This window comes from Acipenser ruthenus, chromosome 1 (genome assembly GCF_902713425.1).
Source record: "Acipenser ruthenus chromosome 1, fAciRut3.2 maternal haplotype, whole genome shotgun sequence".
In the NCBI taxonomy this organism is placed as follows: Eukaryota; Metazoa; Chordata; class Actinopteri; order Acipenseriformes; family Acipenseridae; genus Acipenser; species Acipenser ruthenus.
This window is the reverse complement of record NC_081189.1, coordinates 104,880,720-104,952,808: the sequence shown is the minus strand read 5'-3', so window position 1 is coordinate 104,952,808 and position 72,089 is coordinate 104,880,720. Positions and strand designations below refer to the sequence as shown.

At 39.8% G+C, this 72,089-nt stretch overlaps 2 long non-coding RNA genes and 1 pseudogene across 3 annotated transcripts in view; 1 reads left to right on the top strand and 2 right to left on the bottom strand.

Annotated features, from left to right (window-relative positions):
- The window catches only part of LOC131739392 (uncharacterized), an 8,460-nt gene extending 5,126 nt beyond the window's left edge, over positions 1-3,334 (bottom strand). The window contains exons 1-2 of the long non-coding RNA XR_009330505.1: positions 3,282-3,334; positions 3,096-3,124 (exon numbers count right to left, since the gene is read on the bottom strand). This is a non-coding gene — a long non-coding RNA (uncharacterized LOC131739392). The remainder of the gene's footprint in view (positions 1-3,095; positions 3,125-3,281) is intronic.
- A 17,262-nt stretch (positions 3,335-20,596) lies between these two features.
- On the top strand, positions 20,597-23,507 carry LOC117421226 (uncharacterized protein K02A2.6-like; annotated as a pseudogene).
- Positions 23,508-31,714: 8,207 nt separating this feature from the next.
- Positions 31,715-64,976, bottom strand: LOC117420532 (uncharacterized). Of its 2 annotated transcripts, none has more exons than XR_009330504.1 (5): positions 64,742-64,976; positions 62,588-62,956; positions 34,183-34,290; positions 33,114-33,238; positions 31,715-32,900 (listed from the first exon to the last, which is right to left on the bottom strand). It is a non-coding gene; the product is annotated as an uncharacterized LOC117420532 (long non-coding RNA). The 2 variants fall into 2 exon arrangements; XR_009330503.1 differs by lacking the exons at positions 62,588-62,956; positions 64,742-64,976 and adding exons at positions 37,451-37,819; positions 39,599-39,728.
- Positions 64,977-72,089: the final 7,113 nt, after the last annotated feature.

Sequence of the window (72,089 nt, the reverse complement as noted above, 5' to 3'; positions counted from 1 at the left end):
TATTCAAGCATGGAGCTTGCCTCCTGCCTGGCACGCTCTTCATCACATGCCAGATGGATGTGTCATGTATCCCTCAGCTACTGCATGCTCCTGTTGCTTGTTCTACTTCCAGGGTACACTGCAACTCAACAAGTATGACACACACCTCAAAGTGCTGCATACGCAGTAACCCACCAAAAATGTGAACTGCATGCTGGGAGGTGCGTGTTTATGCATTATGAGTAGTAAATGTATGCCTAATTTACCAGACATAAAATAGCATTTAATAAATTGCAATTAAAATATTTTCAATATAAACTATCGATAAAAGATTGTAAGAACTAGAAGAGACATTTTGCACAAATAAATTATTTTTGTAGCACCTAAAAGCTTAGAAAGATATTTGCAGTAAAATGTGTGTGCTTACATGGGGTGCATGATGAGGGTCACGTAAGTCGAAATCCTTAAATACAATTTGCCTGTAATATACATGTACAAATAATATACTTTTTTAGAATTCAATTGTGAACATTTTAGTGCCTAAAAAGTATTTAGAGGATTGCCGTCTAATTTATTGGGGTGAAAATACACTAGGTCGTTGTTCAAGGATGTCCTGCAAGATACAAGCATATATACTGTGGGTTTTCTCACAACTCTATAAAGGCCTGGGGAAAATGTTTTTTTTTTTTTTTACCTTAACACAGATTAAAAGGTTATGTATTGCAGCAATAATTCACCAACTCAATCGGTTCAAGGGAGCCTTGTTAATTTATTACTTGACATAATAAATGAATTATTGGTACTGCTGCTCTCCCTGGAGTATGGTGGGAGGGTATTATTTTTCTGACAGCTGGCTCGGAGGCATTGCATATGTTACAGTAGACATGCTGTATAAAAAAAATTATGTAGGACCCCCACCCCCCCCCCACCCCTTCCACTAAAAACCATTAAACATTTTCTTACCTCTAGCAACATTCTTATAAGACCCTTTTTGTTTACAAGACTTTATTTTCACTTTCATCTTGGTCATCCTTAAAAATAAATAAAAAATATATATATTTTTTTTCTGATCAGCAAAGTGCAAGTTAAGATAATTATAATGTTTCTGTTTCAGGTTTTCTTGCTATTATAAAAATGATCTAGAATGCATACAAAATATGTGTACAAAATATGAGCAAAAATCATGGGTATGACGGGTTTACAGCAAATCAAGATATTTGTATATATTTTATATTCCAGCTGAGCTCTCAATTACTTAACTATAACCTTAATTGATTGTTCTCAGCTCCTAAAAGTTGCAGAGTTCAAGTTACTTATAAAATGTTAAAGCTAACTTGAAATCTGCAACTGTTTAAGAGCTGAAAACAAATAAAAAAGGTCCAATTAAGCAAATTATTAGTTCACTTAAGGGTTTAGTTAAGTAATTGAGAGCTCGGGTGGAATGAAAGCCAGAAGACACTGCGGCCCTCCAGGAACTGAGTTTGACACCCCTGGTCTAGATGAACTCCTAGGTCTTTTTCATAGATTCCTTCTTCAATTTCAGTATCTCCCATATGATATTTATAATACACTTTTTTATTGCCTGTGTGCAGTACTTTACACTTTTCTCTATTAAATGTAATTTGCCATGTGTCTGCCCAGTTCTAAATGCTGTCTAGATCATGTTGAATGACCTTTGCTGCTGCAACAGTGTTTGCCACTCCTCCCTCTTTTTGTGTCGTCTCCAAATTTAACAAGTTTGCTTACTATACCAGAATCTAAATCATTAATGTAGATTAGGAATAGCAGAGGACCTAATACTGATCCCTGTGGTACTCCACTGGTTACCTCGCTCCATTTTGAGGTTTCTCCTCTAATCAGTACTTTGTTTTCTACATGTTAACCACTCCGTAATCCATGAGCATGCATTTCCTTGAATCCTTACTGCTTTCAGTTTGAGAATTAATCCTTTATGCGGGACTTTGTCAAAAACTTTCTGGAAATCTAAATAAACCATGTCATATGCTTTGCAGTTATCCATTGTTGATGTTGCATCCTCAAAAAAGTCAAGCAGGTTAGTTAGACACGATCTCCCTTTCCTAAAACCACGCTGACTGTCTCCCAGGATACTGTTACCATATAGGTAATTTTCCATTTTGCATCTTATTATAGTTTCCATATAATAGAAGTCAGGCTTATTGGTCTGTAGTTACCTGGTTCGGTTTTGTCTCCATTTTTGTGGATCGGTATTACGTTTGCAATTCTCCAGTCTGTTGGTACAACCCCTGTGTCAGATATCAGAAAGCACACTCAACCTAGATGAGACATTCTGCAATACTGCTAAAAACTAAAGCAGATCAAATCTTTGCATCCTTCTATTAACCAGCCTGATCTGACTGACTTAGTTGATGGGACAAAATCAACTATGTGTGCTTTAGATCCCATTCCCACTGAATTGTGTAAGAAGCATTTTCTAAGATAGATACCGTGGTCTTAAGTATTATAAATGGTTTCCTGTCATCTGGTATTGTAACTCCTTTAAGGTTGCTGTAATACAACCATTACTGAAAAAAAGCAACCCTAGATCCAAATGTTCTTAACAATTTTAGGCCTATGTGACAGTATGTGAGTGGTGCAGTGTACAAATGGAAGGTCCAAACTGTATTCCCAAGAAAACGTCCGTATTTGATAATAATTCAATCGCCCCTATACCAACAGTGGTATAGGGGAAATAATATGGCAGGTTTCAGTTCCAAATATAAAATGACACTCCTAAACTACAGTCCTCCATGCATGAAAATGTGCTCCTTGTTCCCAGGGTCATGTCCATGCTGTGTTGTGCAGTGGGATGGTGATCAGGGGAACATGCTGGCTCTGTGGCGGCAGCTTCCGATCCTCTCAGTCCTCCTCTATGACAAGATGTGATGGAGCAGATTCAATTGTCCATCACTACCGCGGAACATTGACTGTTTAAAACCTGCCCTGTACTTTGTTATGTATACCGTCCTTTTTAAAATGCGTATTGATAACATCAACGGTATTATAAAATGTGTGCTGCTGTTTGTCAATGGGTAAAAATATTATGTACAAAGGTTGTGAGAAACGTGAATAATAATTATACCTGTTTGTTTACTTACTTGAGCCGGGGAGGTCGGGATGCTGGCGGCTTGTAAAATAAATATAACGTTATTGACACAGTTGGCATGGCGTGCTGGAAACTATTTTGCATAATAGGTGCACATATTGTATAAAATAATGCCCAGTACTGCCTGCAGTGAAACTTCGTTGTTTTAAAATAATTAATTTAATTTGAAAATACTTACCATTGTCTTTGGATCCAGAGCGCTGGGGGCGGCCATTAAGGGGGCGCATGCACTGACGGCCACGCTCAAATACACGGGCACGCGCCCAATGTTAGTGAATGGGGGGAGCTGATTATAGCTTAAAATGAGTAACTAATTGAGTAGAGTGGGTTATGCAATTGGGAAAAATGTTAACTATTGTAATGTTAATGATGCTAGAGAACTGTAGGTAGTTTAAGCATTATGAAAGTAATTGGCACATGATGATAATGTTTTGCTTGTATTTTATAATGGACCAGTCCAGGGGTGTGGTTATATAGCCAGCCTCTATATATAGGAGAGGTTGGCCTCATTTACAGGGGAGGCTCTCCTGAAGGTAACAGCAGGGTGCTGTGTGGTAAACAATGCTTTTAAAATGAAAGTATAGGATAGTTGAGTATCCTGGTTTGGTTATAAATGTTTTATTTTTTCAATGCAGTGCTGTATTTATTTATTATACTTGAAAACTGTTGTGGACAAAAAGCAGCATTCGTGTGGCACTCAGCACTTTAATGAACTTCTCACGTTTGCACTTTAACCTTGTCTCCTGAAGCCTTTCTGCTCCCAAACATCAGCCGCCCGATCACACAACCTTACACAAGATAAACACAAAACAATAACAAACATGCAAAAGCTCCGGCTGTGAATTGCGTCTCAGTGTAAGGGGGCCTGGTACTGACGTAGCTGCTTCTCCTTTGTACTATAAAACTCCTCTCTGCAATCAACCCATCACCATCACCAAGTGCTCTCTTTTAGCTGATTGCAAGGGAGTCCCTCCACATCTTTATGTGAAGCTACGCGCTCCCCCTAGTATGGTTACCTTCCGGTTTCCACCTACCATTGAGGCTGTCCATCTAGGAGGAAGCATACCACCAACCTTACACAGCACCCTTTTTATCCAAAGTTCTAGAGAGAGCAGAGGCTAAACAACTGAACACATTCCTTGCAGTACATAATTTATATGAACAATTTCAGTCAGCCATGGTACTGAAACTGCCCTTATCTGAGTGGTAAAGGATGTGCTGATGTCTTCTGGTTCACCCTCTGTTCTTATTCTTTTGGATTTAAGCACCACTTTTGATACCATTGACCACTGTATTCCGATTGGATGGCTTGAGAATCTGAATGAGCAGCTACATCCTCCCAGACCAGCCGTCGGTTCTCCGCCAGCCACTGGAAGACTGGTGCTAGATCCTGGTCTCTCTCCTGCTGCGCTCGCCACTCAGATGCAGGCACAACACGGATCTCCCTGCACTCCCTCGTCCGTCCAACACTCTCTGCTCGGGCTCCCACGTGGTACAGCTCCTTTGACCCCTCTTGCTCCTCTGTCTGCTGTTCCCTCTTCAGGCAGTAGGCGCAGTCGTCTGGCAAGCAGGGGCGCCTGGACATTGCGTCAGCGTTAGAGTGCTTCTCTCCAGCCCTATGCTGGATGGTGAAATCAAACTCTTGCAGCTGTTCTAACCAGCGGGCTAGCTGCCCTTCGGGCTCCTTAAAGTTGACTAGCCACTGGAGTGAAGCATGGCCGGTCCGCAGAAGGAAGTGCCTTCCACACAGGTAGGGCCGGAACTGTTTGACAGCCACTACCACAGCAAGTAGCTCTCTACGAGTTACACAGTATCTCTGCTCCTGTTTGCTGAGAACGTGGCTATAATACGCAACCACGTGTTCTCCATCTGGCCACTTCTGGGAGAGCACTGCGCCGAGACCTCGGTCGTGAGCTCCAGACACCGGCCGAGCTTGTGTTCGGTCGCCCTCCTGACGCCACAGCTCTCCCTCCTGGACCAGAGTATGCCCGACGCCTTCGGGACCGGATCGATTCTGCTCACCAGTTTGCCCGGGACTGTCTACTGGCTGCCGGCATACGACAGAAGAGGAATTATGACGTCCGGGAGAAGGGGCGACACTTTAAAGTGGGGGAGCTTGTTTGGGTCTACGGACCTAAACGGAAGAAGGGCCGTTGCCCCAAACTGGACAGCCCCTGGGTGGGACCCTGTCGGATCTTGCAACAGCTGGGCGAGGTGGTGTACTGGGTCCAAATACACCTCACAGGACACTGCGTGGTCCTCCACCGGGACCGCCTCGCCCCCTACCGGGGAGACCAGGTACCCGACACACCCCAGGGAGCCGGCCACCCAGGACAGGAACCTCAGAGTGGTCCATTGGTAGCCCATAGAGGAAGGCCTCATCATTCCACAATCACCCCTCCTGTGGTGGCATGCCACCACCGGCCTCGAGCCTCTACTTCACAGAGGGGACCTCCATCCCTTCAACCCAGCCATCTTGCCTCTGAACCTAACCAAAGACCCCGCCGCAAGGTTCAGGCACCCCTGCGCTTCCGGGACACAGATTGAACTTTCCGAGGGCGGTAAGCAGCAAAAGGGGGGCAATGTAGCGGCGGGCTATAAAAACGGGGCTAATCACATAGTTAGACACCTTGCATTGTGTAGTATAGTGGGCATAGTGTCAACTGTGTACAGCTGGGATTGGGGGGAAGTATAGTTGTCAGGAATTGGGGGGTTAGCATGCTAATTAGGGAAAACTTTAGTTGGCCAATGATCAAGCCTGGTTGGGCTATATTAGGGGGCTCAGTGCCGATGTTGGGTTCCAAGCAGGAAGTTAATTCAGCAGCGACGGCGGCGAAATAAGCAGGCAGACACTGTTTATTGAGGTTGAAACGCACCCAAAGGTACAGTTTATTGCTCTTTATCAATGTAATCCCCAAGTCAACAAAACAGAACAGAACAACCCAACATCGGCACTGAGCCCCCTAATATAGCCCAACCAGGCTTGATCATTGGCCAACTAAAGTTTTCCCTAATTAGCATGCTAACCCCCCAATTCCTGACAACTATACTTCCCCCCAATCCCAGCTGTACACAGTTGACACTATGCCCACTATACTACACAATGCAAGGTGTCTAACTATGTGATTAGCCCCGTTTTTATAGCCCGCCGCTACAACATATATATATATATATATATATATATATATATATATATATATATATATATATATATATATATATATATATATAGCCTCTCCACTTATTAAAGTCAGGAGCTGCTACTGACAAGCACTCCATGTGATCTTTAAAAACAACATACAGCTCTGGACAGAGGCACAAGCTTCTGTTGCCAGCAATTATAGTACATTACTCATGAAAAGTCATAAAGCTCAATTAAAAAACAGGGTCAAATGACACTGTAGTAAATTGGAGGTTACTGAAATGTTTCTTCTGAGGTATTCATTTGGAATGAGTTCTCTGAGGCACGTGGAAGCTAACATCTGAAACATAGTGAGTCGACCTTCTAAAAGGTACCAAGTTCATTTCATTTCTGCACTTTTTTTTCATCCAGTTATGAGGTAACCAACTAGGGTATATCTAGGTACAGTAGTACAGGCAAACGCTTCAGGTTGGAGTGACTAACATGCTTCATCGGGCCTAGAATATGACAACAAGCACATTACTTACTGCTTATTCTACCTGCGCTGTGTTTATAAATTTAGTGATAATAATCTTTTTTGGATCTATAAAAAAAAAGAAAAAATGGAAAAAATAACAATAACAATGCAGGTGCAATCCAATCGTGTAAAACAAAGACAGACATACGAACGGACAGACAGATGGACAGACAAACAGCAAACATATACCCAGAGATTATGACACCTTTTATAACTTAAATTAAGGCACTTACTAAGTTTTGTCACAGGGATACATGCAAGACTCTAGTAGTGACATTCATATATTTGTACGTATGCCGGCCTCCACCTTATCCACTGCTGGGGATATGCATGATAAATAATAAAGCTGGTAATCTGCAAAAGTGCAACTTGGTAAACAGTACAATGTTTTATGCAAAAAGTCTTACTTTCAGTGTACAAATCAATGTTTCACAGTTTGTATTAATTATTTTTATGGAAGCTACTTTCATCTACACCTTCTTTGTTCATATACTACATCACACTAATTAGGTCTATTATCAGGCTGATGATAAGCAACTGATACCCCAGAAGACATGGTTAAATAACACCCAAATGAGACTAAAGTAAGACAGATATTTAGGATAATCTACTTTGACATTTATTTTTCATATAATTGATTAAAGTTCATTTGTCAAATATTTGTGTTGTTGTTGTGCAGCACATGGGGCAAACATGCTAAAAATAACTTGTTTACTGCAGTGAAAGTATGAAAGACTAAGCCTGCCCCCTGCTGCATCAAAGAGGTTAAAACAAACAGATTCCAGTTAATCAGTGAGTAATCATCACTATCATCTTGACTTGTGATTCTGCCCATCGCCATTTATGCAACCTATGCAAATATTACAACTTATCAGCATCATAAGAGTTTAATATTATCTGTAGGGAATTGGGAGGCATAGCATGTAACAGCACCTGCAGAGGAAGGGACTTACTTTTTGGTGATGGAAAAATCATAAATCACACAGGCAGTATTATATAGTGTTGCTATCGTTGTTGTAAAAGAGGCCCTATTTTGAAGCGCATGCACTTTTAAAGTATTTGTAACAGTGGAAAACTAGTAAGAAAAAAAAAAACTAGTTTACAAGAAGGAGCAGTTCTACAGAACCCCTAAAGGGCCATCGTGAAAACAAATATCTCGTGCACACCAGATACTGAATGCAGCAGACACCTGGTGTTCTTGGTGGATAGGTTAGGAGACAATTACTGTATTTTCCTCATGGCATAACAACTGCAAAACTGGTGTGCTTTTAGACTTATGCTATTTTAATGTAATTGCATCCAATTGTATTCTCTACTGTCTGGTGCATTTCATCTGGTTACAAAAGCAAATGTGAAAGGAGTAATTTGAGTCATGATTCAGGATTTGTGTCACAGGGTGACAATCACTGTAATAATTGCATTTTGATTTATTTACTTGCATTGTAATTTGTTTTATTTTTAGAATATAACCCTGCACTTTTGATTTGATTTCACTTTTACTAACATTAATGCAGTCTTGGTGACGTTAACGCCAATGTAATTTGCATGAACTTACTGGGAAGCAGTTCGTAAAATAGATTCCAGCTGTGCAACAATGTGCTGATGTCCCGAATGCTGTATTCTCTCCTATTTTGTGAACCGAAGGCAAAAACATACTACATTGAGCTGACTTCCTTCTCTGTCTGAATATATATAAGTGATCTGGGTGAAGCAAATGCATAAGTTCACACAACACACAACGGAGAGTACAAATACATTTGTTTATTACTCTTACAACCTGGCTGCCTAGTCTGTTATTTTCAAACCGCTCATGTGGCTTCATGGTGACATTGCATGTTAGAGTTCAGTAAATGAGGGTTACATTTTTTTTTTTTTACTCTGGTGCCGTGACTCAGATAGGCAGCTGTTAAAAGTAGTGTAAACAGAGGTCCCTAAAAAATAAATAAAAAAAACCCAATAATAATAAAATAGAATTTTACCAATAACACAGAAGCATGGCAGGACCAGGAAGAGCAGAAGCAAATACCTCTTTTTCTTCAGGATTGCAAGACTATTGGGCGCAAAAGCTCCTACCTATGTGCCAGCATTGCACCAAGTGCGAGGTATGCCATTGTTTAGCAACAGCAAAGGCTGTAGGGTTGACATAGAGGACTGGATCAAAGACATGCAGTACCTGTTAAGTGCTACACATGTTCCAGAGTCCCTACATTTTGCCACACTTGTACGTTATCTGAGTGGAGGAGTGTGACAGAGATCGAATGATTTGTGGTATTAGATCTCCCTCCCGACCTGTGAGGGCACTGCGTAAAAGGAACAGAGTACTCTTAACTAAATGGCATCTCAACTTATTCCTTCGGGTAGGTGGAAGTCCGTCATTTAGGAAGGGGATGGAGCTACGGTACCCAAACTCAATGACTCAGACGGGAAATGGCGTGGCATCCGAGGATTGGAGGAGCGGATGCGCTCGTTCACCTAGGGGTCATGAGCGAGGGTATAAATAGGGGTCGTAGTGTAAGTGATCTGTTCCTTTGTAAATAGTTAGAACAACCTAGAAGGAGACCGCTGTGATAAGAACCGTGAGTGTTGTGTTTGTTTGTTTAGTCTAGTAAAAACTGTTTGTTTTGTTTCTAATGACTACTAACACTATCCGGAGCTGCAGCCGCAGGCCAGCAACAAACCCGGACACCAGCACTTCCCTGTTTTTACAACGTATGGTCTTTTCACCACAAGCACTAGTTTCACGCACTAAATAAACACTGTGTTTGTGTTCTGTGTTATGTGTTGGTGAGGAAAGAACTTAGACTTTTGTTATTGGTTTTGGGTCAAACCCGAGGATTACAAACAAAGTGATACACACTGTTGTATCACTTCCATCATTTATTATTTACAGGTGTTTGCCATAAGGCTCTGGACATTGTCTAATAAATCAATAAACACCCTTGCACCTGGAAATCATTGTCTGTCTGTGTTTTTGTATCCGCTCTGCACTGCACTAACCTGGTAGCTTGTATTGAACCTTCCGCCAGCAGAGCAGACAGCTTCTCGAGCTTTTGAGGAATTGAGGGCTGAATACAGCCATTGCCACCTGTCTCTAGACATGATGGCTGATTTCTATGAAAGACGCCTAAGTGTCCCGAAGAGTCGGCTTCTATTTATGTCATAGAGTTAGATGCCCTTCTGAGAAGCATTGAGGAAAAGATAAATGGGGGGTCACTGCAGGACAGGGACTATAAACTCATTCAAAAGTTGATGCGGGGCATAAGGGAGAAAGATGTGCGTGACCAGTTTGCTCCACTGCAGCCTCACTACCTCACTTTCAGACAGCTGCAAGGGGAACTGTGCAAGCTGGCAAGGGAGAAGAATGCAGCAGCAGGCCACCCCAAGTGACATTCAAAGTAATGTTTTACCCCAACTGGAAGCAGCAGCCACTGGAGGGATGAGGGAGGCTGTTTAGAGCCTCAGTACACTGGTCCAAGAGCTAGCCACTTCCCAGAAGCAACTGAAAAGGTAGGGTGACTCAAGGCCATGGTTATGCAGCAAGCCTCTACTAGCCACCCAAGTCAATGGGCAAGGGAGTGATAGTAGAGCAGCAGCCCAGAGTGCTCGGCCTTGCAGTGAACCATTTGTGTGCCATTGATGCGGCCAAGTCAGCCACAAATCTCAGGGTGCCGTAACCAGCCAAATGCTTATGTGGTGCAACACTGTGTAGCAGGGAATCATTGAAACGATTAGAGCCTGACTCTGAAGGGCAAGTGCAAAGCAACGAAAAGGAAACCAGCCCTATAATTTCTAGTGTTCATAATATGCCACAGTAAGGGTGTTGTGGGGGAATTCATTTTTCTAGCTTAGTCAACAGTGTATGTAAAAAAAAATAAGACAATCTGCAAGCATTGTTGGGAATGGTCTTGATGTTAGCGTATTTTAAAAATATCGCTTGATACTCTCTGATTTAATATACTGCCCTCTGCTTCTTTGGAAACTGTTCAATTATCTGTTTCTATTGCAACAATACTGTTGGAATGGAACCCTATAAAAACATACCACTGGATTTTGGAACAAGGTATGATGGTATATGTGAAAGTACAATTGTATTGTATAATACATGTATCCTACACCATCAATGTACAATTCCCTTTGTTACAATTGTTATTTGTTTATCCAAGGCGACTTACAGAGACTAGGGTGTGTGAACTATGCATCAGCTGCAGAGTCACTTACAACTACGTCTCACCCGAAAGACGGAGCACAAGGAGGTTAAGTGACTTGCTCAGGGTCACACAATGAGTCAGTGGCTGAGGTGGGATTTGAACCGGGGATCTCCTGGTTACAAGCCCTTTTCTTTAACCACTGGACCACACATAATAATGCAGTACAACCATAATAATAATAGTATAGCTACACTATAGAACCGTGGTACATTTTTATAGGGGTATAGCTTCACACAATCTACATTTACTTAATCGTATTAAAGTAAGAATTATGTGTGTCATTCTCATCTTATTTACAATGTAAAATTGACATGCTTACATGTCTGTATAGGTTAGCCTAGGTATACGCAATAAAATATAGGAAGCTGAAGTTCAGGTAGTCACTCATATTATTTGCATCCCCGTTTTTGTTCTGTCCTTTAAGCTCATATGCCAATTGATTTATCAAAGTTGAATGATTATCCCTTTCTTTAAGTCCCTTTGGTCATATCATGTTGACCTGCTTTTTGTCTGTGAGTACCCCACAAGGATCATCCCTTCTACAAGTGCATCTAACCTGGCCCAACATGGATTTGTGTGGCACATATGCCAATGGAGTTTGAATGTCATAGCTAAATATCCCTGTGCCATGTATTTACATATCCTAAATGAAATGCAAACTGAAATTAGAATTTCAATGTAGATGTAAAATAAAAATACAGGCCTGCGTAAACCATTGTGCAATCAGTTTTCAATATATTTTCAATATATATATATATATATATATATATATATATATATATATATATATATATATATATATATATATATATATATATATATATATATATATATATATATATATATATATATATATATCATCATATATATATATCGGACAGCAGTGTGGAGTAGTGGTTAGGGCTCTGGACTCTTGACCGGAGGGTTGTGGGTTCAATGTTGTACCCTTGAGCAAGGTACTTTACCTAGATTGCTCCAGTAAAAACCCAACTGTATAAATGGGTAATTGTATGTAAAATAATGTGATATCTGTATAATGTAAAATAATGTATAATGTGATATCTTGTAACAATTGTAAGTCGCCCTGGATAAGGGCGTCTGCTAAGAAATAAATAATAATAATATATATATATATACACTACCAGTCAAAAGTTTTAGAACACCCCCATTTTTCCAGTTTTTATTGAAATTTAAGCAGTTCAAGTCCAGTGAATAACCTGAAATGGTACAAAGGTAAGCGGTAAACTGCCAGAGGTTAAAAAAAAAAGTTTAGGTTACCAAAAACTGAAAAATAATGTACATTTCAGAGTTATACAAAAAGGCCTTTTTCAGGGAACAAGTAATGGGTTAACAACTTACTGCTGTTCTGCAGCAATGGAAGTAAATTAAGCCTTGAAAGTTGATGCTAACAATTCCTACAGGTGTCCCAACTTTTGTTGATTACTTACAAACCCTCTGTCTGTATAAAAGCAGTGTTGAAACAGACTGTGTTACTACACCCTCTTAAGCATTACTTGGACAGTATTGTACTGCAGGAAGTAGTATATTGCTCTCATAATGGTGAGAAAAAGTCAATTAACAAAGGAAGACAGACAGACCATTATAACCCTTAAAAGTGTAGGTCTTTCCTTTAGAGAAATTGCAAAGAAAGCCAAGGTGTCAGTGAGTACAGTTTCCTACACCATCAAAAGGCACTTGGAAACTGGAGGAAACTCTGACAGGAAGAGGTCTGGCAGACCCAAAGCCACAACAGAATCAGAAGATAAGTTTCTGAGAGTCAACAGCTTGCGTGATAGGCGGCTCATAGGACAACAGCTTCAAGCACAGCTTAACAATGGTCGAAGTTTCAACTGTGAAGAGAAGACTTCGAGCTGCAGGTTTGACAGGTCGAGTGGCAGTAAGAAAGCCATTGCTAAGATGTCAAAATAAGAAAAAGAGGCTTGCCTGGGCCATGAAGCACCGCCAGTGGACTACTGAAGACTGGAAGAAGGTCTTATGGACCGATGAATCAAAATTTGAAATCTTCGGTTCATCACGCAGGGTTTTTGTACGCCGTCGAGTAGGCAAAAGGATGGTTCCTTGCTTTGTGACACCAACTGTCAAACATGGAGGAGGAAGCGTGATGGTCTGGGGCTCTTTTGCTGGATCCAGAGTTGGCGACTTGCACAGAGTGAGTGGCACCCTGAACCAAAACTGCTACCACAGCATTTTGCAGTGCCATGCAATACCCTCTGGTATACGCCTAGTTGGTCAGGGGTTCATCCTACAGCAATATAATGACCCAAAACATACCTCCAGGCTATGTCAGAACTACCTTAGAAGAAAAGAACAAGACGGTAGGCTTCAAATCATGGAATGGCCAGCACAGTCTCCAGACTTAAACCCCATCGAGCTGGTTTGGGATGAACTGGACAGAAGGGTGAAAGCAAAGCAACCTACAAGTGCAACACATTTGTGGGAACTTCTGCAACAGTATTGGGAAGAACTTTCCGAACAATATTTGATTTCCATTGTAGAAAGAATGCCACGAGTGTGTTCGGCTGTTATATCTGCAAAAGGTGGCTACTTTGATGAGTCAAAAATGTAGATTAAATTTTGTTAAACAAAACGATTCCATGATTTCTTTTTTATCTCCAATTGTTTATTTGTTCTATGCTTTAATTTCAGAGTACATTGAGACATTAAACTGTGTAAATTTCAATAAAAACTGGAAAAATGGAGGTGTTCTAAAACTTTTGACCGGTAGTGTGTATATATATATATATATATATATATATATATATATATATATATATATATATATATATATATGTATATATTCACAAAGTGAATTAGATATGGGGTATATTCACCCCTGGACATGTTCACATAAATATACCAGCATGTGGATTAGTGTTTAGCGCTCTGGACTCTTTACCGGAGAGTTGAGGGTTCAAACCCATGTGGGGCACTGCTGCTGTACCCTTGAGCAAGCAGGTACTTCACAGATTGCTCCAGTAAAATACCCAGCTCTATAAATGGGCACAAATGCAAGTCACGTTGAATAAAAGCATCAGCTAAAAAATGATCTCTAGCAATTTAAGTCCATATGTGAAACACACACACACACACACAAAATACAGCAATTTATCATGTAGTCACATAGAGGTGGTGATTAAATGGGTCTCTTTTAGCAAGCTGCAGTTGTATTGAAGTGAAAGTGGTTGCCTATAGGTACAGTTGATGGCTAAAAGTGGAATTGAAGACAAACCAACCCCAATTGCCCTCTGTGAGCATGCTTGTGTGAGTGTGAGAGTTGGCCAGTGATTGACTGGTGTCCCATCCTGGGTGTAGTCCTGCCTTGCACCGTGTCTGCCGGGTTAAGCTCCAGCTCACCGTGACTCTGTATTGGATGAAGTGGTTATTGATGATGGATGGATGGTTAATATTTGTAATAATGCATTTACTGACATCCACATGTTCTCCGATTAATAAACATTTGGACTGAACATGTTTAATTTTCCCCACACATAAATTGTCAAAATCCCACATCAAGTATAATACATACATTTAGTGGTGCACAATTCTGCTCCTCTAGAGTCGCAGTCAGTCCAGCAGGTTTTTGTAGCTGTCTGTAAATCTCCAACTGCTTAAGAGCACATAAAAGGGTAAACTTGTCCAATTAAGCAAATTAATTCAAATCAGGTAATGAAGGCCTCAGGGGGATCGAAAATGAAAACCTTCTTGCCCAAGAGTTATGCAACCCTGACAAAGGAGATGTTAACACAGTCATTCATTCAGTTGTCTGAAGGTTTTTTTATTATTATTTAAAAGCACTTATTTATCTGTTTTGATTGAAGTCCTGCTTTCCTGTCAAAAGTACTATGAAAACAAACAAGGAGATCAAAATTGCAAACAAAAAACTTTATTACAAATATATAATGCAGTTTGGATATTAAAAATTAAAATGCAGTTATTTTTGACAGATATGTTTTTACGATATAGCAAGAAACAATGAATGTACACTTGCTTTTTGTTGTTATTGCTAAAACCAACTTTGGGGGGGATTAAATCAACATTTAGAGCCATCCACTAAAACCAAATTAGAAATATGTACTTAATAGCAGTTTGATTTATCATAAGTGGGCACTTTCTTCTACTAATAAATACAACCACCATTAAATTCTGACTTTGCGATTAGCTGGTGGGTCAAGTTTTAATTTAATTCCCCCATTTCATTTACACTGAATAAAGGGTATGAATAATTATGGAGCCTACTGTATTTGCAGGTGAGTATTCCTGAGCATTATCTATAAACATTTAAATAAACATATGTAAGCAATAAGTATTAATGACTTTATGCACAATATTTTACTTGAAATGCATATCTTTCACTAAATATATTAAACAACCTTCAACAATGTTACATGTAAAAACCATTAAATAACAAACCGTCACACTGCACTGCACCCTTTAGATGGACATCCAAGTGCTTTATTAAATGGTGGCGTTTATTGGGTTTGTATTTGCTTGGCTGGCAAAATGGACAGTGGTACAAAGTGCAGCATTGGGTACACCGTTTCACCTCAGGCAACACTACTCCTTTCACTGCTGTTATACAGTGGCTCTAAAAAGTATTCGCCCCCTTGGACTTTTCCACATTTTATTGTGTTACAACATGGAATCAAAATTGATATAATTAGGAGTTTTTGCCACTGATCAACACAAAAAAGTCCATAATGTCAAAGTGAAAAATAAAATCTACAAATTGTTCTAAATTAATTACAAATACAAAACAGAAAATAATTGATTGCATAAGTATTCACTCCCTTGAGTCAATATTTGGTAGAGGTACCTTTGGCAGCAATTACAGCCATGAGTCTATTTGGATAAGTCTCTACCAGCTTTGCACATCTGGACACTGCAATTTTTGCCCATTCTTCTTTGCAAAATTGCTCAAGCTCCGTCAAGTTGGATGGGGACCTTTGGTGAACAGCAATTTTCAACTCTTTCCACATATTCTCAATTGGATTGAGGTCCGGGCTTTGACTGGGCCACTCCAGGACATTGACCTTTTTGTTTTTAAGCCACTCCAGTGTGGTTTTGGGTCATTGTCCTGCTGGAAGATGAATCTTCTCCCAAGTCCCAGGTGTCTTGCAGACTTCAGCAGGTTTTCCTCCAGGGTTTCTCTGTACTTTGTTGCATCCATTTTGCCCTCTATCTTCACAAGCTTTCCAGGCCCTGACGCAGAGAAGCATCCCCATAGCATGATGCTGCCACCACCATGCTTCACGGTAGGGCTGGTGTTCTCAGAATGATGTGCGGTGTTAGGCTTGCACCAAACATAGCGCTTAGCGTTGAGGCCAAAAAGCTCTATTTTGGTCTCATCAGACCATAGAATCTTCTTCCACTTGGTCTCAGAGTCTCCCACATGCCTTCTGGCAAACTCTAGCCGAGATTTGATGTGAATTTTTTTCAACAATGGCTTTCTTTTTGCCACTCTCCCATAAAGGCCAGTTTTGTGAAGCACCCGGGCTATTGTTGCCATATGCACAGTGTCTCCCAGCTCAGCCGTGGAAGACTGTAACTCCATTAGAGTTGCCATAGGCCTCTTGGTGGCCTCCCTGACTTGTGCCCTTCTCGCCCGGATACTCAGTTTTTGAGGGCGGCCTGTTCTAGACAGATTCACAGTTGTGCCATATTCTCTCCATTTCTTAATAATGGACTTTACTGTGCTCCAGGGGATATTCAATGCCTTGGAAATGTTCTTATATCCTACCCCTGATTGGTGCTTTTGAAGAACCTTATTCCGGATTTGCTTTGAATGTTCCTCGTCTTCATGATGTAGTTTTTGTTAGGAAACGTACTAACCAACTGGGACCTCCCAGAGACAGGTGTATTTAACCTGAAATCATGTGAAACACCTTAATTGCCCACTGGTGGACTCCATTCAACTAATTATGTGACTTCTAAAAACAATTGGTTGCACCAGAGCTTGTTTAGGTGTGTCATAGCAAAGGGGTTGAATACCTATGCAATCAATTATTTGCTGTTTTATATTTGTAATTAATTTAGAACAATTTGTAGATTGTATTTTTCAGTTTGACATTATGGACTTTTTTGTGTTGATCAGTGGCAAAAACCCCTAATTAAATCAATTTTGATTCCATGTTGTAACACAATAAAATGTGGAAAAGTCCAAGGGGGGTGAATACTTTTGAGAGCCACTGTATGTAATTGAAATATAAAGAGCAAATTACAACATGATTAATAACCTACAATTAATATACATCAGTGTATCTACATTGAGATTGGATGATCTGTAGCTAATGTGAAATTTAGAAAACACTGATGTATATTGGTACAGTGAGGTATATTGAAGAACTAGTGACAATGGCCTCTATTCTCAAAGCATTTTTTGCAAATTTTGTATTAGCATCATTTTTTTTTTAGAGCTGTAAATGTTGACATAAAATTCGAGTTATGAAGTACGATCTCCTCATACACAACATCTATACATATTAAGCATATGTGCTGTGAATTCTTACATTTTATTCCTTTTAGAAAAAGTGTCAATAATAGCAAATTTGTGTAAAATGTTTTGAGTAGAGAGACCAATGTTTCTGTAATTGATGCACTTAGGGTGTTAATATTACATTACAATGCAAAATGTAAGTTTTAAGTTTTGTTTTCTGGGGACACAAGCCTGGTGTAACCTGAGCTGTTGCAGTCAGATCAAGGCAGTACAAACTAGTTTATGCAAGGAATGCTGAGTTCTTGGCTAGATGAAAAACAGGTCCTGCGGCTTTTTGATTCTCCATTTCAGGCTGCAGAGTTGTCACAACTATCTTTTCAAACACATTTCTTAAAGTCTGAGCCTTGTTTACTTCTGATCATTTATAGCAGGGAAGTCAAGAGAAAATATAAATTTTTAGATATAGAAGTTTTATTTCCAAATATGTTTAAATTCGATGAAAACTCTTTGTAAGAGTTATTATTTTTTGTTTCAATTCAATCTATATTTTCTCTTGACTTCTCTACTGTCAACATAGATATATTAACATTGTTATTGTTTATTACTGCTGTTAGCCATCAGGCATTGGATTATACAATTAAACCTTCATTGCACCTGGATTATCGTTGTTTGTCTGATTATTGATCACTTGCACCTGCACACTGTTAACCACTTTGCCACAGTCATTGAGTAATTTATTGTCCAATTTAGACACTATGCTAGTAAAATGTATTTCGGGTGAGTAAAATGCAACATTACCTTGAAGTCATAAGTACAGTTAATAAATACTGTACATACTAATGCTAACTTATGGGGTATGTATTAACTATTGCCTTACATTTTACCTGTAATGTTAATTTGAACTACTGTATAAAAACTTTGTGTTACAGTAAAAACAAAAACAACAATTATTCTCATTTGCTTTATTGACCACAAACAATATAGCTGTGAAACAAATAAACACAGAAACAGAATATATATATATAGTTTTATATAGTATATAGTGTTTTGTTAAATATATATATATATATATATATATATATATATATATATATATATATATATATATATATATATATATATATTTAACAAAACACCTGCATGCACATACTATATATATTTCTAATACCAGTTACAGTTGCTGTTTATTTCTGCTGTATTTATTACATGTTGCATGGAAGAGAGAAGACTCTTGCTACTTGAAAAGATACAGTTCACAAAGAAAAGGGAATTGGTAAATCCTGTCAGAAAACAAACATTAAGCTGCCTTTATACAGAACCTGCCTAGTTTGTCACCTGATCAAAAATAACAAACACATGAAGTATTGTTGTTTACATGTGTTTGAAAGATAAATGTGTGCTTTTAGACTGGTCACCAACAGACAATTAACAGTAGGTATTTGTCCATTGAAATATTCTTTACACAAGTGTGTGTAAAACAGAAATTAACAATTTGTATCTATCTATCTATCTATCTATCTATCTATATATATATAGCTGGATATTGTTAGAATTACCAGGTGGAAAAGCATGAAGCGGGAAAACTGTGGTAAACTGACCCTCGTGATAGGGTTCAAATACAGCCCATTACAGTTGATGCCACCTACTTAACTGAAACATTATGATTCAATTGTCAATTAGACAAATTAATTACTCGTTTGCATAGATTAAATAAAAATTGGATAGGCTGTTTTCGAAATACGATTTTTTAAAACAAAAATCAATGAATAAAATATAAAATACTATATGAAGTACATCCCCCACCATAAATAACTTCAAATTGCATCGATTTTCTGTGCTGCCTTTTGTATGAGTCTTGACAAAGTGAACACGCCCCCACCCTCACACACACACACACACCAATAAGAAATAGAACAGTCCATCTTTTTACTTAATTATAAAACGCTGGAATAAACTAATCCAAGAAAAATGTCAGACACAGTGGGGTCAGTTTCTCCGTTTGATGCTAACTCTCAGACTTGGGAAGAATATTGCGAGATATTAACTCATTTTTTCACTGCAAATGACATTGACGCTGCTGATAAAAAGAGAGCGATTCTACTGAGTGGCGTGGGGGCACAGACCTACAGTTTAATACGGAATCTACTGATCCCTGAGAAACCGGGAGACAAATCGTTTGAAGATTTAGTCAAATTGCTACAAAACCACTATAATCCCAAACCAAGTGAAATTATCGAAAGATTTAAATTTAATTCCAGGAACAGGAAAACTGATGAGACTGTGGGAGATTATGTAGCTGAATTAAGAAAGCTAGCTAAAGACTGTAACTATGGTGATGCACTGAGTCAAATGTTACTAGATATACTTGTCTGTGGCATAAATGAGAATGCAATACAGAGAAGACTACTGTCTGAATCGCAGTTAACATTTATTTCTGCCTTAAACATTGACCAAGCTATGGAGTCTGCAAACAAAAATGTAAAGGACTTACAGTCACTGTTTAAAGATACAGCCGACACGGGTGTCAGCGCGCAACAAGAGCAAGCACAGTCTACTGTAAACAAAGTGTTTACTAGCAGGCGGCAGTATAAAATGCCGGCGCGCACTAATTGTTATCGATGTGGAGGTCTGCGTAACTCAAACGAGTGTAGATTTAAGTTAGAAACGTGCTATAATTATGGCATTAAAGGCCATATTAGCAGAGCTTGCAGAAACAAAGCAAGAGGAAGCCAAGACACGTCTCCAGTCCAAGTGGGAAAGGGAAACGTCAATTTACTTCTAATGACACCCGCAGTGCTCTTCACATAGCAGAAGGGGGCGATACAGGAACAAACAAAGAAACAGAAGAGATGTACACAATCTACAGTATAGTGAACATGGATATTCCAAAAGTAGATCCCTTTACCATTAAGCTTGATGTAAATGGAAAGCATGTAGAATTTGAAGTGGATACTGGCTGTAGTGTTACCATAATGAGCCAAGCAGCTTATTCTAAATTATGGAATAACAAACAAGCACCGGCATTAGGAAAGTGCACAATTAAATTAAAAACATACACAGGCCAGCTAGTGGATACTTTAGGAGCAGCTGTAGTGACAGTGACATACAAAGAAAAAGTCAATTAGTGGTGGTGGCTACTTCAGGACCAAATTTACTAGGCAGAGGGTGGCTTTCAAAGTTAGAAATGGATTGGAGAGTGTTACATCAATTGACACAAACAAGCTGTCAGAGGCTATGTGATGTGTTAGAAGTGCATGGAACTGTGTTTAAAGAGGAACTGGGCACCTTACAGGGAGCAAAAGCAAAAATATACGTTGACGGCAATACCAACCCCCGATTTTTCAAACCCAGATCAGTCCCCTATGCCATGAAGCCTAAAGTGGAAGCGGAGCTGGAACGACTGTTAAAGGAGAAGATTATAGAACCTGTGCAGTTTTCAAACTGGGCAACGCCTATTGTACCTGTCTTGAAACCGGATGGCTCTGTGCGTATCTGTGGGGATTATAAACTCACTGTAAATAGAGTGTCCAAACTGGAGCAGTATCCAATCCCCAAGATTGAGGATTTATTTGCCATCCTGGCAGGGGGAGAGAGATTCACTAAACTGGACATGAATCATGCATACCAACAGGTTGTATTAGATGAGGGGTCCAAGGAGTATGTGACCATAAATACCCATAAAGGACTGTTTAGATATAATCGGCTTCCCTTTGGTGTTTCTTCAGCACCTGCTATATTCCAGAGGACTATGGAGGGGTTGTTGCAGGGGATCCCTAACGTGGCCATATACCTAGATGACATCTTGGTCACAGGAAGCACTGAAAAGGAACACCTCCAGAGTTTGACAACAGTGTTAAGCAGGCTGGAAGCTGCAGGTCTGCGCCTTAAACGGAGTAAGTGTACTTTCCTTGAAAAAGAAGAGGTATTTCTAGGACACAAAATAGATGCCACAGGTTTGCACCCGGTGCAAGACAAAGTCAGGGCAATACAACAGGCCCCAGCTCCTAAGAATGTAACAGAATTAAAAGCATATCTGGGACTATTGAATTATTATTATAAATTCTTTCCCAGGGTATCAACACTGTTGACAGCCCTGTATGTACTGTTACACAAAGATGTGAAATGGATGTGGGGAGCTAAACAACAAGAAGCCTTTGAAGCATCAAAGAAACTGTTACAGTCATAGGATGTGCTAGTCCACTATGATGCGACTAAAGAGCTGATCTTGTCCTGCGATGCTTCACCATATGGAGTAGGGGCTGTTCTGTCGCACCGTATGCCTGAGGGGGTAGAAAAACCAATTGGATTTGTATCCAGAACATTGACAGAGGCAGAAAAGAATTACTCTCAGCTGGACAAAGAAGGTTTAGGAGTGATATTTGGAGTACAAAAGTTCCACAATTACATATATGGTCGACATTTTACAATCTGTACAGACCATAAGCCATTGATCACCCTATTAAATGAGATGAAAGCTGTCCCACAGATGGCATCACCTAGAATCCATAGATGGGCAGTAACCTTAAGAGCATACGAATATACAATTCAGTATAAGCCCGGAAAAGATCATGGTAATGCAGATGCTTTTAGTCGCCTTCCGTTGCCAGAAAGCCCACCAGCAAGAATGACTGAAGACAGAGTATTGTTGATGGACCACTTGGACATGCCCCCGGTAACTGCATCACAAGTTAGGGCATGGATAGGGAAGGACCCAGTGTTAGCGAGAGTACGAGAGTATGTGCTCAGAGGTTGGCCGGCACGAGTACATGAAACAGAGATGAGGCCCTTCTTTTCCAGAAAAGACGAATTGAGCGTACTAGATGATTGCATACTCTGGGCAGCCAGGATTGTTATACCAAAACCAGGCCGAGTGCAAATCTTGAATCAGTTACACCAGGCTCACCCTGGGTCTACTCGCATGAAAGGTCTATCTCGAAGCTACGTTTGGTGGCCAAAAATAGAAGAAGACATTGAAATGCAAATCAAAACTTGTGAAACATGCCAAATACACCAGAAAGCTCCAGCTCAAGCACCACTGCATCCTTGGGAGTGGCCCGATAAACCATGGAGAAGACTACATATCGATTATGCAGGCCCATTCCTAGGAAAAATGTTCCTGGTGATAATAGACGCACATTCAAAATGGATAGATGTTTACCCTTCCAATACATCGACAGCTTCAGCAACAATAGAGAAACTTTGTCACAGCTTCAGTACACATGGATTACCAGAAACCATAGTGTCGGACAATGGCACTGCTTTCCTCAGTTCAGAGTTTCAAGGCTTTATGAAAGCAAATGGCATTAGCCATGTAATAACAGCGCCTTACCATCCCGCATCTAATGGTTTAGCAGAGAGGGCTGTGCAAACTGTGAAAGAATATTTGAAGAAAACACCAGGAAACACTGTGGAAGTAAAATTGGCCAGAGTGTTGTTTAGTTACAGGATTACACCACAATCAACAACAGGCTTGCCTCCGGCCGAAATGCTCATGGGAAGAAAATTACGATCTACACTGGATCTTCTACAGCCTGACCTAAAAAGGAAAATTCAGAAGAGACAACTGCGAGTCAAAGAAAGACATGACAAACATGCCAAGCTCAGAACATTTGAGCGAGGAGATCTGGTTTATGTCAGGAACTTTGGACCAGGGGAAAGGTGGATTTCAGCGATCGTGCAAGATTCAATGGGTCCTGTTTCATATACTGCTAAATTAGGAAATGGACAAATAGTGAGACGCGATGTGGATCAAGTCCGAGAGAGAGAGAAAAAACACACCCCTGAGGAAAGTCCAGCAGTTATTCCAATAGACCAAGAGATAACTACAGAGTCAGGAAGCACAACATTGCAGGGAGAACGGTTAGGTACTTCAGAGATGGGGTCACCAGAAAGGGCTGAGCAACAAACAGCACCAGAGGATCCTCACAGAGATGGTCAAAGCAGGAATCCTGGAGAGACATCTGTAAATAGTTCTATGCAACAGGAAGTACCAAGACATTCAGTGAGGACAAGAATACCTCCAAATTATCTCAAGGACTATGTTAATTAGATATTCACGGATGAGATAGTAGTAGCAGCTTTAGAAGGGAGGAAGTGTAGTGACGTCGGCTGGCTAGGACGTCACTTCCGAAAAAAGAACTGAAGCACGACGGCAGACCCCCAGAAGTATTCGTAGCGACATGGTTAATAGCATGAGGACTAACAGTATTGTGCAATTAAGAGGAATAATCACCAGCATGGCTATGTTATAGACCATATAATATATAGTTGTTCTGTTTGGGTTACCCTGGGTAGAGTGTCTTTATTGTGGGGAATTACACTACGAGGAACCCAAGATACAACAGTTACTGTCGGTAAGACGATAGTGACACAATCATATGCTTTTTGTATATTTTGTAAGGCACAGTTAAAGTTATCAATTTTATTCAATAGGCCTCTGTGTTTTTTGTTTTTTTTTGTTATCCGCTATTACTAAGATTTTTTTTAGTAATTTGTGATTTGCATTTTTTTTATGTAGCAAGAAATATTGATGTGTCCTCGTCCCTGTCTGTGTTCTTTTGAGAACTGAATATTGTATTTGGGAGGATTTTTTTTTGGTATATTGTGTTCTGTATTCTGTCAAAGAATAACAGTATTATTTGTTTTACTCTTGTGTCCACACTGCTTTTAACATTATGTGGCAGTAGAATTACCTCTGCTCACACTTTACAGTTAACTTGTATGACATACTTAACAAACCAAACAGTATTTAAAATGATAGATTTTTTTTTTTTTTTTAAACGTTTAAACAGTTGCATAGTAATCATTATTGTTCAAATTCTTCCATGTTGGTGTATTGGATCAGATATAGCTTGCATTTTTAAAATTGATTAATTTTGTTGTCTTTGTTAATCCGGCCCTGTTTACATGGGATCAACTGGGTAGAGAAAATAGTTAATCCGCCCTGAGTAGAGCTGTAAATTTGATTAACAAAATAGGACTTTGTCACCTGGATCAGTGGGTCCTTGGGATGTGTATCCTGCATCGTACTTTACAGTCTGCTCACTATTTTCTGTAGGAGTCTAACCCTGTGTGTGTGTGTGTGTGTGTGTGTGTGTATATATATATATATATATATATATATATATATATATATAGGTGGAGTGAGACAGCAGGGAGGGGGTTAAAACCTCCCTGAAGAGTAAAATGGGAAAAAATGCACCTTTTGGTAATTGTTTTATTGTTTAATTATCCCCTGCACCTGGGTAGTAATTGTAAATTAGGACCAGGTGCAGGGTATAAAAGTAAAGCAGTTAGTTTGCTCAGGGCTGCTGAGGAGAAGGAGGCAGACGAGTTGCTCTGTCTCCGAGTAGCCAAAGAGAACGGGAGAGTAAAAAAAGTAAGTGCGGTGTCAAACCAGTGGGTTTTTTGAAAGACGGGAAAACAGCTTAGCTGTCCCGTGTTAGGAAGGGTGTTCCTGTGTGTTAGTTAGTGCTTGTACAGAGCTAGGTATTTGTTTTGTTTTTATATTTCTGTTTGTATTATTAAAAGTGCGCGGAAGCGCTGAACGCCATTTCTGTGTCTGGGTCAATTCTTAAAGGGGCAACGAACCGAGTGAGTGCGATACGTTTACAATATATATATATATATATATATATATATATATATATATATATATACAGTGCACTCCGTTTATAAGAACATAAGAACATAAGAAAGTTTACAAACGAGAGGAGGCCATTCAGCCCATCTTGCTCGTTTGGTTGTTAGTAGCTTATTGATCCCAGAATCTCATCAAGCAGCTTCTTGAAGGATCCCAGGGTGTCAGCTTCAACAACATTACTGGGGAGTTGGTTCCAGACCCTCACAATTCTCTGTGTAAAAAAGTGCCTCCTATTTTCTGTTCTGAATGCCCCTTTATCTAATCTCCATTTGTGAAACCTGGTCCTTGTTTCTTTTTTCAGGTCAAAGAAGTCCCCTGAGTCGACATTGTCTATACCTTTTAGGATTTTGAATGCTTGAATTAGATCACTGTGTAGTCTTCTTTGTTCAAGACTGAATAGATTCAATTCTTTTAGCTTGTCTGCATACAACATGCCTTTTAAGACTGGGATAATTCTGGTTGCTCTTCTTTGCACTCTTTCTAGAGCAGCAATATCCTTTTTGTAACGAGGTGACCAGAACTGAACACAATAGTCTAGGTGAGGTCTTACTAATTATTATTATTATTATTTATTATTTATTTCTTAGCAGATGCCCTTATCCAGGGTGACTTACAATTGTTACAACATATCACATTATGCATTATTTCACATTATTTTTTACATACATACATACTAATGCATTGTAAAGTTTTAACGTTACTTCCCTTGATTTAAATTCAACACTTCTCACAATATATCCGAGCATCTTGTTGACCTTTTTATAGCTTCCCCACATTGTCTAGATGAAGACATTTCTGATTCAACATAAACTCCTTGGTCTTTTTCAGAGATTCCTTCTTCAGTTCTTCCAGTTCTGAATGCTGTCTAGATCATTTTGAATGACCTTTGCTGCTTTAACAGTGTTTGCCACTCCTCCTATTTTTGTGTTGTCTGCAAATTTAACGGGTTTGCTTACTATACCAGAATCTAAATCATTAATGTAGATTAGGAATAGCAGAGGACCTAATACTGATCCCTGTGGTACACCACTGGTAACCTCACTCCATTTTGAGGTTTCTCTCACCGTGTAACAATTTTTTTTTTTTTTTTGGTTCCTGGGTAGTTAGTGTTATTTCCTAATTGCTTATGCCTCAAAAGTCTAGAAAATGGCTATTATTCCCCACAAACTTTGCTTTTGTGACCAGGACAGTGATATTTTGAAATTTACCTATTTTCCAGAACATTCCAGATAGATTCAGTGCTGAGTAAACTTGGAGTAACTTCTAGAACTTTCCAGTAATATTAATAGTAGTATAAATACAGGGGCCTTAAGCCCACCAGTTCAGTTTAGTTCCAGCTGCCTAAGTGGATACATATCTGCATTTTTCTGAGATGACATCAAGGTCATAGGAGACTTCAAAATGGTGGCATTCCTGATGGGTCTCCAAGGCGGTTTTACCAAGTTTTCCTGCTATCTTTGCCTTTGGGACAGCAGGGACACCAAGGCGCACTACCACAGGCGGGACTGGCCACAGCGGACCGAGTTCTCTGTGGGGAGGAACAACGTCAAGTGGGAGCCACTGGTGGACCCCCGGAAGGTGCTGATGCCACCACTGCACATTAAATTGGGCCTTATGAAACAATTTGTCAGAGCTCTAGATAAGGAGTCGGCAGCCTTCAAGTACCTTCAAGACTTCTTCCCTAAGCTGTCTGAGGCAAAGGTCAAAGCCGATGTCTTCGTCGGACCACAGATAAAGAAGATCCTGGAGTGCAATGAATTCCCCAAGAAGCTCACTAGTAAGGAGAAAGCGGCTTGGAACAGCTTTGTCGCAGTGGTTCTGGGCTTCCTGGGCAATCACAAGGCCGAAAACTATGTGGAGCTGGTTGAGACTCTGGTGAAGAACTACGGCACAATGGGCTGTAGGATGTCCCTCAAAGTCCATATCCTTGATGCTCATCTTGATAAATTCAAGGAGAACATGGGAGCGTACTCGGAGGAGCAAGGCGAGCGCTTCCACCAGGATATACTGGACTTTGAACGCTGCTACCAAGGACAGTATAACGAGAACATGATGGGAGACTACATTTGGGGGCTGATTCGTGAAAGTGATTTACAGTATAATCGTAAATCTCGAAAAACTACTCACTTCTAAATCTTTTGTAGTCATTTTTGTATTACTTTAGTATAAATACATGTTAATTTGGATTCATATGTTGTTTTTTTCTGACTTTATGTGAAGGAAAAGACACAAATTCGCCCGTTTTCTCATTGGAAATAGGTAAATTTCAAAATATCACTGTCCTGGTCACAAAAGCAAAGTTTGTGGGGAATAATAGCCATTTTCTATACTTTTGAGGCATAAGCAATTAGGAAATAACACTTACTACCCAGGAACAAAAATTGTGTTACATAATCAGTACTTTCTGTTTTCTACATGTTAACCACTCCCTAATCCATCTGCATGCATTTCCTTGAATCCCTACTGCGTTCAGTTTGAGAATGAATCTTTTATGCAGGACTTTGTTAAAAGCTTTCTGGAAATCTAAATAAACCATGTCGTATGCTTTGCAATTATCCATAAGAATCAATGATCAAAACCCCTGGGACAAAATCATTCCTATACTAACCAATGTAAATTAATCTGCTTGTAAGAATCAAGCAATCCGCTTATAAGAATAATCTTGGGGCAAAATCACTACATGTTATACGGTACAAGGGCAATGACGTGTGTCAAGGGCAATGACGTGTACAGCCAACAAAGCTGTTTTTGAATTTGATCACATCTTGCGCAATTAGGCACATACGCAGCGTGGATTGTGCAGTGATGCAGAAAACACTGGTCAAATTTGTAATCAAACAGTGACTGAGCCTCTGCATTGTGCAGGTATGTTTTTTGTGTTCTCTGTTACTGAAAATGTGTTTTAATAAAGTGAATAAACATTCATTGAATACATACTGAGTACAGCAGTGTTACTGTTTGGTGGCACGGTGAGGATGAGGAGGAGGAGGAAGAGTGATTGCAGGGCTTTGCATGTCCACTTAGTGAAACACTGAGATTTGCATCGCAACTGAAAATAAGCAAGCCATAGATGCTTAAATTCAGTGGTAGTCCTGACAGTAAAATAATGTACTGTAATGTCATTCAAATTCAAAGGCCATTACACGTAACACCGCATGGCAGTTAAACTAGGCAGCCTCACAAGATGATCGCTTCTCAAGTATACTGTAGTAAAATAGGATTCTGCAGACTTGAGTAAACATAATCATGATCATATAACAAGCTGCTTACCCATGAGGACTTGGTTTGATGTATTGTCCTCAGTAATTGAGCATTATTGACATCTGTATACTGTATTTAAACTGCTGATGGGATGCTTTTGCTAATAGTAATGTGAGAGTGGCAGGGTGCAGTGTAAATTATCAGGCTGGAGTCTTGATTTACAAAACAACCACTATAAAAAAAATATATATATATAAACCTAGCTCTCAGTTGGAGCACTAACTAAACAGTACTTCCTGTGGAACAAACACTAGATCTCTTACTGGAGTTTTGGTTTCTTTTTGTTACTTCTGTTTCCTTACGCCTCTACACCTTCATCACAAAGCTATAGGCTAAGCCATTTCTATCGAGGTGTCATTAACTTTAACAAGCAGTTAACCAATTGACTATTATCCATAATTCGTTAAGGAAAAGCAGCTGTGAATTTTTCGTTGGCGTGCACATGCGGGAACTCATGACATCTAGTGGTCAGCCCATTACACTGCAGGGAACAAGCTCTTATCATTCTCATACTAACATACTGATTCTGCACCACAGTAATCATATCAGTCCGCTTTTAAGAATCATCCGCTTATAAGAATCAAATCATCCGGGACGGATGTGAGTCTTATAAATGCAGTGCACTGTGTATATATATAGGTTTCAGAGAAGGTTGAACTGCAGTGTACAGAAATGAAGGTTGATAAGAAGAAAAATTATTTTAAAAATTAAAAAAATTAATGTACACAAAAAGTTTAAATGATTAAAAAAAGCATTTATTTCAGGATGTTTCAGCCCTTCAGCTGTCATATATATATATATATATATATATATATATATATATATATATATATATATATATATATATAAAAAAAAAATGATATTGTAATAAAATAATGGAAGCACTTTAGATTACAGTGCAAAATAACCATGTCATTACTGTGTAATTCTATGGTAATAATCCAGTTTTACTGGGTAAATACAAATTGTTTTGCGTTCGTTCATTGTAACTAAATGGAAACAGTCTTGTTTCCTCCTATAATTACAATTTTAACAATTTGCTGTTGCCTGTCATCTTAAATTGGTATTCTCATTAATGCGGTTACTGATTGCAATGAGAAACAGACAGAAAATAAATGAACAGTTATTCAGTTACAGTATTCCAGTCTATTCCAACAGTAGTTACAATGAAAGAATAGAAAACAATTGGTATTTACCCAATAAAACTGGATTATTACTGGATTATTACCATAAAATTGCACAGTAATTACCTGTTTATTTGTGCAATGTAATCTAAACTGCTACCACAATAATATACACAGTATACACAGTACTCAGTATATAAATGATACTGTGTAATTATCAAATATAAAATTATATTGTATCTAGTGATAATTTCATTATATGTACTGTATATCTATCTATCTATCTATCTATCTATCTCTCTCTCTCTCTCTCTCTCTCTCTCTCTCTCTCTCTATATATATATATATATATATATATATATATATATATATATATATATATATATAACAATGAAAGCCACATTCTACAAACAGTTTAATAATTTCACAGTTATGTTCTCTAAAATGTCACACGTTTCCATTTCCTACTGCTGACCTATAAGTGTTTAACATTTAGACAAGACCAAAGTTTCCACAGCTTGCACTATGGTCTTTGTTATTTGTGTATTTAATTGCCATGACTACTGCCTCTGTATTAGCTATGAACACCAATATAACTGAAAACAAGCTGCATCAATGAAAGGGGGCACTGATGAGAAAGGTGCATGGTAATATATCACTTGAAAACTATGTAAATACCAGTTCTCCCCCACCCCCAAAAATATAAACTGTACGTATTTTTTTTTTAATTATTTTTTTATTTTATTTATTTATTTTTTTATTTAAATTTAGTCGTCGCCAATTATTTTACCCCGATTTTCACCCCAAATTAGCATGCCCAATTATTATCTGTATCCTCGGCTCACCGCTCACAACCCCCGCGCCGACTCGGGAAACGGAGGCTGGAACACAAGTCCTCCGAAACGTGCTCCTGCCAAGCCGTCATTTTTCGCACTGCAGATCCACAGCAATGCCACCAGACCTATAGTGCCGGAGGACAACACAGATCTGGCGGCTCCGCTGCAGAGCCACAGGCGCCCTATCGGCCACAGGGGTCGCTGATGCGCGGTGAGCCGTGGATTCCCCTGCCGACCTAAGCCCTCCCTACCCGGGCAGCGCTCAGCCAATTGTGCGCCGCCCCCTAGGAACTCCCGGTCACGGTCAGCTGTGACATAGCCTGGATTCGAACCTGCGATCTTATTTGTTTGGTTTGAACAGTTCTGAAAGTGAAATAAAATGTAGGGGTATTTTATTGTGAATTTCAGATTTTTGGAAATGTCCCTGAAAATCAATTTTTCCAACTCAAAATCTGACTGAATGGGCATCAAAATAGCTTTTAAATGATATGCCACGTTCTTATTCTACATACTTTGTCAGTATGTGGCAAGCTTAGGTAGAATGGATTCCAATTAAAACTTCTGTTAAATGTTGTGAATACTGCTGATCATCTGATAAAGGAACATGAACAGAATTCCAAAATAAAAGCCAAGGTTTATTTTACTATTACTAAACGGTTAAACATGTAACAGTTTTAATCACTCTAAACAGAGGCAGATCTTAATTCAGTCTTAAAGTTTATAAACGTGATTTGTCATGAAAAAGTGTATCATTTATTTGCATACTTTAATATTGAACCATTAAGACTATCTGAAAAAAGACAAAATATGGAAATAAAACAAAAGTGTAATGAAGAAACCATCTCATGATCATGCACTCCACATTCGGTTTGGTCATGTAAAAAGGGTAAGCAGTGGAGAGCTCTACATGGGTGAATTCAGGCTGTGCATGAAGAAGGAAGGAAAGTACCCTGTGCGGTTTAGCTCCTGCGAATCCACAGCATGTTGAGGGCAGATTGAGGTTTTTCAGTACAGGAAGGTGCTATGGTACACGTGAGGCTGTGGGGAAGTAAAACCATTTCTTTCAAAATGTACAAATTATTCCTATAGAAGCTTACGACATTGAGGTAAATTGTTCTGCTAATGTTTTTTTGGTCAACTTAAATGGCTTAAAGTTTCTTTTTTAGGAAAACAGTGCATCAGTTGATTGTACATGTTTTAAACCAAGAGAAGGCCCTGTTCTGAAGTTGCTTTTCACAGCTTGTATAAGAGCATGCCAGCCTCAATATATCAGTTCTATCCATTCCAATCATTCAATCCTACTACAGACTGCTCACATTCAAGAAAGGCACACCGTTGAAGGCCATCTGTTAATAATATATATATATATATATATATATATATATATATATATATATATACAGTATATACCAAGTGCATTAAAACTTAATAATTGTGTAGATTTGTGGCCTTTAAATGCCACAAACCAGCAGAAGAAAAGTACTACCATGCAGTTTAGCTCCGCAGCATGCACAGCATGATGTGGTCAGATTGTGGTTGTTCTTGTCACAATGAGGTGTTATAATGCTGTTTTTTTTCTATCATGGTTATCAAGGATTTCACAATTTCTGAGAAATGTGCCCATTGTAATGTGCAGTTGTGAAAATTCCCATTTCTGAAAGAACAGTGTAAATATTAATATTTTCTTAGCATTTAAAAATAAATACAGCAAACGCACTACCTGTTACACTGCATTTAGGAACCTGGCAGCCACAAAAAAAAATAAAAAAGAATGTACACATAATTTCATGTCAGATCTGTCCATTTCAATAATTAACAGATAATTAAGAACTGTTCAAATTCAAAGTAGGCACATAGTGGAAGCCCATCTGTTCATACAATTTACAAGAAATTTGGCTTCTATGTTCATCACACATCACATTTATTATTTATTTCTTATCTTGTAACAATTGTTACAAGATATCACATTATACAGCTATATCATTATTTTTACATACAATTACCCATTTATACAGTTGGGTTTTTACTGGAGCAATCTAGGTAAAGTACCTTGCTCAAGAGTACAGCAGCAGTGTCTCCCACTTGGGATTGAACCCACGACCCTCCGGTCAAGAGTCCAGAGCCCTAACCACTACTCCACACTGCTGCCCTTACAGTTACATGAGAGGAGATAAAGACAGCATCATTTTTGTATGGCTTTATTTTCAAATGCATTTACAAGTTTAACTTTTTTTTTTTTTTTACCAACTGTAGTATTGGTCCCATGTGTCACTCCAACACCAAGTGCACTGAATAATGTACTGGTACTTTGTGTTGGTTTGTGGCTTGTTTCTTACTGCTTAATGTAATATTCATTTAATGCATTTCATTTATTAAGGATTCTTGAAATCCCAATATTTGGTTTTCAGTGTCCATACATATCATTCACAGGCTATTGAAATGCTATAGAAAGAACCATTAATATGTTTTAATTAGATACAAGTTCTCCTTTGGCTGTTTTGTCTATGCAAGTGAGAAGTGTTGACAGTCCGACCATGGCCCTCATCTGACATCCACCTATTCATTTCTCTTCACAGCAAAATAGTCACATGATTCATAGACCTCAATCTCAGCCTAAAAAAATATATGGGCAGTAATCAATCAGCTGTTAAGCATAACACAAGCATAATACAGTTAAATCTGATCCCAATTCTCTGTTTATGTTTTAGCCAAAATGTAATGAAGCTGTTTGCATTCAGCAACAGGAAGCCTACTTCATTTGTAAAGTCAGGTCTAGTTCTGTAGGATAGATGTTCAGAATTGAACTTACAGGGGTGTGTGACTCACCCATTGTGTGGACCCCCGGGAGGAGGAGGAATTCGACTCTATGTCCTGTGGCTCCTGTGGCTCCTTTATTGCCTTCATCTCTAAAATGCTTTCATAAACTGCAGCAGTATCCCCTTCATCTCGGGCTTAAATTAAAAGACATTACACTATTGAAATCTCGTTTTTATTATGAGTAAGTATATTGAAATGCATTCTGTGCTCTGGTGCTCTCATATTTAATTCTAAACAGGCTGTTCAGTATCTGCACTTGGGATTAGATAGACAAGTCTAGACAAGTAAAGGTAGATGTATAGAAAGAATAGAACATTTCAACATTGGACCAACAGAGCCCAGAACCAATCTGAATAATTGCAAACACAATAAAATAGTATACAGCAGGTCAAACATTATTACAATTACATCTGAAGCTACTTACACTTAAAAAAACAAACTGCGATTTCTGATAATATTTTAGCTATGTACTGTAAATGTACTGAAGCTTGAACTATACAAGTACACATATTTTAGCAATATTTTAAAAACGTTTGATATGGAATAGCCAACTTATTAAAATAAGTGATTTGGTTATTTTTTATATTTCACAATAGAAAGGATTTGTGTCTGGTTAAAATGATTTCACAAATTTGCGAGCCCACAATATATAACAAGTGCATACAGATGAAGTCAACATTTGCATCAAAATAAAGCCTGCACATGTATTTAGATTTATTTGGTAGCACACAGTAAAAAAAAGCAATGACTTGCATGCACCTAGTTTGCATGTAGCTGTGGTTTAAAAGTACAGCAGAGGTAGTGCCAAGGTACCCAGATCTGTTTCAGTTTTAAGCAGTCCCACTCTGTAATGAACTTGAGCATTCATTTCAGAAGAGTATGTCATTTCTCGCAAATCTTGTTTTTACCAACTATGTGTACCACTGACATTGGTAAACCAAATGTTACATTTGAGTGCAAATAGTTTTTCCATACATGCATATTCATTGTTGTAACTATTATGTTTGTGTTACTAAAACGGTGACATTTTAGATCCCCTCCACTGTACATTGCAGCTGTTAACAGTGTGAATTATTACCTTCTCCTTTTGACATCAGTATTTTCCAGTTCCACAGAAGGGCAATCATAATCAGCACAAACAACACTGCGAGAACAACACCTACAACAGTGCCTGAACCCAAGGAGCCTGTGATAAAGATGTAAAAGTGACACTTTAAGTATATACAACTGACAGCATGGATATAGACTGGAGAGACATACAATTTAATCATTTGTTCAATTGTTTCAGTCAAATTGTTTCAGGTTATGAGTTTGCGCTTTTTTAGTTACAAAACTATATATATATATATATATATATATATATATATATATATATATATATATATATACGCTGATGCCTGTGTTTCCTTTTTTTTGGTCGGTTCCGTGTCTCCCCCCTCCCCCGAGTGCATTAATTGCCCAGCAAGAGCGACTTTTGTCTCCAGCCCTATTTGTCATGGTGAACCAAAGCCAAGTGATGTCATTGGCTGGTTTACAACCTGCTCCTCCAATGGTCTGCCCTTCCTAATTTCGCCACTGTGTTTAAATGTCCTGTGGTTGCTGTGAAGTGGAGTGGAAGGGGGCCCCCTTGACCTGAGGGAAACTATCGAACCAGGGTAGGCAGGACAGGGCAGGGCAGGAAAAGGCAAAGCAAGGCAAGGCAGGGCAGAGCAAGGCAGGGCAGAGCAAGGCAGGGCAGGACAGGGCAGGACAGGACAGGACAGGGCAGGGCAGGGCAGGGCAGGGCAGGGCAGGACAAGGCAGGGCAGGACAAGGCAGGGCAAGGCAGGGCAATAATAACTTTTAGCTATGTAAAGAAAAGCTCTGCTTGCACTGGGTCGAGAGTTCACCTCCGTTTTTGTTTTAGTGCATTGTAATTTGTGATCGGTGTGTACACGGCTGCTTATTGTTTTATTATAATGTATGTATTTGTATTAACGTATCATACATGTCAACAGTTTCCATATGTGGTTGGGACAGTCCCGATTTCCTACCAAATGTCCCACGTCCCGATGCATAGGAGGAATGTCCCGATATTTATCCATGTGTATGATGCGTATGACAATACTAATTACCCACAACCCCCCACCCCACAACCCCACCCCCCCGGAGACGAGCGTCCCTCTGAACAGTTTTCAAATGTTGGCAAGTATGAGATATTTGGGTTTTTCTCTGAATCTTTTCAGGGGGAAAGTGGGTTGCTTAACTTGCTGTATTGTTAAATTAATTGGTTATCCTTCCCGGATGTGCAGGTGCTGTTGTTGGGGGTAATTATTATTGATTTCACATGTGTGTGGTGTTTATATATGTATTTGACTATTTGCACAGACGGTATTTGAGTTTTCATTGCTGTTTGAAATTGTTTGTATATTTTATGTTACTTATTGTATGTTTTTCTTTTGATTAATTTAAGACTGCTCTTTTGGGATTTGATCTAACTATAAATTTACTGCAAATTAAGATTCAAGCAAGATCTAACAATAGCCTGGTAATAACCATTTGTATTAATGTGCCCTCATATCTATTTTATCTGTGTGTGTGTGTGTGTGTGTGTGTGTGTGTGTGTGTGTGTGTGTGTGTGTGTGTGTGTGTAATAAACTTGCTGAATGTGATACCTACATTGTTTCTCTTCATCTCTCACTGCCTCTCTCCTGAATTAAAGAACCATGTTTTTAATTTAAATTAGTTTTTATTGGTGGTGTTGTGCGCCCCTCCTTGATTTAACGAGCAGGGTGTTACAGCTCAGCCCGCTTACCACCATTTGGCGGGTGAATCACATTTTTGTTTTAAATAACTATTTCTGGCGGCGCAATTCCCTCAGTGGCGCAGTCAGCTATAACAATATCTGTGCTCTTTCTGTAGTACTAGCCTTATAATTAAGTGGTGCTACAACAGCACACATGTATTTTGTTTTAAAACATCTCCGTTTCTATGCCTTATTCTCAGGTTATTTTTTGTGCTTGCACTCCACGGGTCATTTCACCTCAGCAGTGTCTTGTGGTCAAAACATGTTACTGGCTGAACCTAGTGTAGTAACAGATTGTCTTTTGCTATAGCATTTGTGCTGTCCTTACAAAGGTAACACAAAATTCTCCTATCAGGACATTGCACTCTGATTGGCTATCATATAATTGTTAATAAAACAATGAATAATCCTCTCCCTACATCAAAACCCTGACCTTAAGGTCAGTATCCTATACTGCAGTCATTACATATCTAAAGTAGTTCATGTTTGGCAGTGAATAAGCGTTTTTGTTATTTTAAAAATTGACCGGAGGTGCTGACTTCCTCAGTTGTCCTGACAGGAACATTTCGTGGTACCTTTGTAAGCATTGCAGCATGCGTTTATCTCAAAACTGCACATTTGAGACCTATAAAATGAATAGATGTGCATGATGAATTTTATGTAACTATTTGATAGGTACAATTACTATAAAAGCAGGTCTCAACCCCCCCTCCCTTTTTAGCTTCAACCTACCAGCAGTGGCTCAATATGAAACAGTTTTTGTTTAGTGTTAGGTGTTAGTTAAGACTGCTGCTAAAATGTTAAGAAGGGAAATATGTCAATCAGACTTATGTTTTCATACGACTCATTAAACAAATACATTGCTGAAGTGCTTAGAACCTTGGAGTTGGGTTTAATACGAACCAATTTAATGTTCCGACTCTGGTTAAACCTTCAGTTTAGCGTCAAAGGAAAAAGTACCAATTCTAAAAGTATGTCGGTGAAATATATCCCTTGCCACGTCTGTAAATTCTAAATTCGAGCTATCATGAAAAAGTTGACGACATTTATCAACAGTATGTCCAGAATAGAATAAGAATGGCCGTTTCATGCCGTTTCATGCCGTTTCAAAAAAATATGTATGTGTGACATGCAGATGGACAGACACCCCCATATATCTCCAGAATCTGGTATAATCAAAATGTATGCCAAATAATGTTAATACTGCCTTTGTTTAAACCAGTGGTGCACAACTCGGTCCTGGAGGGCCGGTGTCTCTGTGGGTTTTTATTCCAACTGCACCCTCAAGTACTTCATTGGACCTTATGAGAAGCTTAATTGATCCAATTAACTAATTTAGGGTGTGGTTAGAACAAAAACCAGGAGGGACACCGGCCCTCCATGATAAGAGTTGTGCACTACTGGTTTAACTGCATTATTTACAGGCATTTACTGAAAACTGTAAACATAAATACAGTGACATGTTTCATTTTTGTAACAGTGTACATTATTAATGAATTAAAATGTAAGCAGGTATGCATGATGCTGATTATTCTTTAAACCTTCAGGTCGTTCCACTTACTGTTACTCTTCACTTCGTGTACAAACAGCACTGCTCCACTGCCGTTTCCTCTTATTAGTCTGGGTATTTCAACTTTTGCTCTGCAATAGTATGTTCCTGTATGATTTGAGGTGAGGTTGGCAATTCTCAACCCAGCACATGTATTGTTTGCTTTTATTACAAGTGTATAAGAAGCATTCTTTCCTCTGGTGTCTGATGAATTTTGTTGATAAAGCAAAGATATAATTAATGATTGATTCTTCCACCATTCCACTCGCATTTGCTCAATTTTCTCATGTGTTTTCCAGGAGCAATTCATCTGAACGGATTCTCCCTCTGTAGCATTTATATAAGGAGGAGACTGGATGATATTTATTTCTCCAATAGCCCCTATAAAAAAAAAATATATATATATGAGAGAGAGAGGATATTAATGCCAAAACAGTACCGGTGTGTTATTACAACAGCATACCCTTGCGGCACTATGACATTATTTACTGCACAAATGTTTTTGTGTATGAAGACATGTTTTAAATGTGTTTACGTTATATTTTGGTCTGGAGGAACACTTAAACTGCTTAAAATTTTATGAGCAGTATTTCTTTATTCTGTCTTGTATTGTTTCACAGATGTAGCTCAAATTAATAATCTTTTACATATCTTATTTGTAATAGATGTCAGATTCAAATGAGAAGATAATGAGATTCTCCAGTATTTCTCAGAGAAGCTGTGCAAATGACCAGTACATTATCCCTATGGGTATCGTTCAGGATTTTTTTTATTTTTTTTTGGTGTGTTACTACAATGTGAACCATAACCAACCAGGGATTGTAATTGACTGTGTACTAGAGCAGGGTTTCTCAGCATTGGTTCTGGGGACTCACTGTGTCTGCTGGTTTTCATTCCAATGAACTCTCAAAAACTTAACTAGACCCTTAATTTAAATGATCATTTGCTTAAGTAGACCGTTTTAATTTTTTTCAGCTCTTAACAGTTGCAGATTTCAAGTTAGCTATAACATTTTATCAGTAACTTGAACTCTGCAACGGTTTAAGAGCTGAAAACAATTAAAGGTTTAATTAAGCAAATTATCAGTTCAAGTAAGGGTTTATTTAAGTAATTGAGAGCTCAGTTGGAATGAAAACCAGCAGACAGCCCCCAAGACCAGGGTTGAGAAACAATTATTAGTTTTCTAGTTTGATAACTTTATTGGATGTGCTCTTTCTGAAACAAAATCATGCTAATGGCAATAAAGAGCTTTGAGAATCAGTCCCTCACAGTAGTTCTAATATGGTACAGAATTCAATCAGTACTGTGAACAAATTATTATTTATTTCTTAGCAGACAACCTTATCTAGGGTGACTTACAATTGTTACAAGATATCACATTATTTTTACATACAATTACCTATTTATACAGTTGGGTTTTTACTGGAGCAATCTAGGTAAAGTACTTTGCTCAAGGGTACAGCAGCAGTGTCCCCCATCTGAGATTGAACCCACAACCCTCTGGTCAAGAGTCCAGAGCCCTAACCACTACTCCACATTGCTGGCTTAAGTCACCCATTGGATCAGGGTGTGGGTATACTATAATCCATATTCATAAAATAATAACACACAGCTCTTGTAAACCACCTCTATGATTGGACAAGTGACTTTACCAGTATACATTTAAGATTAGACCATTTGCAACTGGATACTCATTCTGAAGACTACCTGGGCCCCTTCAGTAAATAACAAGCTCAGATCTGGTAGCCCAGCAGCATATTCGTTCAATTATGAAGACATGATATCCATTAGAAGTGTTCTTGTTTTTTTTTTTTGTAGCCTCTGTGAAACTAATATTATTAACCAGCCCTGCATCAGAATTTCAAGGTTGGAATCCTAAATGGTTTTATCTTAAGAAGTGAAGTAAGTTCATTGATGCAATCAATTTCTGTGTATTGTCAATGTTTCTCTGCAAATGTTAATTGGAACGTTTTGCAACAGATAGACCCCACCTACTAGATAAAAACTCTTCGTATTTATGTAAATGCAAAAATCATCCATTTGCTCTTGTAGAAAGTTGTATTGCGGGTTTGATCACATCTAAAGTTCCTGGTAAACTGGTAAAAGTTCTTGACAACCCTTTAAATATTTGAACATGCTATTGCATAAAAATGTACTTACCTATGGAAAACCAGTGGGCAAGAAAAAGATAGCCTTGAAGCATTGCAAGTTTGTTCATTTTTAAACTGTGGTGTGCAGCACTGCATGCTGTATTGAAAGAGGTTCATCAGGGGTGATTGTGAAACTATCATGTGACGTGCATTAAACCACTGATCACTATCTCTCCCTGCATTTAAAAGAAGCACTAAAATCACTCTGCATCTGCCTGTTCCATGCTGGTCGCAAAGAGGGATGAAGAGGTAAAGGAAATGGAATCGTGTAATCCAGATCTACAGATTGCAGGTGCATATATTCAATGGCTGAACGTCTCTACATGCCCATAGGGAGAATGTACTGCTCATTTCTGTCACTTTTTCACTTCTCTGAGAAATGCTTGAGAATCTTGTTTTCTTGTCATTCGACATGTTTCAAACAAGACCATTCAGAAACTTAATCAGTGAAAGATAAATACATTTCAGCTTGTGGCAGGAGAGAAGTTGATCACAATCGAATTCAAATTTGGTAGAGGCAGGGTCACCCTGGAGGTGAATAGGGTCTCTGGTTGTTCTTAGTTCCTGCTGTGTGTGTGTGTGTGTGTGTGTGTGTGTGTGTGTGTGTGCGTGTGTGTGTGTGTGTGTGTGTGTGTGTGCTGTTTTTGCTGTTGTTGAATTTTGTTGTTAGTCAATACAAGTGTGAAGCATGTTGTTTCTGTGTTGCCTGCCTGACCATGACCACTTAGTTGACCCTGCCACACAGCTATGTACGTGAAACAAATTTAATACTGCACAATATATATTTAACTGAAGATGTTCACATCTACATATTAAATGGTGTCTTAAACCCATTTGTTGATGTTCCCTATTGAATTCAAGTATTTTGAGATGGAAGGTTGCAGGCACAGTTATTTATTTTAAGATATGTGTCAATATATTGTAGAATATACATTGAAATCAAACAAAGAAGGTAAAAGTTTACAATTGTAAGTATTTCTCTTTTTGTTTGTTTCACATCCAAGCTAAAAATGATTTATTTTACTGCTGAAGTGTCTGAAATATATATTGTTTGAAATATCTGGGACATACATCCTGATTCAAATAATAGGGAAACAATATTAGCATCCTCTGAGTAGTGAACGATACATATATCAGAAGAACAGTTTATCTAAACTGCTTACACTGCAAATAACCTGAGGTATATTTGTTATTTTTAGCTAGTACCTTCACAACAGCTAATACCAATGTATTATTCCTGGTATTTAGATTTGCTTTCTGTACCATTTTCTGGTTCAGTCATCACATTCTAGTTGAAATGTAAAATTAATGAAATTTATAATTAAAGTTCGGGAGGAGGGTCAGACACCAATCTCCGCATCACCAAATTGAATCATTCAATTTACACATTAGCTAATTTAAATTGTTAGCACTATAAATACCCTCTTCACTTATCTCTCAGTTGCGTTTTGATTTCATCGTAACCCACCACCTCCCCATCTCCACCTTTCTTAATAACAGTTTTTATGTTTTATCAAATGGGGGTCTCAGCCTCGTCCAGTTGGCCAGGCAGCGAACCCTCAAACCAAGTTAGGTTTGATGCCAAATGAATGTGTATATACGGCATACTTTTCTGTTAAATCGCATACTCCGCATTCTCTACAATAAATATTTGTACTAAAACATTTTGTGATTGGTGTTTGTCCCGAACTACTGAAATATAAATTAACTGAATAATGCTCTGTATGAGCTATCTAAAATGAGCGTTGCTGCATACATAGATTACATCCTGTTATTGATGTTCTGTAGATAATACCATTGTGGTTATAGTGTGAAAATCATCCTTACCAGAATACAAAACATTCTAGGTCCTGCTTTGTAGGTGGTGCAGTATAATGGTACAGGTGTAAAACTATCAAGAAACAAGTTAGTTGCATGAATATGTTTCTTGTCAAAATAATGGAAGTGTTCGTAACAAGCAGCTTCCAGGGCTTTGATCCATGGTAGTTGAATCCGTGTGTACTGATTTGTGTACTTACGTCTGTCACCCAGGTCAACCCTACTTTATCAAAAGCAGTGTGAAATGGCAGAGCCGACCCGCATGACACCGGGTCCTGACCCGGGTAGAGCATGCCAGTGTGAAAGGGACTTTAGACACCTCCTAAAAAAATGATAACCCCCCCCAATCCAACAGATTTTTCCTGAAAATATAATTAATGCCATCTACAGTACTTTTACCTCTTTACTAAATTGAATATTCCACACTGTAGCAATGGTAAAAAAAAAAAAAAGTGTCTGTATGTACATATTTTTTGTTTCCGTTCCACCTCACAAATAGGTGTGAGATTTATTTTCTCACATAGCAAGCCCAGTGCATTTGCATTGTGGTAGTGAGCATCAACATTTCCAGTACCTGTTGCTAAATTGTTTCTCACATGTGGTTTCCCCCTAATAAAAGATGAATCCGACCAATGTGAAAACATTATCTCTACAGAGGTTATCAAATATAAAAAAAAGCTTACAAATGAGAGACAAATAAAAACATTGATTCAGCAACTGAAACGTACCGACAATTCTCAACACACCCTATTACAGCTAAAATCTAAAACAATATTCTGGAAAACATGCAGTGTATTCTAAACTATGTATCAAATCACCTATAAAGATTTATTCAGTTATTTTACTGTACTAATTGCTACACTCGTTTTATATCTTGCTAATTGAATTGGAAAGCAGAGGCAATCATTGTTGTTAATCTCCTTCATTTTCTTCATTGTCGTATGAGCGTGCTGTAAAAAATAATAAAAATAGATAGCAATTTGTATTATAAATGAAACTTAAGATGTATTACCAATACAAAGCATATGAATGTGTTACCAGTGACATTATTAAAGAGACATTTTAGTAACATTTTCCTAAGACTTCTTAATGCTTTCCATTGTGACAAGGAATTCATTTTTTTTCATGTTGTTGAGGTCCAGCCAATAGAGTACTTTGGTTATCAGCAGGACAACTTGCTCCTGTGTGTAACTGTGGAAAGGATGGGATGTGTAGTCTGCTGTCTTAGTGACTGTTGCTACCTGCTTATAAACAATTATCTATTATCCCCAATTAGAAATACATTAATTCTACATGAAAGAAAAAGCTGCATTTGATACAGCTTATGTAATGCCAATTCCAATAAAAAATCAAACTCTGTGTGTAAGCACACAACATTTTTTGTCACCATGTGATCTAACTCAATACAATTAAACTTGTTCTCTGATGATGCAGTTATAAAATGTTGGGTGACAAGAGTGTGTGGGCACTACTACAGGAATATAAAAATATACTGTAAAATTGACAAAATGGGTCCAGATTTCCTGAAACACGTTTGCACAACTGTTTTGTGTTGTGATATTTAAACCGTGCCGTTATTACAGTACTGCAAAGTTATGTCAATGTAACTCCCTACACATGACCTGCTTTTCGCTTTCTCCTGATGTGAACATATAAACAAGGACCAAGCAGCAACACAAATGGAAGAGGCCTTGGCACATATTCAGCAGCACGGGTTCCTGCATTGAAAACCAAAAGAGAATCATGCAATCAGTGTCCTCTGCAGATATCACTTCAATCTGATTTTAGAGACATGGTTTTAAAACCTCGACGCCAGACCTAATATAAAAAATGTTTGTCGGGATGTTGTTGGCTCCTGACATTGATCAGATCTGCCATAAATGAACTAATTAAAAAAAGTCTATTTGTGATGGTTTCTAGTTACAAGATTACAGACTAACTTGTTATGTTGAAAATGCTTTTTTACCCACCAGTTACACCAAACACCAAGAAATGAAACCATTATAGTAAGTTACTATGTATATGTACAGGTATGAAATACAGGGTTCATATGCTTGATTTTCGGGCAATGACAGACTTCAACAAAAAGCTAAAGAATCTAATATTTTATATTTAAAATTGTGCACATAAATTATATTGTATATCCTCTTAAATAATGAACATTTCAACAGTCTCATGATACATATTGTTCACATAATACCAACATTGTAGAATAAAACATCCATCTCTCCAGTGTATATTTTTAATTTTGAGCAATTATGGCATGATATTGTTTATTTCTAAAACCTTCAGGTCGTTCCACTTACTGTTACTCTTCACTTCGTGTACACACAGTACTGCTCCACTGCCGTTTCCTCTTATTAGTCTGGGTATTTCAACTTTTGCTCTGCAATAGTATGTTCCTGTATGATTTGAGGTGAGGTTGGCAATTCTCAACTCAGCACATGTATTGTTTGCTTTTATTACAAGTGTATAAGAAGCATTCTTTCCTCTGGTGTCTGATGAATTTTGTTGATAAAGCAAAGATATAATTAATGATTGATTCTTCCACCATTCCACTCACGTTTGCTCAACTTTCTCATGTGTTTTCCAGGAGCAATTCATCTGAACGGATTCTCCCTCTGTAGCACTTATATAAGGAGAAGACTGGATGATATTTATTTATCCCTTGGCCCCAGTAATAATAATAATAATAATAATAATAATAATAATAATAATAATATGTTTTAAATGTACTCAACTACCTGGCTGCAGATATGGGAGGGGCCCTGCAATCTCCAGGCCAATCAGGAGGAGCCACACCTACTCCAGCACTACAGGCAGTAGGCACGTCCATGCCAGCGACAGAGGGAGAGCCGCACCAGTCCCCAGAGACAGAGGGAGAGCCGCACCATTCCCCAGAGACAGAGAGCCGCACCAGTCCCCAGTGATAAAGGGAGACTACCTGCTGCTCTCACCTCCACCACCAGAGGGAGACCACTTGTTGCTCTCGCCTCCTCCGCCAGAGGGAGACTGCCTGCAGCTCCCACCTCCACCACAGGAGGGAGACTACCTGTTGCTCATGCCATCGCCTCCCAAGGATCAACTTCTGCCTAGGACTGCCGAGTCTGCAACGCCCAGGGAGGCCAGCTCACCATCACCCGAGGAAGCCAGCTTGCCATCGCCCAGGGATGCCTGCAAGACACCACCTGGCGCTGTCAGGACATCTGCTGACAGCATTGCCGTTGTCAGCACTGCCGCTGCCAACTTTGCCCATTGCAGCATTTCCGCTGCTGGAGTGTGCCACCCCGCTGTCAGCATGTCCGCTGACAGCATTGCCACTGGCAGCCTTTCCGCTGCCAGTGGTGCCACGGGAAGGGAACTTCGCCCAGCTGTCACCATTCCCACTGACAGCACTGCCAATGGAGGAGGACCTCACTCCACTGTCAGCATTGCCACTGCCAGTGATGCCACGGGCAGCATTCCTACGGTCATGATTGATACTGACAACACTGCCGCCCGTGGGCCCAATGATGCCTCCGTTCCAGGCCCAGGACCTTGACCAAGACCAAGGGATTTTAAGGGGGGAGGTGGCCTTTAAGGCCATGTGTGCTACGTACAAGGGGGAGATATGTGACAGGGTATTCCCCGCCCCTGTGCATATTATGTTTTGTGTTATTTTGTATTTGTTGTATTATTATTTAAATGTACTGTTTTGTGTATTTAAAACACTCAATTTTATTGTTATTGTTTTACAGCAAGGATGCTTTTAGAATTCCCCATCCAGATAAAATCGTGAGAATGCGTGGTCAACAGTGAGTGCTTATTGATAAACTGGCTGATGACCACACATATGATAAAACCTGTGTTGAATGTGGTTTAGGAGTTGTAGCAGGGCGGTAGTAAGCCCTGCTGATTAAATGTGTGTATTTATTTTAGAACAGGGTTTCCCCCTCCGCCCGTGTTATTTTGTATTTATTTGTTTGTTTGTTTATTTATGTATTTATATGACGGCAAAGTGCTGTATGTTTTGTTAGTGTTTTGTATTTATTATTGTATTTATGTATTGACGGCGTAGCCGACTGTTTGTTTGTTTAGTATTAAGTAGCGTGGATGGGAAGCACCATCCACACAGTAATTAGAAAACCTGTGCAGAATGTGACTGGGAGATTAAATAATTAGGTAGTTAATCCCTCGGTCACTAATATAAAAGCCTGTAGCTCTCGGCACTCGGGGTGGTGGGTGTACAGAGGAGAGAGCGAGAGAAATTTATTCAAAAACGAAATTAAACCAAGGATAGGGTCAGTGAAGGCGATTGCCCAGCCTGACCGGTTGTAGTGTTTGTGATTTGTTTTGTTTAGTGTTTTGTTTTGCTCTGTGAGCACAGCCTTTTTGTTAAAACCTTTTATTTATTTTTGTTGTATCAAAATAAAATGGCGCCTTCCTGTTCTGCCGTGACGTCACCGCCCAGCCATTCCTGTCACACGTGGTGTCCAGAGTGGGATCACCAGCGCCTCCTAGACTCAGGCAGGAGAGAGTACTGCAGTTTTTTTTTCGTTTTCGATTATCACTTGTGGAGAAAAGGAGAGTGAGGAAAGAGAATGGGAGGAAAGAGGATGGGAGGAATGAGGAAGAGCTGCCAGAAGCAGCAGCAGAAGAGAGGTGGGAGAAGATGGTGGTCACGGGACCCCACCCAACTGGGACCCCCATACTGGGACATGGAACAGGAGCAGTGGAGTGCTGAAGGGGCTCCCCTGTGTGTCATCTGCAGGGAGTTTGGGCATGACCAGGGGGACTGCCCCTATAAAGACCCCTGCTTCTGGGAAGCATACTCAAAGGGGAGGGTGTCCTGTGCGTCAGGGTGGTTTTGGCTGCTGGAGCAGCAGACCCCATCACCTCCACAGGCCAAGGGAGAAAAAAAGGTGAGGAGAAGGAGGCAGAGAGGGGACACGGACCTGGAGTGGGAGCCCGAACGTCCTGCGCCTGAGTGGGAGGAGCCCGAACGTCCACAGCCCAAGAGGGGGAAGTCGGTGCGTCCACAGCCCAAGAGAGGGGAGTCGGTGCGTCCACAGCCCAAGAGGGGGAAGGCCGAATGTCCACAACCCAGGTACCCACCAGCAGAGGGAGAATACCTGCTGGTTCCACCTCTGTGGGAGGACTGCGTGTCGCTCCCGCCTCCGCCAGCAGAGGGAGAATACCTGCTGGTTCCACCTCCACCTCCGTGGGAGGACTGTATGTTGCTCCCACCTCCGCCAGCAGAGAGAGAGTACCTGCTGGTCCCCCCTCTGCCAGCAGAGGGTGAGTTCCTGCTGGTTCCGCCTCCACCTCCGTGGGAGGACAACTTGCCACTCCCACCTCCGCCAGCAGAGGAAGAGTATCTGCTGGTTCCACCTCCATCGCCGCCACCAGCAGAGGGAGCATGCCTGCTGGTTCCGCCTTCATTGCCGCATTTTCGCGGCAGGAAACACTGTGGCCAGAGCCCCACGGAGGGGAGCTGCCGGCCACGAAGAAGGGGGGGGAGGTCAGGAGACCAGCTCCCCCCACAGCAGTTTCGCTGCCGGAAATTGGGTGGCCGGAGCTCCACGGAGGGGAACTGTCGGCCATGAAGAAGGGGGGGGAGGTCAGGAGACCAGCTCCCCCAGCCACACTTTCGCGGCAGGATAGTGTGTGGCGGGAGCCCCGGAAGAAGGAGCTGCCAGCCACGAAGTATTGGGGGGTGGAGGACATTCCACCATGGCCACCCCCAGAAACAACTTGCTTCCCCCTCTTGCGGGACTTTGAGACTGAGGGGGGAGGTGGCCGTTGGGGCCAAGTGTGCGTTGCACAAGGGGGGGGGATATGTAGCAGGGCGGTAGTAAGCCCTGCTGATTAAATGTGTGTATTTATTTTAGAACAGGGTTTCCCCCTCCGCCCGTGTTATTTTGTATTTATTTGTTTGTTTGTTTATTTATGTATTTATATGACGGCAAAGCGCCGTATGTTTTGTTAGTGTTTTGTATTTATTATTGTATTTATGTATTGATGGCGTAGCCGACTGTTTGTTTGTTTAGTATTAAGTAGCGTGGATGGGAAGCACCATCCACACAGTAATTAGAAAACCTGTGCAGAATGTGACCGGGGGATTATTAAATAATTAGGTAGTTAATCCCTTGGTCACTAATATAAAAGCCTGCAGCTCTCGGCACTCGGGGTGGTGGGTTTACAGAGGAGAGAGCGAGAGAAATTTATTTAAAAACGAAACTAAACCAAGGATAGGGTCAGTGAAGGCGATTGCCCAGCCTGACTGGTTGTAGTGTTCGTGATTTGTTTTGTTTACTGTTTTGTTTTGCTCTGTGAGCACAGTCTTTTTGTTAAAACCTTTTATTTATTTTTGTTGTATCAAAATAAAACGGCGCAAGCGCCTTTAACTGCAGTACTCCCTGGTGTCAGTTTCCCTTCCTGCTTCTGCTGTGACGTCACCGCCCAGCCATTCTTGTCACAGGGGTAAATTAGGTAATTGATAGCCAGTTGACCCCTCGGCCACAAGGACCTGCAGCTTTGACTGACCGGGGTTGGGGGGTTCAGAGTGGAGAACGGGAGAGCATTCTGTGATATTTTAGAATTGAAGGCATGTGTCCTGTTTTTGTACGGTCCCGTATCGGGGAGGTGTTACAAATTGCACCCCTCAAAAATGAACTTACTACTACAGGTAGTCTTCTGAACGAGTATCCAGGTCCAAATGGTCTAATCATGATAACCTCTTAAACTTATACTGGTAAAGTCACTTGTCCAATCATAGAGAAGGTTTACAAGCATTTTAAGTATAAGTATTATTATTTTATTTATATGGATTACAGTAGATTTACAGTAGGGACCACACCTGATCTGTGCCACACTAGAAATACTGGGAGGGACTTATTCTCAAAGCTCTTTACTCATGATTTTTTTCAGAAAGGATGAACGCATCCATACAGTTATCAAACTAGAAAACTAGTACTGGTTACTTCAGTACGCATAGTCAACTGCAATGCCTGGTTGGTTATGGTTCACACTGGTCACAAATTGTAAAAAAGTAATATAATATATTCCAGATCTATAGATTTCCGACCCAGTTTTTCAATGTAGATTCTGTGAAACAATACAAGACAGTAAAAAGAAATATTGCATTGAATTCCAAGCAGCGCAAGTGTTCCAGGCCAAAAAGAACCTTATGACCAGGTTGGCTGGTGGTTACGTCAGGCCAGGAAAGGAATGGATAGCAACAGCAGACTGGGTTATGAAAAGCGCTGCTTGCGTGTTTTATTGATAATAAATAAAAGGTTTAAACAGAAACAAAAAAGCTCACCAAGCAAAATAAAGGTTTACACAAAAATAACTCATGAACACAAAACACTCAACAAGTACCGTGCTGGTTCTTCCAGCACGAGTAGCAATTGTTATTAGTTTTGTTTTTCTCTGTACCTCCTTCGAATGTAGAGGGACTACGCCAGTTCAGTGCGAGAAGGCACAGAACAAATTATAGGATACCTTCAGGTTCTTGTTATTCAGGCAACAGATCTAAAATCTCAGGAACAAGGTCGCCAAGAAAATCACACAAATTCAGTAGAAGTTTGTTTTTTATAAAAATCCAATAGCAACACAATATTTAAAGTTACTGGTGTAATAAGACAATCATTCTATTCACCTATAGGTAGCAAGGTTCGTAGTGAGGTCATGTATTAAACAAAGGGCAAGTGCAATAAAGCTGCTACCCAGGGAATAGAGGGGATATACATTTTCAAAACACAGTAAAACAGTAATAATAAAAACAAAATACCACAGTCTAAAAACACACACACACAAAATTTCCATACAGGGGAGGGAATGCAGAGAGAGAGAGGAGAGAAAGAAACTAGCATCACCATAAAGCCTATTCTGTTTCACTTCCTAAATTCCGGTCGGCTACCGACTAAAAACACTCAAGCCTTTCATTATTCAACACCAGCATACAATCAGCCCAATACATAGTCAGGATGCTCCATTTACTGGTTCATTTCACTCTCTATTACTCATCGTTCCAAGCTCCAAATGCTGCGTTCCAGCTCCTGCACGGACAAACACAAGCCCCAGGATGGCCATCCCGTTTGTAAAAACATTTATATTCAGGTGCGTAAATTGATCAATAATTCAATTAGTCAGTGCCCAATAAGGCAAGTAAAGGGAAACGAGTGGAGAAGCCAACATAACGTGATACAAATCAAATATAAAGTGGCAAACAACATAAAGCGTGCACTAATTAAATCAATAATACAATTATAAAAATAATAACATACAAGTGTAAAATAAATGTGAACAGGGCATTCTGCTAAATCCTATAATACTCTCGGAATGTGTCTCCTCTGACTGGTAATCTTCCGTCTTTGGTCGATGAAGTGGTGACCCTCTATAACGCCACCCTTACTCAGATCATCAACACAGCTGCCCCGCTTACAACCAGAACAGTGCAGAAACATTGCAACTGTCCATGGTATACCCTCGAATTTCGACTGCTTAAGTCTGCCTGCCGCGAGTCTGAGCACAAATGGAGGTCGTCTGGACTAATGGTTCACAGAGAGATCTGGACTGATCACCTCAGTAGCTACAGGTGTGCGCTCTCTGCTGCCAGGGTGAAGTACTTCTCAGAAATCATATCTATGGGACACGGTAAACCAAATATTCTCTTCAAAACCATTGATCAAATCCTGCATCCAGCCATTGATAAATCCATCTCCCATTCATCCTCCTCTCTTACCTGCCATGATTTCTCCTCTTTCTTTTGGAACAAAATCAATACAATTTATTCTACGCTCTCCTGCCACAAACCCAGTATAGTACTTGACCACCTTGACCCCCCCCCCCCCCTCCGATTGCCCTTCCTGCTCTCTCTTCCTTCTCTCCTCTCTCCATTACTGATGTCTCCAGCCTATTGTTGAAATCAACTACTGCCCCGTGCCCCTTGGACCCTTGGGCAACAAATCTCGTCCGTCTCTGTGCTTCTGACCTTTCTCCTTCTATTATGCATAATCTCAACCTGTCCCTGATTTCCGGCCTGGTTCCTGCTGCCCTCAAGACTGCCAGAGTAACGCCAGTGCTCAAAAAACCCTCCCTTGACCCGGCTGTCTTATCTAACTCTAATGATCTGCTTAATGCTGATGCTGCTGCTCCCTCTGTCCTTGTCCTCCTGGACCTAACTGCTGCTTTTGATACCATAGATCATAGCATTCTTCTTGACCACCTTCAGAAGTATGCTGGGACCTCTGGAACCTGTCTCTCCTGGCTGTCCTCTTACCTATCTGGATGCATGCAGTCTGTTTTCTATGCTAGATGCAGTGGTGTTGCAAACCCAGTCACTTGTGGTGTCCCTCAAGGATCTGTTCTTGGGCCTCTTCTCTTCAACATCTACATGCTTCCCTTGGGTCACCTCATCCGCCAACATAGCCTCATGTTTCACTCCTATGCAGATGACACCCAGCTCTACCTAAAACTAGACCCTGGATGCCCCTCTGCCATGGTCTGGCTTTCAGCTTGCATCCAATACATCGAGGCCTGGATGTCTGCCAATTTTCTTCAGCTCAACACAAACAAATCTGAACTTCTAGTAGGATCAAAAACTAAACACAGGAATATTGCTGCCTTGAACCTCGGAAACTGTCTCCTGCTGCCTTCCCCCATTGTATAAAGCCTTAGTGTACTTCTGGATAGTAACCTCTCCTTAGATGCTCAAATCTCCTCTGTAGTCAAATCCTCCAGTCTACACCACCTTTCTCTCCTGGATGCAGTGATATATATATATTTGATTTGTATTTATATTTGATTTGTATCACGTTATGTTGGCTTCTCCACTCATTTCCCTTTATTTGCCTTAATGGGCACCGACTAATTGAATTATTGATTCATCTCCTCTCGACTACTGCAACTCTCTCTGCGGTGGTCTTCCGTTACGCGCCATAAACCGATCGCAGCTGGTTCAAAATGCCACTGCTAGGATCCTTACCAGATGTAAAAATACATGATCACATTACCCCCTGTCTTGCCCAGCTGCATTGGCTACCTGTAAAGTTCAGGATTAGTTTGAAAATTCTCCTGCTTGCCTACAAGGCCTTTCAACACAGGTTTAGAGTATCTCTCCAACCTGCTGACCCGCTATGTCCCTGCACGCAAGCTGAGGTCCTCTGACTCAGGCTTGCTTGTTATACCCAAGCAAAAGTGCACCACACTCGGAGAGCGATCTTTTAACTTCATGGCTCTGACTCTCTGGAACTATCTCCCAGCCTTGTTCTCTCTTGCTTTCAATGCTCTTTAAGCCTGATATCTGTTATTAGCTGTTGTCTAAATTGCTATTTCAGGTTTTTCACTCCATCTTATTTGTATGATTCTGTATGACACACGCATCCACAATGTTTAGAATTCACATCCTAGCCTTGTATTTAATGTGTTTGCATTGTTTCTTTTTGTTTTTTTTTACTGTTTGTATTTAATGTAGTATGCCCTGTGTGGAAGGGTGGTGGGCAATTCACTGACACACAGGAGACAAAACTTTATGTGTAACGCCGCTCAGGCGCACTGATTTATTTTTACCCACAGAGGGGCTGTTGTCCGTGGCCTGAATACTGACAACAGAAACCAGGACCACAGGGTTATCAATACCGGTATAGAGTCCAGTGCACATATAAGTGCTCAAAATAATAATGAAAAAAAGGCACAAAGAAAAAGGGAAAACAAAACACTACCCACACGGTCCAGGTCTCCGTCCTACACTCCACAATTCCCTCAGACTATGGTCTATACTTTTGGGGCCTGCCAACGGTTTCTCCGCTACCCCTATATTTATTTTATTTTATTTTGTTTTGTTTTCATTCTCCGGCCGTTCTCAGTCTGGCAATAGAGCTTCCGCTCGCTTGTTTGTCGTCCTATAGGGGCCGCCCTGAGGGAACAACAGAGCGTTATTTTATAGGCCCAATAATCCCCCAAGGCCCGCCTCCCAACCATTCAGAGAGAGGGAGAGACCACACACCCTCGTCCCAGCTCTCCGTGTCATTGTCATGACTGACAGGCAGATTTTACAGGTTGCTGCCCTCTTCCTGCAGAACCATGCATGAGCCAGACAGTCAGCACAGATCTCCCCTGTTACACTCTGTATTTCACTGTATTTAATGTATTATGCATTGTTCCTCACTATCTTGTAAAGCACTTTGTGATGGTGGTCCACTATGAAAGGAGCTATATAAAAAAAGATTGATTGAATGATTGATTCTTGACCCTGTATCAGAATTTCAAGTTTGGAATCCTAAATGGTTTTATCTTAAGAAGTGAAGTAAGTTCATTTTTGAGGGATGCAATCAATTTCTGTGTATTGTCAATGTTTCTCTGCAAATGTTAATTGTAACGTTTTGCGAACAGATAGACCCCACCTACTAGATTAAAAAGTCTTCATATTTGTGTAAATGCAAAAATCATACATTTGCTCTTGTTGAAAGTTGTTTTACGGAGCTTGATCACATCCAAAGTCCCTGGTAAACTGAGTGTGTTCAGGTGTAACTTCTCCCATCTTTAGTCTCCTTGTAGAAGTTCTTGACAATCCTTTAAATATTTGAACATGCTATTACATAAACATGTACTTACCTATGGAAAACCAATAGGCAAGAAAAATATATCCTTAGAGCATTGCAAGTTTGTTCATTTTGAAACTGTGATCTGCAGCACTGCATGCTGTACTGAAAGAGGTTCATCAGGGATGATTGTGAAAGTATCCTGTGGCATGCATTAAACCACTGATCACAAAATCAACATTTGAAACGCCTGCTATAACACTATCAACAGGGAGTAAGGCCACTGTCAGTCTGCAAATTTTCAAATTGTTCTCAAGTGATGACCATTTCCCCCTTCAGTAACATGAAATAGTAATAGTTTATTACTATAAACTATATATGACATGTACAAATGTAACTGTGATATACAGTACACACAAACAGGAAACCTCCATATACCTCAACATTTACAGAAAGTCTACACCCCCTTGAACTTTTTTTCACATTTTGTTGTGTCAGTCCTTCAGAGTTTCATCCATTTAAATGAGGATTTTTTCCCACTTATCTACACACCATACTCCACAATGTTAAGGGGAAAAAAGTTTTTATTGAGAAAAAAATTATATATTAAAAATACAAAACTGAAAGATCATAATTGGATAAGTCTCCTTCCACCTGGGTTAATATTTGGTGGAAGCACCTTTGGCAGCAATTACAGCTGTGAGTCTGTTGGGATAGGTCTCTACCAACTTTGCACACCTAGATTTGGCAATATTTGACCATTCTTCTTTACAAAACTGTTCAAGCTTTGTCAAGTTCCTTGGTGAGCGTTGACGGACAGCAATCTTCAAGTCATGCCATGTCATTTAGGTCGGGGATCTGACTGGGCCACTCAAGGACATTACCTTTTTGTTCCTTAGCCACTCCAGTGTAGCTTTGGCTGTGTGCTTTGGGTCGTTGTCATGCTGAAAGGTGAACTTCCGTCCCAGTTTCAGCTTTCTTGCAGAAGGCAGCAGGTTTTCCTCAAGGACTTCTCTGTACTTTGCTCCATTCATTTTCCCTTCTATCCTGACAAGTGCCCCAATCCCTGCCGATGAGAATCATCCCCATAACATGATGCTGCCACTACCATGCTTCACAGTAGGGATGGTGTTCTTTGGGTGAGTGCTGTGTTGGGTTTGCGGCAAACATAACGCTTTGCATTTAGGCCAAAAAGTTCCATTTTAGTTTTGTCAGACCACAACATTTTTGCCACATGGCTATAGCTTCCTTCTTGCCACTCTACCATACAGACCAGATTTGTGGATGGCTTGGGATATTGTTGTCACATGCACACTTTGACCAGTCTTGGCCATAAAAGTCTGTAGCTCTTGCAAAGTTGCCATTGGCCTCTTGGTAGCCTCTCTGATCAGTCTCCTGATCTAGGCAGGGCCTTGGTGGTGCCATACACCTTCCACTTCTTAATAATCGTCTTGACCATGCTCCAAGGGATATTCAAGGCCTTTGATATTTTTTTATACCCATCCCCTGATCTGTGCCTTTCAACAACTTTGTCCCGGAGTTCTTTTGAAAGCGCCTTGGTGCTCATGGTTGACTCTTTGCTTTGAAATGCACTACCCAGCAGAGGGAACCCAGCAACTGCTGAATCTATCCTGAAATCATGTGAGTCACTACAATTTAACACAGGTGGAGGCCAACTTAACTTGGTGTGTGGTTTTGTTACAATTGGTTTTGGATTGCTTTTACAAGGGGGGTGGACACTTATCCAACCAAACTATTTCAGTTTTTATTTTTAATTAATTCTCTACAAATTTCTATAATATTTTTTTCATTTGGAAGTTGTGGGGTAGGATGTGTAGATAAATGAAAAAAAAAACTATTTCAATGCATTTTAATTCCAGGCTATAAGGTAACAAAAGGTGAACATTTTGAAAGATGGTGTAGACTTTCTATAGGCACTGTATATGTTCTAAAAACAATGTCATTTTTTAAAGTTTTATCAAGTATGTCAAGTGTGGCATACTGTCATTCAGACATATAGACTGACTTCTCATATCCACAGATCATGATCTCCCCAATATATCCCATGGTGGGGCATAATAAGATAATTTCTGAGAAGCACATTTATAGTTCTCCAGATTAATTCTCTGCCATTTTAAATGGAGGATAAACAATGAAGCCCCGTCCAATATAGAAAACAGTGTTGATGGACTGATATGCTAAAGAAAGTGAAGCTTCAGTGTGTTCTGTGATTCTTCCGCATTTTCTTGATCTAAGGTTTGTTCTATTCTCAACTGCCATCTACTGTGCTATACATTTGCAGTGTGTCTTTATTTTTTTCAAGGAATGACTATGCTTGTTTGTTTTTATTGGACCCTTGTTGATTATAGGTGTGTGTGTATATATATATGTTTTAAAGAAGAAGAATATTGCAATGCTGGTTCACATTTATTTGCCTGTTGGTATTATTATTATTATCACTGACAACTGTTTCCACCTTTAATACCTAAAGTTCAAATGAAGATTAAGCAAATACCAAAAATAAAATGTGGCAGTCTTACTTGGAGTAATTACTTGGAGTAACTTCTAGAACTTTCTAGAACTTTCCAGTAATATAAATAGTAGTATAAATACAGGGGCCTTAAGCCCACCAGTTCAGTTTAGTTCCAGCTGCCTAAGTGGATACATATCTGCATTTTTCTGAGATGACATCAAGGTCATAGGAGACTTCAAAATGGTGGCATTCCTGATGGGTCTCCAAGGCGGTTTTACCAAGTTTTCCTGCTATCTTTGCCTTTGGGACAGCAGGGACACCAAGGCGCACTACCACAGGCGGGACTGGCCACAGCGGACCGAGTTCTCTGTGGGGAGGAACAACGTCAAGTGGGAGCCACTGGTGGACCCCCGGAAGGTGCTGATGCCACCACTGCACATTAAATTGGGCCTTATGAAACAATTTGTCAGAGCTCTAAATAAGGAGTCGGCAGCCTTCAAGTACCTTCAAAACTTCTTAGTTACTGATTGCAATGAGAAACAGACAGCAAATAAATGGACAGTTATTCAGTTACAGTATTCCAGTCTATTCCAACAGTAGTTACAATGAAAGAATGGAAAACAATTGGTATTTACCCAATAAAACTGGATTATTACTGGATTATTACCATAAAATTGCACAGTAATTACCTGTTTATTTGTTCAATGTAATCTAAACTGCTACCACAATAATATACACAGTATACACAGTACTCAGTATATAAATGATACTGTGTAATTATAAAATATAAAATTATATTGTATCTAGTGATAATTTCATTATATGTACTGTATATATCTCTATCTATCTATCTATCTATCTATCTAATATATATAACAATGAAAGCCACATTCTACAAACAGTTTAATAATTTCACAGTTATTTTCTCTAAAATGTCACACGTGTTTCCATTTCCTACTGCTGACCTATAAGTGTTTAACATTTAGACAAGACCAAAGTTTCCACAGCTTGCACTATGCTCTTTGTTATTTGTGTATTTAATTGCAATGACTACTGCCTCTGTATTAGCTATGAACACCAATATAACTTGAAAACAAGCTGCATCAATGAAAGGGGCCTGATGAGAAAGCATAACATATCACTTGAAAACTATGTAAATACCAGTTCTCCCCCGCCCCCAAAAATATAAACTGTACGTATTTGTTTGGTTTGAACAGTTCTGAAAGTGAAATAAAATGTAGTGGTCATTTTATTGTGAATTTCAGATTTTTGGAAATGTCCCTGAAAATCAATTTTTCCAATTCAAAATCTGACTGAATGGGCATCGAAATAGCTTTTAAATGATATGCCACGTTCTTATTCTACATACTGACAGAGCTTAGGTAGAATGGATTCCAATTAAAACTTCTGTTAAATGTTGTGAATACTGCTGATCATCTGATAAAGGAACATGAACAGAATTCCAAAATAAAAGCCAAGGTTTATTCTACTATTACTAAACGGTTAAACATGTAACAGTTTTAATCAGTAAGACCATAGTTATCCCTGTTATAATGAGAAAGAAAAAGGCATAGATGTGGGAAGGAAACTTAAAACAATTAAATATAATAACAATGGGTTCTATTTTAATTGTCTAAACAGTGGCCGATCTTAATTCAGTCTTAAAGTTTATAAACGTGATTTGTCATGAAAAAGTGTATCATTTATTTGCAGACTTTAATATTGAACCATTAAGACTATCTGAAAAAAGACAAAATATGGAAATAAAACAAAAGTGTAATGAAGAAACCATCTCATGATCATGCACTCCACATTCGGTTTGGTCATGTAAAAAGGGTAAGCAGTGGAGAGCTCTACATGGGTGAATTCAGGCTGTGCATGAAGAAGGAAGGAAAGTACCCTGTGCGGTTTAGCTCCTGCGAATGCACAGCATGTTGAGGGCAGAGGTTTTTCAGTACAGGAAGGTGCTATGGTACACGTGAGGCTGTGGGGAAGTAAAACCATTTCTTTCAAAATGTACAAAGTATTCCTATAGAAGCTTACGACATTGAGGTAAATTGTTCTGCTAATGTTTTTTTGGTCAACTTAAATGGCTTAAAGTTTCTTTTTTAGGAAAACAGTGCATCAGTTGATTGTACATGTTTTAAACCAAGAGAAGGCCCTGTTCTGAAGTTGCTTTTCACAGCTTGTATAAGAGCATGCCAGCCTCAATATATCAGTTCTATCCATTCCAATCATTCAATCCTACTACAGACTGCTCACATTCAAGAAAGGCACACCATTGACGGCCATCTGTTAATAATATATATATATATATATACAGTATATACCAAGTGCATTAAAACTTAATAATTGTGTAGGTTTGTGGCCTTTAAATGCCACAAACCAGCAGAAGAAAAGTACTACCATGCAGTTTAGCTCCGCAGCATGCACAGCATGATGTGGTCAGATTGTGGTTGTTCATGTCACAATGAGGTGCTATGGTTAATGCTGTTTTTTTTTCTATCATGGTTATCAAGGATTTCACAATTTCTGAGAAATGTGCCCATTGTAATGTGCAGTTGTGAAAATTCCCATTTCTGAAAGAACAGTGTAAATATTAATATTTTCTTAGCATTTAAAAATAAATACAGCAAACGTTTGCCTTATTGACGCACTACCTGTTACACTGCATTTAGGAACCTGGCAGCCACAAAAAAATAAAAAAAGAATGTACACATAATTTCATGTCAGATCTGTCCATTTCAATAATTAACAGATAATTAAGAACTGTTCAAATTCAAAGTAGGCACATAGTGGAAGCCCATCTGTTCATACAATTTACAAGAAATTTGGCTTCTATGTTCATCACACATCACATTTATTATTTATTTCTTATCTTGTAACAATTGTTACAAGATATCACATTATACAGCTATATCATTATTTTTTTTACATACAATTACCCATTTATACAGTTGGGTTTTTACTGGAGCAATCTAGGTAAAGTACCTTGCTCAAGGGTACAACAGCAGTGTCTCCCACTTGGGACTGAACCTACGACCCTCTGGTTAAGAATCCAGAGCCCTAACCGCTACTCCACACTGCTGCCCTTACAGTTACATGAGAGGAGATAAGGACAGCATCATTTTTGTATGGCTTTATTTTCAAATGCATTTTATTACAAGTTTAACTTTTTTTTTTTTTTACCAACTGTAGTATTGGTCCCATGTGTCACTCCAACACCAAGTGCACTGAATAATGTACTGGTACTTTGTGTTGGTTTGTGGCTTGTTTCTTACTGCTTAATGTAATATTCATTTAATGCATTTCATTTATTAAGGATTCTTGAAATCCCAATATTTGGTTTTCAGTGTCCATACATATCATTCACAGGCTGTTGAAATCCTATAAAAAGAACCATTAATATGTTTTAATTAGATACAAGTTCTCCTTTGGCTGTTTTGTCTATGCAAGTGGGAAGTGTTGACAGTCCGACCATGGCCCTCATCTGTCATCCACCTATTCATTTCTCTTCACAGCAACATAGTCACATGATTCATAGACCTCAATCTCAGCCTAAAAAAATATATGGGCAGTAATCAATCAGCTGTTAAGCATAACACAAGCATAATACAGTTAAATCTGATCCCAATTCTCTGTTTATGTTTTAGCCAAAATGTAATGAAGCTGTTTGCATTCTAGCAACAGGAAGCCTACTTCATTTGTAAAGTCAGGTCTAGTTCTGTAGGATAGATGTTCAGAATTGAATTTACAGAGGTGTGTGACTCACCAATTGTGTGGACCCCCGGGAGGAGGAGGAATTCGACTCTATGTCCTGTGGCTCCTGTGGCTCCTTCATTGCCTTCATCTCTAAAATGCTTTCATAAACTACAGCAGTATCCCCTTCATCTCGGGCTTAAATTAAAAGACATTACACTATTGAAATCTCGTTTTTATTATGAGTAAATATATTGAAATGCATTCTGTGCTCTGGTGCTCTCATATTTAATTCTAAACAGGCTGTTCAGTATCTGCACTTGGGATTAGATAGATAAGTCTAGACAAGTAAAGGTAGATGTATAGAAAGAATAGAACATTTCAACATTGGACCAACAGAGCCCAGAACCAATCTGAATAAATGCAAACACAATAAAATAGTATAGAGCAGGTCAAACATTATTACAATTACATCTGAAGCTACTTACACTGAAAAAAAAATTCTGATCATATTTTATCTATGTACTGTAAATGTACTGAAGCTTGAACTATACAAGTACACATATTTTAGCAATACTTTAAAAACGTTTGATATGGAATAGTCAACTTATTAAAATAAGTGATTTGGTTATTTTTTATATTTCACAATAGAAAGGATTTGTGTCTGGTTAAAATGATTTCACAAATTTGCGAGCCCACAATATATAACAAGTGCATACAGATGAAGTCAACATTTGCATCAAAATAAAGCCTGCACATGTATTTAGATTTATTTGGTAGCACACAGTAAAAAAAAGCAATGACTTGCATGCACCTAGTTTGCATGTAGCTGTGGTTTAAAGGTACAGCAGAGGTAGTGCCAAGGTACCCAGATCTGGCAGAACCTTTCTGTTTCAGTTTTAAGCAGTCCCACTCTGAAATGAACTTGAGCATTCATTTCAGAAGAGTATGTCATTTCTCGCAAATCTTGTTTTTACCAACTATGTGTACCACTGACATTGGCAAACCAAATTTTACATTTGAGTGCAAATAGTTTCTCCATACATGCATACTCACTGTTGTAACTATTATGTTTGTGTTACTAAAACGGTGACATTTTAGATCCCCTCCACTGTACATTGCAGCTGTTAACAGTGTGAATTATTACCTTCTCCTTTTGACATCAGTATTTTCCAATTCCACAGAAGGCCAATTATAATCAGCACAAACAACACTGCGAGAACAACACCTACAGTGCCTGAACCCAAGGAGCCTGTGATAAAGATGTAAAAGTGACACTTTAAGTATATACAACTGACAGCATGGACATAGACTGGAGAGACATACAATTTAATCATTTGTTCAATTATTTCAGTCAAATTGTTTCAGATTATGAGTTTGCGCTTTTTTAGTTACAAAACTATATATATATATATATATATATATATATATATATATATATATATGTATGCTGATGCCTGTGTTTCCTTTTTTTTGGTCGGTTCCGTGTCTCCCCCCTCCCCCGAGCGCATTAATTGCCCAGCAAGAGCGACTTTTGTCTCCAGCCCTATTTGTCATGGTGAACCAAAGCCAAGTGATGTCATTGGCTGGTTTACAACCTGCTCCTCCAATGGTCTGCCCTTCCTAATTTCGCCACTGTGTTTAAATGTCCTGTGGTTGCTGTGAAGTGGAGTGGAAGGGGGCCCCCTTGACCTGAGGGAAACTATCGAACCAGGGTAGGCAGGACAGGGCAGGGCAGGAAAAGGCAAAGCAAGGCAAGGCAGGGCAGAGCAAGGCAGGGCAGGACAGGGCAGGGCAGGACAAGGCAGGGCAGGACAGGGCAGGGCAGGACAAGGCAGGGCAGGACAGGACAGGGCAGGACAGGACAGGACAGGGCAGGGCAGGACAGGGCAGGGCAGGGCAGGACAAGGCAGGGCAGGACAGGGCAGGGCAGGGCAATACAGGGCAGGGCAGGACAAGGCAGGACAGGGCAGGGCAGGACAAGGCAGGGCAAGACAGGGCAGGGCAGGACAAGGCAGGGCAGGACAGGGTAGGACAGGGCAGGGCAGGGCAGGACAGGGCAGGGCAGGGCAGGGCAGGGCAGAGCAAGGCAGGGCAGGACAGGACAAGGCAGGGCAGGGCAGGACAAGGCAGGGCAGGACAAGGCAGGGCAAGGCAGGGCAATAATAACTTTTAGCTATGTAAGGAAAAGCTCTGCTTGTACTGGGTCGAGAGTTCACCTCCGTTTTTGTTTTAGTGCATTGTAATTTGTGATCGGTGTGTACGCGGCTGCTTATTGTTTTATTTTAATGTATGTATTTGTATTAACGTATCATACATGTCAACAGTTTCCATATGTGGTTGGGACAGTCCCGATTTCCTACCAAATGTCCCACGTCCCGATGCATAGGAAGAATGTCCCGATATTTATCCATGTGTGTGATGCGTATGACAATACTAATTACCCACAACCCCCCACACCACAACACCACCCCCCCGGAGACGAGCGTCCCGCTGAACAGTTTCCAAATGTTGGCAAGTATATCTCAAAACTGCACATTTGAGACCTATAAAATGAATAGATGTGCATGATGAAGAGATTTTATGTAACTATTTGATAGGTACAATTACTATAAAAGCAGGTCTCAACCCCCCCTCCCTTTTTAGCTTCAACCTACCAGCAGTGGCTCAATATGAAACAGTTTTTGTTTAGTGTTAGGTGTTAGTCAAGACTGCTGCTAAAATGTTAAGAAGGGAAATATGTCAATCAGACTTATGTTTTCATAGGACTCATTAAACAAATACATTGCTGAAGTGCTTAGAACCTTGGAGTTGGGTTTAATACGAACCAATTTAATGTTCCGACTCTGGTTAAACCTTCAGTTTAGCGTCAAAGGAAAAAGTACCAATTCTAAAAGTATGTCGGTGAAATATATCCCTTGCCACGTCTGTAAATTCTAAATTCGAGCTATCATGAAAAAGTTGACGACCTTTATCAACAGTATGTCCAGAATAGAATAGAATAAGAATGGCCGTTTCATGACAATGACAAAAAAAAATATGTATGTGTGACATGCAGATGGACAGACACCCCCATATATCTCCAGAATCTGGTATAATCAAAATGTATGCCAAACAATGTTAATACTGCCTTTGTTTAAACCAGTGGTGCACAACTCGGTCCTGGAGGGCCGGTGTCTCTGTGGGTTTTTATTCCAACTGCACCCTCAAGTACTTCATTGGACCTTATGAGAAGCTCAATTGATCCAATTAACTAATTTAGGGTGTGGTTAGAACAAAAACCAGGAGGGACACCGGCCCTCCATGATAAGAGTTGTGCACTACTGGTTTAACTGCATTATTTACAGGCATTTACTGAAAACTGTAAACATAAATACAGTGACATGTTTCATTTTTGTAACAGTGTACATTATTAATGAATTCAAATGTAAGCAGGTATGCATGATGCTGATTATTCTTTAAACCTTCAGGTCGTTCCACTTACTGTTACTCTTCACTTCGTGTACACACAGCACTGTTCCATTGCCGTCTCCTCTTATTAGTCTGGGTATTTCAACTTGTGCTCTGCAATAGTATGTTCCTGTATGATTTGAGGTGAGGTTGGCAATTCTCAACTCAGCACATGTATTGTTTGCTTTTATTACAAGTGTATAAGAAGCATTCTTTCCTCTGGTGTCTGATGAGATTTCTTGATAATGCAAAGATATAATTAATGATTGATTCTTCCACCATTCCACTCGCATTTGCTCAATTTTCTCATGTGTTTTCCAGGAGCAATTCATCTGAACGGATTCTCCCTCTGTAGCACTTATATAAGGAGGAGACTGGATGATATTTATTTCTCCAATAGCCCCTATAAAAAAAAAAAAAAATATATATATATATATATGAGAGAGAGAGGATATTAATGCCAAAACAGTACCGGTGTGTTATTACAACAGCATACCCTTGCGGCACTATGACATTATTTACTGCACAAATGTTTTTGTGTATGAAGACATGTTTTAAATGTGTTTACGTTATATTTTGGTCTGGAGGAACACTTAAACTGCTTAAAATTTTATGAGCAGTATTTCTTTATTCTGTCTTGTATTGTTTCACAGATGTAGCTCAAATTAATAATCTTTTACATGTCTTATTTGTAATAGATGTCAGATTCAAATGAGAAGATAATGAGATTCTCCAGTATTTCTCAGAGAAGCTGTGCAAATGACCAGTACATTATCCCTATGGGTATCGTTCATATTTTTTTTTTTTTTGGTGTGTTACTACAATGTGAACCATAACCAACCAGGGATTGTAATTGACTGTGTACTAGAGCAGGGTTTCTCAGCATTGGTTCTGGGGACTCACTGTGTCTGCTGGTTTTCATTCCAACTGAACTCTCAAAAAACTTAACTAGACCCTTAATTTAAATGATCATTTGCTTAAGTAGACCGTTTTAATTTTTTTCAGCTCTTAACAGTTGCAGATTTCAAGTTAGCTATAACATTTTATCAGTAACTTGAACTCTGCAACTGTTTAAGAGCTGAAAACAATTAAAGGTTTAATTAAGCAAATTATCAGTTCAAGTAAGGGTTTATTTAAGTAATTGAGAGCTCAGTTGGAATGAAAACCAGCAGACAGCCCCCAAGACCAGGGTTGAGAAACAATTATTAGTTTTCTAGTTTGATAACTTTATTGGATGTGCTCTTTCTGAAACAAAATCATGCTAATGGCAATAAAGAGCTTTGAGAATCAGTCCCTCACAGTAGTTCTAATATGGTACAGAATTCAATCAGTACTGTGAACAAATTATTATTTATTTCTTAGCAGACAACCTTATCTAGGGTGACTTACAATTGTTACAAGATATCACATTATTTTTACATACAATTACCTATTTATACAGTTGGGTTTTTACTGGAGCAATCTAGGTAAAGTACTTTGCTCAAGGGTACAGCAGCAGTGTCCCCCATCTGAGATTGAACCCACAACCCTCTGGTCAAGAGTCCAGAGCCCTAACCACTACTCCACATTGCTGGCTTAAGTCACCCATTGGATCAGGGTGTGGGTATACTATAATCCATATTCATAAAATAATAACACACAGCTCTTGTAAACCACCTCTATGATTGGACAAGTGACTTTACCAGTATACATTTAAGATTAGACCATTTGCAACTGGATACCCATTCTGAAGACTACCTGGGCCCCTTCAGTAAATAACAAGCTCAGATCTGGTAGCCCAGCAGCACATTCGTTCAATTATGAAGACATGATATCCATTAGAAGTGTTCTTGTTTTTTTTTTGTAGCCTCTGTGAAACTAATATTATTAACCAGCCCTGCATCAGAATTTCAAGGTTGGAATCCTAAACGGTTTTACCTTAAGAAGTGAAGTAAGTTCATTGATGCAATCAATTTCTGTGTATTGTCAATGTTTCTCTGCAAATGTTAATTGGAACGTTTTGCAACAGATAGACCCCACCTACTAGATAAAAACTCTTCGTATTTATGTAAATGCAAAAATCATCCATTTGCTCTTGTAGAAAGTTGTATTGCGGGTTTGATCACATCTAAAGTTCCTGGTAAACTGGTAAAAGTTCTTGACAACCCTTTAAATATTTGAACATGCTATTGCATAAAAATGTACTTACCTATGGAAAACCAGTGGGCAAGAAAAAGATAGCCTTGAAGCATTGCAAGTTTGTTCATTTTTAAACTGTGGTGTGCAGCACTGCATGCTGTATTGAAAGAGGTTCATCAGGGGTGATTGTGAAACTATCATGTGACGTGCATTAAACCACTGATCACTATCTCTCCCTGCATTTAAAAGAAGCACTAAAATCACTCTGCATCTGCCTGTTCCATGCTGGTCGCAAAGAGGGATGAAGAGGTAAAGGAAATAGAAACGTGTGATCCAGATCTACAGATTGCAGGTGCATATATTCAATGGCTGAACGTCTCTACATGCCCATAGGGAGAATGTACTGCTCATTTCTGTCACTTTTTCACTTCTCTGAGAAATGCTTGAGAATCTTGTTTTCTTGCCATTCGACATGTTTCAAACAAGACCATTCAGAAACTTAATCAGTGAAAGATAAATACATTTCAGCTTGTGGCAGGAGAGAAGTTGATCACAATCGAATTCAAATTTGGTAGAGGCAGGGTCACCCTGGAGGTGAATAGGGTCTCTGGTTGTTCTTAGTTCCTGCTGTGTGTGTGTGTGTGTGTGTGTGTGTGTGTGTGTGTGTGTGTGTGTGTGCGTGTGTGTGTGTGTGTGTGTGTGTGTGTGCTGTTTTTGCTGTTGTTGAATTTTGTTGTTAGTCAATACAAGTGTGTAGCATGTTGTTTCTGTGTTGCCTGCCTGACCATGACCACTTAGTTGACCCTGCCACACAGCTATGTACGTGAAACAAATGAAATACTGCACAATATATATTTAACTGAAGATGTTCACATCTACATAATAAATGGTGTCTTAAACCCATTTGTTGATGTTCTCTATTGAATTCAAGCATTTTGAGATGGAAGGTTGCAGGCACAATTATTTATTTTAAGATATGTGTCAATATATTGTAGAATATACATTGAAATCAAACAAAGAAGGTAAAAGTTTACAATTGTAAGTATTTCTCTTTTTGTTTGTTTCACATCCAAGCTAAAAATGATTTATTTTACTGCTGAAGTGTCTGAAATATATATTGTTTGAAATATCTGGGACATACATCCTGATTCAAATAATAGGGAAACAATATTAGCATCCTCTGAGTAGTGAACGATACATATATCAGAAGAACAGTTTATCTAAACTGCTTACACTGCAAATAACCTGAGGTATATTTGTTATTTTTAGCTAGTACCTTCACAACAGCTAATACCAATGTATTATTCCTGGTATTTAGATTTGCTTTCTGTACCATTTTCTGGTTCAGTCATCACATTCTAGTTGAAATGTAAAATTAATATAAATTAACTGAATAATGCTCTATATGAGCTATCTAAAATGAGCATTGCTGCACATCCTGTTATTGATGTTCTGTAGATAATACCATTGTGGTTACAGTGTGAAACTCATCCTTACCAGAATATAAAACATTCTAGGTCCTGCTTTGTAGGTGGTGCAGTATAATGGTACAGGTGTAAAACTATCAAGAAACAAGTTAGTTGCATGAATATGTTTCTTGTCAAAATAATTACATTCCTGCCTGTAAATGTATCTTTGCCTTCAGAATTGCTGCAGCAGAAATGATTCATTTTTGAGTGTACTACAGGGCTATATTTTTGTATTGTGATCATTAATGTGGTAGTTGAATCAGCTAGTTTGAAATTAGGAACGGGTGACCACAGGCAAAGTTGATTAAGATGATTGTAATTAAAATCAATCCATAAAAACTGCATCATAAAAAACTAAAGTTGTGCACATACTTGAAAGTAAAGATGAAGTCTGCCCTGCTTGTGATATAACTATGTGTAGTGCTCCTTTCACACTGGCACATGTGAAATCACATACCTGGGTTGACCTGGGTCCCAGTGACCCACCTCAGGATGTGGGTTGACACACTTTGACCCAGGATGAGCGAGACAAAATGCATGACAGCCGTTCGGAAGGCGATGACATAACAAACAACCAGGCCTGCAGGAAGGCTTCACTTCCACAAGGAATATTTCTGTTTGTTCTGTTTATCCATATTTTTGTTGATTTGAGACACACCATGAGTCAGGTTGCAGCAGGGATGAAGAAACATTTGCTCTAATCAACATTTGGGCCTACGGTTCAGAGAGGTTTGGATGGAAGCGTTCGTAACAAGCAGCTTCCGGGGCTTTGATCCATGGTAGTTGAATCAGTGTGTACTGATTTGTGTACTTACGTCTGTCACCCAGGTCAACCCTACTTTATCAAAAGCAGTGTGAAATGGCAGAGCCGACCCGCATGACACCGGGTCCTGACCTGGGTAGAGCATGTCAGTGTGAAAGGGACTTAAGACACCTCCTAAAAAAATGATAACCCCCCCAATCCAACAGATTTTTCCTGAAAATATAATTAATGCCATCTACAGTATTTTACCTCTTTACTAAATTCAATATTCCACACTGTAGCCATGGTAAAAAAAAAAGTGTCTGTATGTACATATTCTTTGTTTCCGTTCCACCTCACAAATAGGTGTGAGATTTATTTTCTCACATAGCAAGCCCAGTGCATTTGCATTGTGGTAGTGAGCATCAACATTTCCAGTACCTGTTGCTAAATTGTTTATCACATGTGGTTTCCCCCTAATAAAAGATGATTCCGACCAATGTGAAAACATTATCTCTACAGAGGTTATAAAATATAAAAAAAGCTTACAAATGAGAGACAAATAAAAACATTGATTCAGCAACTGAAACGTACCGACAATTCTCAACACACCCTATTACAGCTAAAATCTAAAACAATATTCTGGAAAACATGCAGTGTATTCTAAACTATGTATCAAATCACCTATAAGGATTTATTCAGTTATTTTACTGTACTAATTGCTACACTCGTTTTATATCTTGCTAATTGAATTGGAAAGCAGAGGCAATCATTGTTGTTAATCTCCTTCATTTTCTTCATTGTCGTATGAGCGTGCTGTAAAAAATAATAAAAATAGATAGCAATTTGTATTATAAATGAAACTTAAGATGTATTACCAATACAAAGCATATGAATGTGTTACCAGTGACATTATTAAAGAGACATTTTAGTAACATTTTCCTAAGACTTCTTAATGCTTTCCATTGTGACAAGGAATTCATTTTTTTTCATGTTGTTGAGGTCCAGCCAATAGAGTACTTTGGTTATCAGCAGGACAACTTGCTCCTGTGTGTAACTGTGGAAAGGATGGGATGTGTAGTCTGCTGTCTTAGTGACTGTTGCTACCTGCTTATAAACAATTCTCTATTATCCCCAATTAGAAATACATGAATTCTACATGAAAGAAAAAGCTGCATTTGATACAGCTTATGTAATGCCAATTCCAATAAAAAATCAAACTCTGTGTGTAAGCACACAACATTTTTTGTCACCATGTGATCTAACTCAATACAATTAAACTTGTTCTCTGATGATGCAGTTATAAAATGTTGGGTGACAAGAGTGTGTGGGCACTACTACAGGAATATAAAAATATACTGTAAAATTGACAAAATGGGTCCAGATTTCCTGAAACACGTTTGCACAACTGTTTTGTGTTGTGATATTTAAACCGTGCCGTTATTACAGTACTGCAAAGTTATGTCAGTGTAACTCCCTACACATTACCTGCTTTTCGCTTTCTCCTGATGTGAACATATAAACAAGGACCAAGCAGCAACACAAATGGAAGAGGCCTTGGCACATATTCAGCAGCACCTTGCAGGGTTCCTGCATTGAAAACCAAAAGAGAATCATGCAATCAGTGTCCTCTGCAGATATCACTTCAATCTGATTTTAGAGACATGGTTTTAAAACCTCGACGCCAGACCTAATATAAAAAATGTTTGTCGGGATGATGTTGGCTCCTGACATTGATCAGATCTGCCATAAATGAACTAATTAAAAAAAGTCTATTTGTGATGGTTTCTAGTTACAAGATTACAGACTAACTTGTTATGTTGAAAATGCTTTTTTACCCACAAGTTACACCAAACACGAAGAAATGAAACCATTATTTGTGCACATAAATTATATTGTATATCCTCTTAAATAATGAACATTTCAACAGTCTCATGATACATATTGTTCACATAATACCAACATTGTAGAATAAAACATCCATCTCTCCAGTGTATATTTTTAATTTTGAGCAATTATGGCATGATATTGTTTATTTCTAAAACCTTCAGGTTGTTCCACTTACTGTTACTCTTCACTTCGTGTACACACAGTACTGTTCCACTGCCGTTTCCTCTTATTAGTCTGGGTATTTCAACTTGTGCTCTGCAATAGTATGTTCCTGTATGATTTGAGGTGAGGTTGGCAATTCTCAATTCAGCACATATATTGTTTGCTTTTATTACAAGTGTATAAGAAGCATTCTTTCCTCTGGTGTCTGATGAATTTTGTTGATAAAGCAAAGATATAATTAATGATTGATTCTTCCACCATTCCACTCATGTTTGCTCAACTTTCTCATGTGTTTTCCAGGAGCAATTCATCTGAACGGATTCTCCCTCTGTAGCACTTATATAAGGAGAAGACTGGATGATATTTATTTATCCCTTGGCCCCAGTAATAATAATAATAATAATAATAATAATAATAATAATAATAATATGTTTTAAATGTACTCAACTACCTGGCTGCAGATATGGGAGGGGCCCTGCAATCTCCAGGCCAATCAGGAGGAGCCACACCTACTCCAGCACTACAGGCAGTAGGCACGTCCATGCCAGCGACAGAGGGAGAGCCGCACCAGTCCCCAGAGACAGAGGGAGAGCCGCACCATTCCCCAGAGACAGAGAGCCGCACCAGTCCCCAGTGATAAAGGGAGACTACCTGCTGCTCTCACCTCCACCACCAGAGGGAGACCACTTGTTGCTCTCGCCTCCTCCGCCAGAGGGAGACTGCCTGCAGCTCCCACCTCCACCACAGGAGGGAGACTACCTGTTGCTCATGCCATCGCCTCCCAAGGATCAACTTCTGCCTAGGACTGCCGAGTCTGCAACGCCCAGGGAGGCCAGCTCACCATCACCCGAGGAAGCCAGCTTGCCATCGCCCAGGGATGCCTGCAAGACACCACCTGGCGCTGTCAGGACATCTGCTGACAGCATTGCCGTTGTCAGCACTGCCGCTGCCAACTTTGCCCATTGCAGCATTTCCGCTGCTGGAGTGTGCCACCCCGCTGTCAGCATGTCCGCTGACAGCATTGCCACTGGCAGCCTTTCCGCTGCCAGTGGTGCCACGGGAAGGGAACTTCGCCCAGCTGTCACCATTCCCACTGACAGCACTGCCAATGGAGGAGGACCTCACTCCACTGTCAGCATTGCCACTGCCAGTGATGCCACGGGCAGCATTCCTACGGTCATGATTGATACTGACAACACTGCCGCCCGTGGGCCCAATGATGCCTCCGTTCCAGGCCCAGGACCTTGACCAAGACCAAGGGATTTTAAGGGGGGAGGTGGCCTTTAAGGCCATGTGTGCTACGTACAAGGGGGAGATATGTGACAGGGTATTCCCCGCCCCTGTGCATATTATGTTTTGTGTTATTTTGTATTTGTTGTATTATTATTTAAATGTACTGTTTTGTGTATTTAAAACACTCAATTTTATTGTTATTGTTTTACAGCAAGGATGCTTTTAGAATTCCCCATCCAGATAAAATCGTGAGAATGCGTGGTCAACAGTGAGTGCTTATTGATAAACTGGCTGATGACCACACATATGATAAAACCTGTGTTGAATGTGGTTTAGGAGTTGTAGCAGGGCGGTAGTAAGCCCTGCTGATTAAATGTGTGTATTTATTTTAGAACAGGGTTTCCCCCTCCGCCCGTGTTATTTTGTATTTATTTGTTTGTTTGTTTATTTATGTATTTATATGACGGCAAAGTGCTGTATGTTTTGTTAGTGTTTTGTATTTATTATTGTATTTATGTATTGACGGCGTAGCCGACTGTTTGTTTGTTTAGTATTAAGTAGCGTGGATGGGAAGCACCATCCACACAGTAATTAGAAAACCTGTGCAGAATGTGACTGGGAGATTAAATAATTAGGTAGTTAATCCCTCGGTCACTAATATAAAAGCCTGTAGCTCTCGGCACTCGGGGTGGTGGGTGTACAGAGGAGAGAGCGAGAGAAATTTATTCAAAAACGAAATTAAACCAAGGATAGGGTCAGTGAAGGCGATTGCCCAGCCTGACCGGTTGTAGTGTTTGTGATTTGTTTTGTTTAGTGTTTTGTTTTGCTCTGTGAGCACAGCCTTTTTGTTAAAACCTTTTATTTATTTTTGTTGTATCAAAATAAAATGGCGCCTTCCTGTTCTGCCGTGACGTCACCGCCCAGCCATTCCTGTCACACGTGGTGTCCAGAGTGGGATCACCAGCGCCTCCTAGACTCAGGCAGGAGAGAGTACTGCAGTTTTTTTTTCGTTTTCGATTATCACTTGTGGAGAAAAGGAGAGTGAGGAAAGAGAATGGGAGGAAAGAGGATGGGAGGAATGAGGAAGAGCTGCCAGAAGCAGCAGCAGAAGAGAGGTGGGAGAAGATGGTGGTCACGGGACCCCACCCAACTGGGACCCCCATACTGGGACATGGAACAGGAGCAGTGGAGTGCTGAAGGGGCTCCCCTGTGTGTCATCTGCAGGGAGTTTGGGCATGACCAGGGGGACTGCCCCTATAAAGACCCCTGCTTCTGGGAAGCATACTCAAAGGGGAGGGTGTCCTGTGCGTCAGGGTGGTTTTGGCTGCTGGAGCAGCAGACCCCATCACCTCCACAGGCCAAGGGAGAAAAAAAGGTGAGGAGAAGGAGGCAGAGAGGGGACACGGACCTGGAGTGGGAGCCCGAACGTCCTGCGCCTGAGTGGGAGGAGCCCGAACGTCCACAGCCCAAGAGGGGGAAGTCGGTGCGTCCACAGCCCAAGAGAGGGGAGTCGGTGCGTCCACAGCCCAAGAGGGGGAAGGCCGAATGTCCACAACCCAGGTACCCACCAGCAGAGGGAGAATACCTGCTGGTTCCACCTCTGTGGGAGGACTGCGTGTCGCTCCCGCCTCCGCCAGCAGAGGGAGAATACCTGCTGGTTCCACCTCCACCTCCGTGGGAGGACTGTATGTTGCTCCCACCTCCGCCAGCAGAGAGAGAGTACCTGCTGGTCCCCCCTCTGCCAGCAGAGGGTGAGTTCCTGCTGGTTCCGCCTCCACCTCCGTGGGAGGACAACTTGCCACTCCCACCTCCGCCAGCAGAGGAAGAGTATCTGCTGGTTCCACCTCCATCGCCGCCACCAGCAGAGGGAGCATGCCTGCTGGTTCCGCCTTCATTGCCGCATTTTCGCGGCAGGAAACACT